We start from the raw sequence: 72,089 nt of genomic DNA on the forward strand, positions 1-72,089 counted from the left end.
TTGTAAAACACTGCAGTAAATGCTCATGCAACTACAGTTACTGCTAGGAGGGAGTACGAGCTGGCTGCTTCTCGTGACCACTCAAAAGAGAACAGTTTCTGCTGTTAAATACTTGCATTAATTCTTACCTCGGTTTTTTACCTATACTGGTAAGATACCTACCTTATTTCAATACAATTATCATTATTTCATTTAACCAAAAAACTCCAAATCTACAAAGTAAGAACACAACAGTCAACCACCACCACCAAGCCCACTAGCTCCCCTCTTTCAGGCAGCTGTGCTTGTTCAAAGAAAAGCTTTTTCACTTGTGTTTGCATAAGGTTTGACTTAATTAGTCGATATTACAGTGACTCACTTTGGACTTTAAAAAACAGCTGGAAGCAGAAAACTGTGCAACAGAAAAGGAGAACATAATATTACTGTATTTCCCCTAAACCTTAAGGACCTGCCCCCATTGTTGCTAGCAAGTAAAAGCAAAATTATACAAAAATTGCCTTTAAGAGTAGAGTATGGCTCTTCGACACTATTCAGTGATACCGTACAGCAAAGGTGAGCATGATACAGAATGGAAAACTAGCAGAGGAACCATCAAATCACCCTTACTCAGTCAAAAGCTGGTGCAGCTTCTGGTAGCCCCTCTCCAAGGCCAAGCTCACAGGCGTTGCCCCTTCGTTGTTGTGGATGCTGAGAGCTCCTCTTCCACCTGGCTGCTGGAGCAGGAACCATGTCAGCCGCAGCAGACCCAGCCGCACCGCAAAATGCATCAGTGTTTCCCGGGGGATGTTCTCTGGGAAGAAAGAAGAAAGAAAAAAGAAATGGGAATTTGTAGGCTGCGGGTTAGGTGAATGCCACACTGCACACAATGGCTGGCATGGAGCTGACAGGCCAAAAGCCAAGGAACCTGCAGCACCTGGAAAAACAAGCTGGCTGCCAATATCCAGGAGAGATCAGTACTTTAAAGCAAGGGACATGCTATGGTGGGACTGGAAGTGCTCAGGACCTCTTCAGGGTGAGACCGACCACAGAAGTCAATGTGAAAAAAGCACCATTTCATAAACAGCCACGGCAAGCACCAAGTTGCAGAGCTTCTAAACAGAACTTGGCATGGTCAGGTTTTTCTAAATGCCCAAGCCTTCTCCTCACACACCCAGGACCAGGTTTTAGGAACAGACAAGTTTTGTTACTTAACAGGATGCTGATTTGTCCCAAGGTATGAAAAAAACTCAATTACATTTGAAGCACAAATCTAGAACAGTTATAAAAAAGAACAGTTTAACCTCTTGTGTAGACAAAAAAAGCAAGGATTTTGCTTTCCTGCTTTGATTGTGCCTCAGACCAGCTTTTCTCAGCTTTATACAGTAGCTCTATCATTCTGAGTAGCAGCATTTATAAACCAGCAATCTCCACTGCTGCTTTTTATGTTTAATAACCGTGACCACGTAATTTGGTAAAAGTCACTCTTGAGCCTAAGCTTTCATCTCAGAAAAATATCCCCCCTACTCTAAAAGCTGCAGCCCTAGGAACGATGCTCTGAAAAGCTTCAACCAGAAATGAGCTCCAGATGCACTGCTGAAATACAGTATTTGCAGATCAAAGCCTGTTACTTCTGTATGAAGGGCAAAAGCATTTGGGTTAAAAAAAACTGTGAGAAATAAAAAGTTATTCTTTTAATTAACAAAAGATTTCAGTATTGACTGGCAGCCACAACAACAAAGCACCAACTGGGTCTCAGTAAACCATGCCAATGAGCACACTTGGAATAATACCTTTAATATCATAGCAATGATTTATTGGGTTATTAATTTGGTTGCCAGCCAAACCTATAGAGCGGGTTTAAAAATGCAAGTACATAATGGCTTTACGACTTTAATTAAGTATTTTTTCCTCAAAAAGTATGCCCCAAGAGAAATCACTTCTTCAAAGTGCTGTTGTTTTTCTTGCTTAGTTGCTTTCTTAAGGGACATCGTTAAGACCTTCAGTGAAAAACAAAGCAAAAATGGGGTGTTCTCCCCTGCTTGACACACAATTTTTCCCAACATTTTGGATCAATTCCTGAAGAACTAATCTGTATTCAAGAACCAAAAGCTTTCTGGCACCGTCTCTCTTCCAAATGACTCCAAATTAGGTCTCTGGGCTACAAACCAATCCTTCCCCCCTAAACTCCTCTTGATTACCGTAAAGCAAAACCATGCTGTCCTGAATACATGAGCATGTCTGAATGGAGGTTCCAGCTGATCAGAGAAAAAGGGAATAGCTGAGCTCACTCAGAGGCAAACGACTTGGAGCAAACGACTGCCATCCGAATAAAGAATGTATTGCACTGGTCTGACCACATCTGTTCTAGCACGGGATCTCCTGTTTTAGCTGCATTGTTGAAAGGAAAAATCATCTTCCTAACTAAAATGGACAGCCTTGCACCAAAACTCAGCAGTGTAGACCTACAAAGCATAAGCATGGGTTCCTGGACCAAAATACTTCCTCCTCCTTCAGCTGAGAGCCTTACAGTTAGGTAGCAGCATCTTCTACTCACCAACTCATGGTTCACCAATAAATACACACACCAATTGCAAGCTTTGAAAGACACAGGCAAGTACTCATTCTGTCCCTGATCCAACTGGGTGCCCCTCTCCGTCTCATATTTCTATAGATGAAATGCCCCCTCACAATTGTCCCAAATACCTATCTGATGTAACCTGCTCATATGACTGCAACTTCTGAAAACCACACCTTTTTCCCGTTCTTTTAAAACAATCATCTTTATCATCAAATTAGTGGACACAGTAGTCCCAGCATTTGGATGGAGGTGTCCACAAATGCAGCTGAACTGAATGTGGCCCTGCCCCAATGCCTTTGAGCAACGACGACGTGCACAGAAGATCTGTACAAGAAGACATGGCGTGTTGCCATCCAGAGCATATTAAACACACAAACTCACTCTCCAGGCCTGTTTGGAAAGATGTGCCTAAAATACAAACTGGCATGAGGCCATCCTAACAGATGGGCACAGATGATGGCAGCAAAGAGACAAAGTACCATACACACAACAACTGCAGGGGCCCCAGGCAATAGCTTTAGAAGGTTTTGGAGTGTGCAAAACTTGCACAGCTACAGTTAAAAGGCGTGTGCCAGCTGTGGGCTGGATTAACTACTAATATATAATGAAAAATACATCTGTTGGTGTATGGTGTTGCTCAGAACAAGATGAGAGCTGGTCTGCGTCAAGTATGGGAGTGTTGCTGGATGGAGAGGGGAGGAAGGCTGACAGATCCCTCCAGCCTTCCTGCCTTCGAAGGGATGAAGCTTGTAGCACAATGTTGGAAATTCAGTCAATGATTTCAAAGTCTTGTCATGGTGCAAAATGCCCGTCCCAGGCATGGAAGAATAACAAAAGCTTTAACACGCAATAGCCAGAGCTCCTTCTCCTACCACATACCAAGCATGAGCTCCTCATCTTAAAATGGCTGTCCTCTGAATGTCAACAAAAAGCTTCTTGTAATTAGGAAATTGTGGAAATACAAGACACACGATACTGGGAAGACCAAGGTTGTTTTGTTCCTTTCTTGTTTCCTAGTAATAGGCGAGAGTTGAAACATATGATTATTGTCCCATAATAGCAGGGCACTCTAATCCAGCTGGCAAAACATAAGATTTTCGATATATTATTTTTATGTATTTTTTTGCAGCTGTGACACACGAACAGACAGTTTATCTGGGTAACTAAGGACAAAATTTCCACAGAAGACTGTTAAATGTACTTTGTTAATGGTAAAGGATTTAGGTTTAAGGTGCTATTAGCACAAAACAAATAAGCATTGAGGAAAAAAAAGTTTGGGTGTGACACATCCAAGAACAGACAAACTCTTCTCTAAGTAAAAACTTTCATTTTAATCCTGATTAAATAACAGCAAAAAAAAATACTGTTCCTTTTTAAAATCGCTCTTTATATAGAGTAACCCACACCTAACTGCTCAGCTTATCCTCCGTGCCCCGAGACATCTCATGAAGAAACAGACAGCCATGGACTGGCTACCATCTCTTGCTAGTCTTCCTGTGACGGTGACCTTCACTTCATTCTCACCCAATATCACATATACTCAGCAGTTTTGAAATCTACCATCAAATCTGGCCTCAAAATCTTGTTTTCTGCTAGAAATGTTCTCAGGAGCATAAACCAGCAACAAGCCATGACTTAATGCTGAGGTCCTAGAAGAAGGCTCCAACAGACAACAGTACTGAAGAAAGGTCAAGGCAAAGACACTGTGTGTGGAGTTATGAGTTCAGTTAATAAAAAGATGTGTGGGTAATTAATTTTTAATCTTACAAAGAAGAAATTTTTCAAAGCACACCAAAGGATCTTCATGTCTCCATTTCCACTAATATCAAAGAGAAGAGAAACTTTCTCATGCCAGTGACTGCTCAGGCACAGACTGAGCAGTACACCTGAGTACTGAGCAGCACATTTCAGACACTGCCTGAACAAGAATTATTTTCTGCTTCCCATTTTCCACTGCAGAGGGCATTAAATTTAGGTATGGGAAAGATTTTTTTACACCTTATCAAGGATTATAGCTGAACAGACCACTTTGCGCTGTTGGCATAGAAAGATCATGTCAATTTATACCACACAGTCCTTTATCAGAGGGCAGAGAAGGTGGCAAGCAGCAGATTGGAAAGGATGTGAAACCCAACAAAAAGAATATCTGTAACTATTACACTGAAAGGGTTCAACAAGAAACTATAAAAAGCAGATGAACAGATTAAAGCTTTTAGTCTGAAAAACATCATCAGCTGTGTATCTTTAACATCCTCCCATAGAAAAAACCATGAGCTCCTAATAATCAAATTTCCCTCTAACTATTTCTGAAAGCTTTTTAAAGGTTTTTTTAGGCTTTTTGCTTTTGCTTTAAAATAAGGCGCTTTTTTTGGTTACTTTCTCTCTTCAGACATTCTCCCTTTCTTAAAAAAAAATCAAGGATCTCAAATCACAGCGACACTCGTGTTGCACCGTACACTGAAATCCTACTGGTTTTGTACGTAAAGTTATTAAACTCGTAACCCAAATCCATTCAAACCAGGGCAAATTTCCCTCTCTACTCACCTCCTACCTGGTAAGCTCACCAGGTTTCATTTCTCAAGCGGTACTTACTGCACACCGGTGTTTATTCCGCAGGTTTCTGGGAAGCTGTACATATTCAAGATGTCAGTAACTGCGTTCCTGAAGTTAAGAAGCTGTTAAGTGTTTTATCTAATGAGATGCTCTCCTGGTTATCTGCCCGTAATCATGGCTGACTATCTCACAGCTCATCAAAGGAATGGCTTCTCCTTACTCTCCCATGGGGAATGGCTCCATAACTTGGTTGATCACCACAACACTCTGCCAATGTTAACCAGCTCCTGGAAGCACCATCTCAGAAAGCTCACACAACCGAAACTGTAACCACAGGTCTGGGTTTCACTGCTTGCTTTTAATGAGCAAAATGAAAATACTGTTTCCTCAAAGGTTTTGTCAGAATATTACTTAAAAGATATTTTGCAAGTCATCTGTTTACTACTGATAGTTAACTCAAGGATTAAGCTCCCTAAGCTTTTCATACCTGAGCCTTGGATCCTCCCTTTTTTTTTTTTCTGCCTTTTTTCCCTACTGCAACACAAACAAGCCATAATCATAACTCATACCTCCAACTATTCTGTTCTGGTTTTCTAGTTAGCTTATTTTCTCTTCAGTCATTTAAAATAGAAAAATCACAGTCCTGTATTTACATTGCATACATCCTCAGAATACACATTAAATTTTGCTTTCTAGATATACAGTGTAGCAATCTGTTCCATTGAAACAGCTGCATTTAAATGCTGCTGAGAACAGTAAATAACCCTACTTTTGACAGCAGTAATAACTACGTTCTTCAGAAAGTTCCAGTGCACTTGTAATAATTAAGATGGACATGATTATATGGCACCTGAAAGTAATTCTGTGTTTGGAATAGCACAGTAACAAGAACAATCCTTAATTATGGACATTCTGAAATTGTGGATGCTATCTGAGTTCATACAGATAGACAGATAATTAAGAGCAAGGCCCAGGAATTGCCTACTGTAGAGGGACATTGGTTGGGGGAAGAGCACAGTCCTCGGGACACAACTGCCCCAGAACAGAAGCAATGAGGACTGCAGCTGTGCAGGGAGGAGGTCAGGACACACTCGCCCAAGGGAGTTCAGACACGCTCTTTACCTGCAATGCAAATCCTTTCCCTATACACGTGTGCACCTGCCCTGCCCCTGCAACGCAAGGACACGCTGCTGCACCAGCGGAGCAGAACCATGGCACCATGGATGGCACAGCTTCCTCCATCGCCTTCGACCTTGGCACGTGCTGGGCTTTCTTTTGCTATCCAATTCATCCAACCAAATGGTTGAGTACCTTCTGCCTGCCTCAGCAAGAGAGGATGGAGCCCAAGGACCCCTGAAGTCAGGAATCTCAGGTGCTCTCATCCCCAGTTCTGCTAGCATGGCAGCAAGTGGGATCTGAAAGGTATTTTACTCTCCCAAAGTCCCATTACCTGGGATCTCCGTAAAATATTTTATATCTGTGGGTAAACAGATACTTAATACAAGTCTTTCTGGGGTCCTTTTCTCTAAGCTAAGGATTAAAAGCTAAGATTTGTTCTCTGAGGTCTTCTACAAGTAGCACGTAGGAGGCTGCACCTCAAGTGTCCTACACAGCAGGTGGGATAAATAAAACACAGAGAGAGGAAGGCAACTTAGAAGTCAGATGCACAACAGCCAAAGAACAAACCAGACAACAAAACATGGCCACCGTTACTGGAAAAAGGACCGAAACACCACAGGCCCCTTTCTTCTCTGCTTTCCAGTCAGCTCCACAGGTGTTAGTCGACTGTGCTACTTCTCCACAGGAATATAAATGTTGATCAAAACACCCTGAAACCTTTGTTTAGCTCTTGAGAGTAGCTGTCATGACGAAAAGCTTGCCAGAATAGCTTTTTTATATATATATATAAAAATATATAAAGGGGGAAAATATTCCATAAAGAAATTGTTACCTAGACACCTTATTAAAGTCAAATTAGGATCAAATCAAAAGGGCAAAGAGTTAGAAATAAGAAATTTGGGCAAGAGTATCACCTTTCTACAGAAAAGCAAGCAGGAAAAGCTGTAAGACAAGACCACTGATAAATGGTTTAAGAAAGAAGATTCTGTTTTCTGAACTCGCTTTTCCCATCAGGGATTCGTGATGTCCAGCCACTACTCTCCATCACCTGAGCATTACCTTCAGTGGTAAGACCAGGCTGGGTACCGTGCTCCACACTGCTGGCTGCTGAACACAAAGCTTGTAATCAAAGCCCCGATCCTACAAAAACATAGTCTGGTATTAAATTTGGCACAAAGAGCTCATTCAAAGCTTCCTGAGGTCCAAACAAATCCACTTTTTTCCAATGGATTTTGGGTGAAGAACTAAAGACTTGTGATCACAAACATATTTAGTCTTCTATGCTGTACCAGAGCAATATAAATCAGTAAATATTTGGTTTTGAGCAAAGTTAACCAAATACCTACAATAATATTACAGTAAGGATTAAATTAACCAATGCTGCTCAGTGCATTTAATTTTGGGACAGTTTCTTTTTAAGCAATAAAACCTTTTGCTGTTCCAGAGCAATGGAAAAAAGCGAATGAGAATACTTCAAATGAACATAGTGGGGTTTTGAAAATGCCCTGATGAAAATAGAGGAAGAAATGTTCATTTTATTTTCAATTTGTTTTAATGAAAATGATGTCTAAAGAGATAACAGAGGAATAAATGTAAAGACAACCTAGGGTGTAAGAGATTAAGATTACCAGGATTACTGAAGCTGAACAAACTTCTCTTGTCAAATGGCAATAGCTATCTTCAGTAGGTTACATACAAATAAATAAATAAAAGGGCACTGGAATGTTTGCAAATGTCCTCCAGCAGTTTCAAATAATTTTGGAGGTATTTCTAACCTGCGGCTGAAAGGACGGGCTCTTAACAATTTGGCTATATGACCATACCATACCTTTAATCTTGAGCAACGGCAAACTCTTAAAGAATGAAGACCTTGGTTTGGTAACCAAAACATAAGCAAGTAGGGGATTCTTAAATAGCTTTGTCCACAGTAATCCTGCACTCTTCCATACTAAAAAGTCAAACCTAGTAATGTGTTAGAAAAGGGGAGGGGGGGGGGGGGGATGCTGCAATAACATAACGAATAATAATGGATGAATGCAAACCACTGAAGATCATTTTAATGATGCGACCACCAGTCTGCTGGTACCCAGGAGCACATGGGGTGTTACATGCCTCCTTCTCCTCAGCGGGATGGACCTTAACCACGCACTTTGCAATGCACAACCCTATGACACAAAAGATTAGTTAAACAACCTCAGCAGATGGAGCTGGGTGTTACTTTTAGCAGCTTCTCTACCCTCTGGGGTGTGCGATGGCAATGAACTCCCTGCCCTCTGCTCAAAGACTGGTCACGTTGGGTGCAGACAAAAGCAAGGAGAAGCCTCTACATAGAGCCATCCCCTCCACAAAAATCAGCACAAAGTTGTGCTTGATGGTGGATCTTCTACCCAGCTCCTGCCTGCAGAACGGCCATTACTTCCTAACTGTTTTCATAAAAGCTAGACTCCTGCTTCAGTCCTTAGTCCTTAGAAAAATCAACTTTTAAACATGCTTGACAGCAATGGCCATCTCTGAACAGCAGTTCCCCATCAAGCTGCAGCACTTGGGGAGCTGGCTGATGCTCCCGGCTCGCTCCTGCCTTCAGAGGTTTTGCTAAACAGCAGCGTTTTGTTTCCAACCCACAAGAGCCCATAGAGACATGCCAGCATAGAGGCAGAGCTAACAATCTTTCAAGAAGGGATCTGGCATTTTCTTTTGTTCTCATTTCTATAGTATTTTCTCCTTTGAGAAGGTTATTTGAAGTAGCTGGGGCTGACATTTAGCAAAATGTGAAATATGAATTGGAATAGCTGTTCATAGGTAGTGACGCAGCGCAGGACAGGGTGTCCCACTTGGAGGGGCACTGGCCAGAACACACGTAATTGTTCAAATGCTCCCACAGCTTCAATCTTTGCTGCGCTTTTCTTCCTCTCCCACACAAATTAACCCACAAGCACCAGTATAGGGGTGCTACGTCTTATCACAGACGTTTTTCTAATCTAGTGCTCCATCGTAAGAGAGACATCTCTTCCATCTCACTCTAGCAAAACAGAGTTTTGTGACCAAAAGGATGCTTACGCATGCAAATCCTTCCCGTCACAATCACAAAAATTCCCCCAAATTCCCTGTGTATAATTAGCTCGCTGCAAAAAATTACCAGATAAATCTGCCTCTAGCAAAAAAGCTGATCGAAGATGAAAGACAGACTAAGACATTAATAAACTGCCCCTCTTCAGTTATTTATGAAAGGACTCACTGCAAGGTAACATATTTTATAGCACCAATATTCTTGGATGAAAGTTGCATTTAGTGCCATTATATTTATTCACTTACACTTTCATCTACAAAAACCTCAACACAAGATGCCAAAACACTCAGCATTACAAAGCTCAGCACTACAGAGCTCCCCCTTCTCACTGCGGACGCAATGGATGCTCTACAGGTCCATTAGCATGCAGAGCCCCGCATGATCACGACTTCCAGGCACACAAGTGCACGCTGAGCAAATCACTGTAAATCTTATGGCCTGATTTCCCTAAGTGCTGATATTCCAAAGGATAATCAAAGTCAAAAAGAGAAACCAGATCTCAACCTTCCTGCAAAATCAGCAACAATTCACAGCTTCAATCAAAGTTTTCGTTAATTTAAGATCGATTTGACTGTATTTTTATCACTTAAAGCAGAATTGTCTGCGTTATCACAACTTTTTCAAATACAGAAAGAAACATCAGTGTCTTCCACACAGAGGAAGAAAACACCAAGTGTTTATCTCCTTGTAAACATATGACAGCATCTGAATTTCTATCCAGAAACCATTAAATATGATCAAATCTTTTAACACTAACACTGCTTCAATTGCCTGCCCATGTATTCACGTTTACAAAAGCAGTCAACAAGTCAGTGAAAAACAAAGCAAGAAAAACTCCTGCAGAAAACCCTGGTGTGATGAACAGAACCGAGCCTGCTGCGCCAAGCAAGCCACGTTCCATTCCTCTTCATGTGTTTATGCCATTGTATCCTATAAAAGATAACAGATGCCTCACAGCCACATTCCTTAAGTGAAACTATTTGCCAAAATACCCTGAAAATTTACAGTAAGAATTTGTACACACTGGAACTAGCCCCCCAGTGCATGAATATGCTTCCTTAAGCTCCCCTGTGACAAAAAAAAGCAGAACTCTAAGGACACGGACATGCCACAACATCCCGAACACCTCAGCACTTCTGCTTCGGTAGTCGCCAGCGTTGGGTTTGTTTATAAGCTCTCAGTAGCCCTTGCTGCTGTGGTTAAGGGCTACCATTAGTCAGGCTTTCCCACCTTCACGTTTTATTTGCAAAATTCTCCAAGGCTTATTTTGGGCAATGCCTGTGTTCTCCCAGCTGGTGTGCAACCAGGGAAGCGATACAAATCCTCAGTGGCAGACCCCCAGCTTCTCCAAGAAAAATTAGATGTATTTTACACACTACAGTCACTTTGCACATGTGCTGTAAAACCAACCTTTACCAAAAGTGCCAAGTTTGGGGCACAAGGGTAATATTCCCAAGAGCATCAGACTTTCTACACACAGACAGGTTTCTTTCAGGAAATCTCAGAAGTGTGATGCTGATACACACACCACTGCATACACACACACACCCCTTCTGGGTGTGTTTTAAAATACCAACTATTTAGAACAGCTTGTGCTATTTCACAAGAGAAGACGCAGAGAAAACATCGGTGCTTTGTATATTTTAAGGCAGCTGAAGTGCAAAGCATAGGATGCAGATGTGGTAGGGGCACGTTGGTGCACATCATGATCCATCTCCAAGCACAGAGGCCAACACACCTTTTGAAAGACACGTGGAGTTTCAGGAACCCTTCTACTTTGGGAACCCTTTCTCCCAGGCTTTCTACCTCTCTCCCAACCAGTATGTCTCACACGTGCCCTAGAGGTCCTCACCGGTCAGGGACTGGTCTGCTCCCAGCACGTTCCATTCTGCCGGCAGTTTCAGGTGTCGAAACGCCAAAGCCACTTTCTCATCCAAAAAGTCCACGTCGGCAGCGGGTGGTCTCGACCGGTCCAAGAACCGGGTGAAGTTTAGTGCCTGCTGGTTGCCGGCGCAGGTGGCCAGAAACTGGGCGGCATCGTAGGCTTCATCCTGGACAAACTGGAAACTCTCTTCTGCCACAATGAGAACAGGATGACCTTCTCTAGAGGCACAAAGTGCCACCTTCACTGTCTCACAGCAGTCATGGCCTGCAAAATAAAACCAAGGGGAATGGTAAAAAAGAGAAATTGCATGCGCTAAAGAAACACAACTGAGCAACTCCTTTGACACTCACAGCTTTTACGTTAAATCAGGTAAAAGCAAGTTATTGAGGGTCACAACTCTAAATTCGACATTATCTTGGTAATTTATATGTAACATCAGAAATAAGTATTTCTTGTAGACTTTAAAAGGAAAAGATGTGTAACACTTCCCTGTCACAATATAAACCAAGAAATATAAGCCACCCTTACCCGACCAGGCTATTTTTGATCAGCGACAAGTAAACTCAAGAGCGTTAAGTAATTCAAGTGAAGATTTCGCTAATGTACCAGAAGTCAGACTATACAGTCAAACTTTTCTTTTCCAGCTCCACAGGACTCCAGTAACTCACCAGAAACTAGAATCCGAGTGCTGCAGAACTACATACTCCAACTGCTGTCACAACACTTGGCTTGTACCGAAAACACCGCAATTTCACCTAAAACAAAGACCTAAATGGCTACAAGAGCACGACCTGCCCAGACATGCCCTGTGCATGCCCTCAGATCCCATGCTCACTGCTGTACCTGCCCTTTGCATTTGCATTCACATGACAAAACTAAAACTAAGCAGCTTCTGCTAAATAAAAACATGGAAATGGCCACTTTCTATATTTACAAAACAAGAAGGTTGGAAGTTTGATAACTCTAAGTTTATTTATTTATTTAGGGAAGGGGAAACAGGAAAAAGGATGCCCTGGCATGGCAGCAATTTCATTGACTCAGAAACTAAAAAAACAAACAAAATCCACAATACCTTTTTGCATTTTCCAAAGGAAAAATATACTATGTGTCCAACACAACCAGCACTTGTAATTCTCAGACATGCCCCTTCAATAATAAGGTTTGTGTTTCAAGTTCACTGTGCAGCACAGTTTCTTGTTCCAGTTTCGGACTGACATCATGGCTGTTTTTGCCAGAACAGCATGGACCCTGCACTAATTACTGGAAAAGCTTCTTTTTGCCCATGACCTCAGCATACTACTACATTCATGAAACCCTGCTTAATTAAATACAAAATGACTATTTATTTTTAAAGGCTTGAAAATTCAATTTAAGCCCCTATTTGTGGTCAGTGGGAAAGTTTCCTTCTTATGTCAGGACCCTTTGCTGCTGATCTCCCTGACAAAAGGAAAAATATGTCCCCAATCATCACGGTCTTTCAGCCAACCTTCCAAATCTGTTCTGAGCCTTTTGGCATGTATACAGGTTTTGTCTGCTGAAAGAGGCAATCCTGAAGTTAATCGAAAGGTCAAAACTGCTATTAGGACACCATGGGTAGCACCAAAATTGTCAGAGACGAGACTGCACGGCTTCCTAAGGAGAGCAAATGCAGCTGGAAAGGTATCAAAGCCAAGTGTAGAAGGGGAGGATGAAAACACACACGGATGTCACTGCAACAGCTCAATACAACCGGGAGGCTCTGGGGCTGAAAGGTGAGAAAATTTCTTTCACATCCAGCACCAGGCATCTATTAGCAAGAGAATGATTTGAAAGCTGGAGGAATAGGTTTAGTAGTATCGATGTTATAAAAAAGAATACGAGTAGGAAGATCTACTACTTCTGTTCTTAGAAACACTGCATGTCCAATCTAATTTATCACCAGTCAACAGGACAGGCAGTGGCAGGGATCTCAGCGCCACGGTTGAAACCCATTCACAAACTCCACCCATCCTCACAGTAGGAGCCTCAAATATTCAAGGGAGAAGCGAGGAGATGGTACAACTTCGGGGGAACTCGCCTTTAATGCAGTTCAGAAGTGTACATCCCTCCACCTTCTTGCTTTGCTCATCTTCTTAAGGACATCAGAATGAGCTGGTAAGACTTATTAATTATGTCTAAAACCTCCACAAAGGCAGCAGGTTGCATGCAGCCTGCTGAGAACGCTGTGCTACCCTACGGGAGCTGACTCAAGTGCTGCGAACTTGTCTCTCCCTCATGCAAAGCAGTAGAAGTTCGCTCGAATGCAGAGTTAAAAAAATTCATAATGAAAGACTCCTTAATAGCATGAGAAACACTAAACCTTTTTTTTCCCCCCAAACTATTTTCTGTCTATACCCATAAGAATCCCGTCTGAAAAATTACCTAGACTATAGCTACTCTGCCAGAAAGCCAGTGGACTTTCAGGATTGAAGCAGAAAGCAAACACGGCCCGTGAGCAGCTACGAAGAAACACTTTGGGACAGTCATGAACCAAACAACTCTTCTGTGGGACAGCAAAAGCTCCCCTATTATGACAACTAGAGAAACATCAGTCAGGACACACTGTCTCCTTAAATCGGTACATCATGGATGTACACCAAGTCCCCTTGGAGGGGGCGTACGTGAAACACCAGCCCCAAAATTAAGCAAAGCTACAGGATTGTTCAGTGCAATGCAAGGGGAGGTGACAAAGAGGTCACGTCCTGATCTGCAGCCAACGATGGTTCTCTTGAAACTCCCCCAGATATCTAATACAGCCTTGAAAGGGAGGTGACAGAGTTGACAATCCATTTTCATCTGACAGGATCAAACAAGCATCCTGCTAAACCGTGGGGAACGTTCTTCAAAAAGGCAACAGCTCGCAATGCTTTGATGTTCTCCTTCCCTACATCTAAGAAGATGTCAGACTCGGGGGGTAAGAGTGTGGGACAGGTTCTGACTTTTGGCAAACAGTTCAAACGAAAGAGGAGCCAGTACATAACAAACGTGGCCAATACTAAAAAGATTGCTCAAGAGGTCTCTGCCCTCTGCTTTGAAACCGCTACAGGAATGATGTAAGCAAACGTGTCCTCAACACATGAGCCTTCTGAAGGAACCATTGGTGGGGCAATGCTTCTCTCCACATCAAAGGCCATTGCTTCCTTCGCTTAGACTAATATCTGAACTTCAACAGCCCTTTTTCCCAGAGTGTTAGTAAAAGTGAGCTAAGCTTTCCGGCACTCTCAGGAGATAAGTGGTTATCATCTGTAAAACAAGCCCAAATCTGTTTTTATGAGGTTAAGTAACTTGCCTAAGACCACAAAGAGCTCCAGGCAATGCGAGAACAGACGCTATTGCTCTCGATCATCTCTTTTCTGCTCCAGCTGGTAGACAGTGGGGCTTTCTCCTAACATGGGTCAAGCACCAAGTCATGCGCTTTGCAAGCACCAGGGCATTTGACTATCGACTGCTGTAACTCCCTAGGACACCTTCCCCAGAAGTGGAACAAAAAACTCCTGACTCATGAAAAAGGTGGAAAAAACCCTGGGTGTGTCAGGAACTGTGATGAGCCTATTTATAGCCTATTTATAAAGGCTTACATTTCGGTAGGCTGAAAACACATGTAACTGAATAAATCACGCACATGAGTGCACCCACAGGAGGGAAGAAAAATCTCCATGCCTTACAACACGATCAGGTTTGCGATGCCACCCAGCACCCCTCCTGACTGCCTTCAATCTTCTCCAGAAATCAGGCCCTTTGCTTTTCATTGCTAGTTTGGCCAAATGATGAAATACTGAACATCCCCACACTGGTACCATCCAGTAGTATTCCAGTTCGAATTTTAACTGTTCTGACAAATAACAATAACAAATAACCCATCCCTTATTTCTTCCTGCATTGCATTTTACCCCATTACTCCTTCTGCTCCTCAGTTACTTTAAACTTATCTTGGAAACAATTCACTACTTGGAGCTCTTTTGAGAAGTGCCAACATACTGCAGGAAAAACACAGAAGTTAAAAAACTATTTCAGTCTATGCAGAGATGGGTGCAGTGACTGCTTCCAGCGTGATAAAGAGAATTTCTCATCTTCACGTCAAACCACACTTCAAAAATTATTTAAAATGAGACAACTCTTCAAGTAAAGAATTCCTTTCTGGGCCACCTACTGAAACCTGCTTTGGGCAATACATAAGAGCAAAAAATGAAGAACACAGGGTTCTGGTGTCTGTCCTTATCCTTGAAGAGATGAGATGCATCAGTATGATAGCACTGCCTCCTCTACACAGTAACGATGCAAAACAATGAGCAGAAGAAAAGGTGGAGATTTCTGAGCTGTAAGTAATTAGCAGACAAGTTAATGTACAGCCTTAGACCTGGCCATCTAATTGGTACCTGTGTCTTTGAACTGGGGTGTGGTTAAAAGGGCGGCAGCAGAACTCTTTGGACTTCTTCTCATTAAACAAGGCACATGGAGACAAAACACTCCTAAACAGAGCTTTACCAAAACATGATTTCATTTCCTACTCCTCTAAAAGTGGAAATCCTGTCCAAACCTCCTATTTTCAGAATTCACATTTGAGCTATCAAACAATGGGCCCCCAGCCTGGGTGGCTATTTAAAGCCCTTGCTGGAAGCACATGTTTGGGTTTGCCTAGTAGGTGACTAAGGACACTGGTGCTAATTGCATCCTCTGAGTTACCATGGCGGAGCTGGGTTGAAAGAGGTCTTACAAAGAGATTTAAGCAGGACAGGAAAGCCAGACAACAAATGTGGTGAATCTGGTGGAGTATCTTGGATCTGCATCCAAGAGATGTTGCCATCTGGTGGCTCATGGACAGGGAAATCAAGGGATCTTCTGTGGCCATCTGAAAAGTGGTTCTTTTCTGCTTCAGAAATCCCGTATTCTGGTTGTGAAAATCAGAGTCCATATTTGAAGCGCGTTTGTGTGACTTCCACAGTTATTGTATTCACTCTTGCAACACAGGAAACCTTATGAAATACATAGGCACAGTACCAGTGACAGACAGAAGCCTTTGTTTTCCTTTTAAACCCTCGACTATTAATATGAAGAGCGTAGAAAGATTTTTTTTTAAGGCCCTTTATGCTGCAGATGCCCTAAAAATCTATAGAAGTGTAAGACCCCACACATTACATCATAAATAATTTCAATACAGATCCAATCACTTTTTCCTGTGACTGATGTCATCTAGAACTGGCATCATTTCCTTTTAATTATACTGCCTAGAGCAATTAAGTACACCAAAGAGGATGGACTGCAAAAAGTCTTCTTGGCTATGCTGTTTTATTCTATTTTAGGGTTTTTTTGTTTCATAATTAGGAGTATTTTCAAATCCACACTGGTATTGCCAAGTGGTCATTTGTTATGCAACTTGTTTACCCTTTTGGTCTACCAGTACAAAGATTGTAATTCATGAAATACAGCTTTTTCTACGAAAAGTTGTTTCCTAGGGGAAAACACAGTCTGTGGTAGAAGAGAATAAAGCATGAACATACGTAAAGGATTTCACAGTAAAATAAAAGCTTGAAATGAAGATATTTCCAAGCTAATTGAAACGAATTTTAGTCTACCCTTTTAACTAGAAGGAAGAAAGTAAGAAAAAGAACAACCCCAAAATCCTGAGAACTATGGAATTAAGAACAAGTTAAAGACTGAACCTGCTTCTCCACCTTAGCTTAAGCACGGACAGAAAGCTCCCAGTGAGTCAAGCCATTTAGAGAAAAGAGGAGTGTATCAGCCCTGTGGAAACTGCTGGCAACCAGGTACCAGCAGGCAGACAGCCTCTCAGGCCCTTTTTCTGCCTCTAATTTTGCTCCTCCTCCCCTCTGTAACCCATACAAGAATCCTGCACCTTTTGAGATCAACCATCGAGAAAATAGCAATGTGGATATTAAGACCGCAAAGGCTCAGAGTGCTATAACACAGCGCAACAGTACACAACAGCAATTATATCTCACAAAATTACCTTACTTATTGTTTCAATAACTCAGCTTACATACAGGGTATTTCCTACCCTCCACTTGCTTGATTAGGAGCTGCTGAAGTACTGGACTGTCCCTCCCTATTTTCCTCCACTGAGCTCCTCTGCGTTTCGCAGACACTACACGCCAGCCTTTAAATGCAAAGCAAAATTTGTGCCCAATAATGCAGCCATTATCGTGATGGCACACAAACTCGCACCAGATACACCGCACAAATATTTGAGCTCCCAGCACAGACAGCTCCCTTTGTGAGCTCAAGAAAGTTCTCCCCAAATCTGCCCGAGAGCTTCCCAATGCCAAGATGCCTCCACTGCCCATGGCAGGCTGCAGTCAGGGTTTTTGACTCATGCAGATAGGGATGAGGTCGTTCCTTCTTTTGTTGGTTTGTTTGCTGGATCGTGAGTTGAGGCTTATTATTATAAGTTTGGGGTTTTTTTTCCAGTGAGGAAAAAGCTGCTTTAGCAGCAGAGACAGGCGATGAGGCCGCCGTCTTGCAATGAAGTTTCACTTCCCTGCTTTAACACAGACTTTCTACGCTACCACGTGCAATCTGCTTGGCCACTCAATGTCTCAGTGACCCTCCCTACTCTGCAGCGATGTTGAGAAGAAAAAAATATATTAAAGATTACGACAGTCACCATTACTACAGTAACAAGGACTTGCTGAAAAGCTCAGTTTATGAACACACAACACACTAAGTAGGAAGAACATCCATGACATACGTGGACACATCCATCCCCACCAGTACCATTTCAGCAGCAACAGCAGTTTAGCCATAGCAGCAGAGCTGACATCTCTCTGCATCCTTCCCTGCTCAGACCTTTGGTATCTTCTTAATACCCAACCTCCAGCAACCAAGCTTTTACAACTAATGATATCCAAACTAGAGCACCATCCAGTGCCACAGCATCTTTGCCTGCCACGCAGATGGACCTTAACGTGGGCAGTGTCTGATGAGACAGTGTTTGAAATTGTTCTGCAGAAGTGCAGAGTGCCTCTGGTGCCGTGGAAAACTTCTTCAATTATGGAGAATTTGAACCAGATCATTTAGAAATGGAAGCGTTTTAACAGTGACAATAAAGCAATAGTTAAGCAAGTTTTAAGTACCTTTTCACCAAGGCAAACAGAAGCTTTATTGGACGATGTTACATGGTTTGTCCTTAGGCTGGCAAAAAGATCTACCAGAAGCACACAAAGCATCATCCGCTGCCTAATTCTTGTAACTTAGTAGCTTATTTTGATACTTCAAGGTATGACAGATCAGATGAGAATTTGTTTCTTACAAGGGGAAATTATTTCTCTTAAATTCGACCACAGTCAATAGCGGGGTGGGATAACCACCCCATCCCATCCTTCAGAGCAAGTACAAAATTACAGGTAAGTGTTTTGTCCTTTGAGTGACTGCTGAATCTACATTTAGCCACATCTTCAGGTAAAAAAAGCTGCTCTCAAATTTACAACCAGAACTCCTTTCTTTTATTATGTACACAGTCAAAAGCTTAGATTTCAGCAGCACTGTTAAGTATATACATTTAATGTTTAAAGCTGATGATAAAGACAGCATAAGAAAGAGGCAGATTGCTCTAGTAATTATATAAAATGTAGCATTCATTTGACTCTGCAATGGTAAGCTTTTATTTAGGTAAAGTCTTTCAGGATGTAGAGAATTTTCACACACAATGAGAATTTAGGAGGTATTCTGACAGTTTATATTTCCATTCCATTTTCTTTAATTTCTCATCTAAAACCACCTTATATTGTTGAGATTAGTTCTTTTAAATGTGATTTCCTTTGAAAGCTTTGCTAAAACATTCTACTTAATTTTGGCAGCAGATGTAATCAAATCATTTCTCTCTAACGCCTCCATACATCACCAAAACTACTGACAAAGTCAAGAAAAAAAAAGTTAAAACTCTGGTTTTGTTTTTACATTAGCCTTAACTGAATTATGGTCACCCCAGCCCCTGATGGACTTCATCTGAAGTCCCCTGGGGACTGTATGAAACTCTGAGGACTTGGGAGGAGGATGAGAGAAGAGCCTCCAAGCCCAGAAGGGAAGCAGAGGAGGTTCAAGGCAGGCTGGTGGAGGGGCTCGGTACGCTCCTGAGTGACTCAGCCCTTCCTTCATCCACCTGAGATGTCCCCGAGGAGCAGCTGTGCTCCCAGGGACCTGCAACATGTCTTGCATTGCACGGACAAACAAAAGATGCTCAAAGCTGGAAGCGAAGGATGAGATTTTGGCTAATAGCTGAGTTTCCTTGCAGAGCACTTGCTAAGTGCCCGGGCTGGGACATTTAACCAAGGGCTGGTCTCCCACACACTGTCTCTCGTTCATAGCTAATCTTGCAGCGAGGTCAAATAACGCCAGCTCTGAGTCACCACAGCCATCTCCAAGGCAACTGGCCGAATATACCGTGTAAACACATGATTACAGATTCACTGTTGAGTTCAGGAAGGAGGAGGAGGAGGAAGAGGAAGAGCTGGGTTGAAATAAGTCATGCTCGTATTGAAATCAGAGTAGTCGGTGCTGAAACAACACTGAACAAACGCATCTGTGTCAGGGGAGGGTATGAATAAAACTGTTTTTTCCCATTTTGCTCCTCTGCAACGCCCCTTTCACCACTGGAGTCTCTTTTTCTCAAGTCGTTTCTCCAAAATGAGGTACAAGTACAGAAGAGGGTGTTATCCAAATGGTTGCTTACATCTGAGATGTCACCCCTTCCCTCATGCGGTGGCCCCAGACAGTGCTATCTGGCAGGAATGAGGCTACCTTTCTGTGAGGCCCGTTAAATCTTCGCATTCTGGGACAGCACCCATCCCTATGTAGCAACCCATGCCATGCAATCACGACTCTACCGGGTTAAAAAAGAAGTCCATTATCACTAAGGGAACAATTGAGAGCAATTCTCTCCTTTCCCTTTGAATCACAAGCAGAGACAGATTCCCCACTACCAGTGACAAAAGAAGCCCCAGGGAGCATCCCCCAGTGATTCAGTTGTATTTGGGGCCGGCAGGCCAGAGCATCGCCCCGGGAACTGCCTGGCAGCCACCACCCCAGCCACATCCACCGCTGCTCCGAGGACGTCAGGGCCAGCGGTGGTAGGAAAGCATCGCTCCCGCCCGGAAATCCCATGAAGTACGCCGGTTCCCGCGCGGGCTGAAGGGGAACACTGAAGCTTTTCAGTTCCTTTCTTGGCGACGCAGCCACGGTCCCAAGGGGAGGTGAGGTCATTGCAAGCGGGGCTGGGCCCCCTGCCCACCACACAAAAGCAGGGAAGGAGTTACCCCCTCTTCTCCCTCCTCTGGGAGAAAATAAGCACTAATCTAATTGATTGCACGGGGCTCCAGTCGTCAGTAACCATAAAAAGACTTCTCTTCCCAAGCCAATTGAACAATCCGAACAGCACAAAAAGTGGAGGAAATGAAAAAATACGGTAGCCAACTTTTAGCCACTCATTCCCAGGAGAAAAAACTCCTGAGCTCAAATTTCATGTGCATCTCTCATAAAACAATACTTACGAGACAGATAAAAAGGCAAACCCAGGAAATATACTTGATCACTCAAGCTATACTGTGGATAGTGAAAACGTCAGGCGTTTTCTCACACTAGTATCAATGTGCTGCATAGCAACAAGTCAGAATGAAAGGTTAATGGTAAGGACTGCAGCCTGGAACATGCTCATTCCCACGGTCCTGAAGTCACCAAAGGAAAATGCTGCGCTGATTTGTTTTGTTTTGTTAACTGTACGAAGGCTTAAAAAGAGCAGTGGGCTTTAATGTGAAAACCCACCCCATCTGAACCAGCTGTGCTGGAAGGATGGCACCAAGCACCATTCGCTTGCCTGCCACTGCAAGAGTTTTTCTGAAACTCTGTGTTGGCTCTGATCTGCACAACCGGATTTAAGGGAAAAGGATTGTATTTCACCAGGACTACAGCAATAAACCTCACTGAGTTAAGCAGATCCTAATTGTAGCTAGGACTTACCAGGCTGTACACCATTTGGACATCTCTAACCTGGCAAATGTGTCTTCCATTACCTTGCTCGCATTTAAAAGTTTTTTACTATGTGTCAGTACAACTACGAATTTTCTACAATAGAATCCCATAGTTACACATTAAATAATTGCAATCTTAGAGACATATAATTCCAGTGAAATCAAGCAAGAGATTTTTAAAAGGCAAAAGCAGTCATCCAAACCACGCATTCTACTCTCCGTGAATGTGTAAATGAGGAAAAAGGCAACCAACAATACAGCATTACATTTAAGTCCACTTGAATTAACCAAACGTCATAGCCTGATACACTGATATGCAAAGAAAGGCAATTGTTTACCAGGAGAAATTGTCTCCAGACTCCCAGGATTAATCTTTCTCGTGCTTGTGCAGTGTTGGACAGTTGACCCAGTGAAGACCAAGTAAAAAACTACATCATCTTCAACTTTATCTTCCTCAGTCAGCTGCACTGTTATAACAGAGTCACCCTAGGAAAAAGGACAAGAAAAAGGGTTAGGTTTACACTTGCAAGAGCTGCATCACATAAAATAAAACTTCTCTACCTACAAGGTGCCTGATTCCCATTCATACACTCCTTTCACATGACTCGGGGCCCGTCCTAATTTTCAGATATGCAAGTCATCCTTAGCATGCCTCTTAGCATCACAGCCAGCCAACCAGCTAGAAAATATGGTGAGCACAGCTCTGGGAAGAGATACGTAGAAATCTCAAGAGCATATTCAAAATAGCAACTTAATATAGTGAAATCATGCCAAGTCTGACAAACATGAGCACACGCCCCACACAGCAGGTTTTTTTATACACACACACGTACATATATACATACACATTCCCCCCACATATGCATAGCTAAAACAGAATTAGAATCGCCTCTGTCTTCATAAATTTGAAAAAACTCCCCAATTCTTGCCTGAGCATCCAAGTTAGCCACTGTGTTGATGGTTCCAGTGTAACTTAATCACTGAACACATCTCATCTGCAATCCATAAACACAGAAAGATACAAAAGGTTCGTATCCACTGAGATTTTTTCTGCCATCCTTACAAAAACACAGTAACTGTGGCTGTACAGACAATGGTAGCTCTTCTCACTCAGCATCTCTAAGCTCATGCCTTGGTGAAAAGCTCTATACGTTATGAAAACCAGCAATTCTTCAAGCCCTGAAAAGAAATCTGTCATGATCTGTTGGCTGAATGTTCCTGTTTAGTTTTAGGGAGGCTTTATTTCAGTATTTCAGTATATTCTGTCATTTTGCTCATCTTTGCTATCAGCAAAAATTCTTTTCATAAAGAGCACACATAATTATCATAGTTAACCCAGCACAGGACACAGTAAATACACCTGAAACTCATACACCTGCATGGACAAGAACAGGAGCAATATTCATCGACTTCAGTTTTCCATGGGGAAGGGAAAGTGAGGGAAGAGGATGGTTTGCAGTTACTACAGCACTAAGTGAAGCATGTTCATTTGATCTCACCATACATCGTTTATCTGCCCAAAGAATTACATAAACTTGAGACACAGAACAACAGACTCAAGTGACCTTCTGCCCCTTTTCTATCAAGATCAAAACCAGTTGGATGCCCCAGTTTTGCACTGCAGCTGCATTAGCCAGCTCTCTGCCACCACCCCAATGAGCATATGGTTAAGGCTGCAAATCTGGAAAAGATTTTTTTATTATTTTTGCAGATTATGTAAATCCAATTTGCATATCCAATAGAATACGCATGTCATTTCATTTAAAACCTTCTCCTTAAGATCACTCAGTTCACCCCTTCTCTGTGTCAGATATAACCACTGCAGAAAAGTCCAAGTCCTCCAAGCCCTCCTGTACATCCGTGCCGCATTAGCATCGCTTCCCATGCTCTGTCTCACGTCTCCCTCCACTCTCCCTCATTTCAGCTCCTTTTAGGCCCCATCAGAGTTTCCTTCTCCCAAGTTCATGTCCAGTTCTCCTCCTCTGATCTGGCCTGTCTGGTACCTCTTGCCAGGGGCAGGGTCGCACCTTGTTTTGACAGAAACAAGGTTTTGCAGTGCAGTACGCCACCAGCCGCTGGTCTTAAATATATGGGTCAGTCTTACAACACAAAGGAAAGAAAACCATGAATTCAGAAAAGATAAATGGAGCAGTGAGTCTACTTTACACTTCCAGGGGTTGCAGAGTTACAAATGTACGTTTTAGGAAGGTCTCATGCGATAATATCAGACCAGAATTCCAGCTGGGGAGAAAGGAGCCATGTAGCAGAAGTATACATTGTATATAGTCAGTGTTAAAATAAAAACAGGTGCAAAAAGAAATAAATCAGGCTTTAAATTCAAGCATGACCAGTTCACATGCTGAGTTGAAAACTAAATATTCCATTTCAAGCAAATGGATCCAGTTTTGAGCGGATGTTCAAAAAAAACCAAAAGCTGAAGTTTTAACCTACAAACCCTTTGTGCTTTGGTTTTTATGTCAGTCGTTGTTCAAACCGTTCCTCCCTTAAGGCATGAACATACAAAGTACTTAAATGGACTTAAAATGCAGGTGACATTTCAGGATGCTCATCAACAGGGCTGATTGTTTAAAGTGGTATCTGTTAAAGAGATTTTTCTTTTATTTAACCCAGAAATCAAGTACAGCTAGACCAATTCCTGTGAAAGAAAAGCAAATCCACAGAGTGCACATGAGAAGACTCCTGTCTATCCATGTGAAACAGTCACTTCCCTATCAAGGAAATGCAATTTATTTTGCAGCATTATTGCAAAAGCTATTTTGTACATTTAGTTATTGACAAAAGACATGTAAATAGATGTAAAAAACCTGAACACCAAAGGTGCCACATAACCTGAAATCTGTCTAAGCTGGGGCTTAAAATAAGATAGCTGACCTTCTCATATAGATACCTGAACTTCAGGTGTGGAGCAGTCTGACCTCATTTTGAAGGTGACCCTGCTTTGGGGGGTGGTTAGACCAGATGAACTGCAGCAGTCCTATCCAACCAAAATTATTATATTTATATTTTAATTCAGTTTACTTTAGTTCACACTGAAGTCTAGAGGAAGCACAAATTATCATCAGCTGATAGCAATTTAAAAAGGCTCTTCAGCTGTGTCTAAGTAGCACTTTACAGGGGGATGGTCCCCATCACCCTGCTCCCACCTCCTCCTCCTCCTCTTCTGGAGGATCCTCCGGCAAAAGACTGAAAGGGAACGCCCAATAGCCTTAATGTGATGACTGAGCATTTTATTTTTTCTCTGATTGAAATTTTAAGTTATCTCCAAATATCTTCAGCAAGATCGATAACATACCACTTAACTGATGTGTGCCTCCGTTTACTTACAGGTGTCTTCTGAGCTACCTCTTGGCTGCACGGTGCAAGGTACAGCTCACCGTGCGCGATGGGATCCGAGATCCCAGAAGGAAAAGAGCAAAGCACTAAGTAAGAAAGACCGTCCTCCTTCAATGTACATCTCTACTTCCCAGTTATTAACAATTTTGTTGTCCACTGCCAATTTTGATTTGATTTTTAAAAGTTATAGTCAAACAACGTATATATTTGAAAAGGAAATAATGCACAGAACAAACCCCTCTCTCTCAAACATTTTTGGAGTTAAAGAAAATCAGTTACAAATGCAGCCAAATTCCTCCAACCCACATAGAAGACTTTCCAGCAGCACTATTGCATTCAGCCTCCAAAAACATTTTAATTGAAGTATGTTTACCTTTATTCATTTAATATTGTCCAAAAAATGTCATCTGTTCAGTATCACTGCCACACAAGGTGGTTATTATAACCCCTCTTTCATCCTGAATGGCTAGAAATGGGAGGCCAGCCTGCCAATATCCCTTTGGTGAAAGTACAGACAGATCAAAGTCATTCTCTGGAATGCTCCAACAAATAAGAATAATTTAATTTCAAAACTAGTTTGGATCAACTAATATTTACTTGGCTTAAAGCCCGTTGGAAATGAAAACATTCCATTTTGGTCCATTCATGAAAGAGGTCGCCCTCTCCCTCATTTGGATCTGAAAATCTCTGGTTTCAGACAGCTGTAACAGGACGTAAAGAACGTGGATACAGCTCTTTCCTCTAAATATATTCCCTACCTCAAATCGAAGGGAGAAAGCGGAAGGTCTGCCTCGCCAAGGGATGGCTTTAAAGCCCTGACCTTGGGCTTTAAACTCCTATAAAACAATTTAGAAAGGGATTTTAGTGTGGCACATCTCTGAACCTTTGGCTTCGGTAAGGCAGCAGAAATGCAATTATCTCTAAAAAAAGCCCAAATGCTGTTATAGGTCTAAATACCAAAGCCAGATAGACAACGCACCTGTTTGTCAGCATATTTTGTTGGCATTGGGACAACTCCACCTTTTCAGGTATTTGCTTTTCCAATGCTGCAGTTAAAAAGGTACAGAGATTGCGTGTAGGCAAAGTACAAGCAACTCTGAGTAATCATTTCTTCTTTCTCGGACTTGGTATCTCTGTAAAGGTGAATTATTTACCTTCAAAGGATTTTTTTTTTTTTTTAAATAGATGACTTCAGCAATATTTGGAAGTGACAATGAAGTGAACAAAATCTTTAAGCCCAAAAGAATTAAGATCACTTATGTTATTAGCTGAAAAACACTATCCGCCTTCCAAAAAGAAATAATTGTTTTAAGCATGTAAAGACATCTTTCTTTTTCACTTCAGGCTCTGGAAATCTGTCTGGTTTTGGGGAACTGGTCATAGATGATCCTTTACAGTGGGACTGCAGCGACAGCCCTGGCAAATGCAGCATTCAAAACCTCCAGATGAAAACCGTGTTAAGCTGGCAAGGGTGAGTTTCCCCCGCGGGATATCAGCTCTACCAGCAACAGGTACATTTCTCTACGAGGGACTAGACTGGCTAACAAATTTTAAAGTTTCTAAAGAAAAAAAAAAAAAGGGCAAGCTGTATTTTTATAGCTGAAGCATGTGATTTCTAAGCTGTTTTTCCCCCCATGGTTCATACTGGGAATTCTGAAGTATGTTATCTAACCCACTAACCACCCACTCTGACCTCCCCGCACACAAGGAGTCTAAAAATACTTATGAAAATGAAGCGTGTGTTAGATAGCAATGCTGAAGCACTCAAGCATTACTTTAGCATTCTGCTTTTAATGAGAAAACACTAACAACTAGTAATCCTGAATTTATTCTATACAGAAAAGCAAAATTGCTGCTGATGACCATCTCCAGCTCTTTTTTAATGCAGGTGAAGCCTAGCCAGTGATAGAAAGTCCATGTGTTAGATGGCTTAGAGATTCACACACAAGGGAAGAAACGTTCCTCCCAATATATCTCTAAAGAGCTTCAGTGGACATTGGTGTGATGATGCTTTATTAAAGAGACTGGAATAGATGAGTAAACGTAACCTGTCACTGTAACAAGTTCTGGGTTGTTTCCACTACTTGTAATATGAATCAGATCCTTGTCGGGTCATTGCTTATTGCATTATGTTGGGACACAAAAGGAGAAATATGCTTTTGAAACAGATTTCCCTCCCCTCTGGGAAGCTCTAAATAGCTCCTAGGAGAGCTGCACTGTACCCATGAGGACAGCAAAAACTCACAGTTGTGGTTTCTTCCTCCTCCTTCAAGGAATTCAGGCTCATTGGTACCTTTATTTATTCATTTTTAGATGGAGCTGGACTTGCTGTTATCCCAGCTACTGCTCAATACAGAGTACACAGGATCAGTCTGTCATTAAAGCAGGAGGCAAATCCTTTCACATCCCTGCGCTTCGAGTTTCCCCATCAATGAAATAGGAATAGCGGTTCAAATGCACCGAGTGTTTTTCATCCAAATGGCTTTCAAAGGGAAAGCTGGCTTTTCAATCATATTACGTTTTCTTTGGAAAGTGCGCAGGACCAGCAATAATTAAGTTAGACAAAATCAAAGGGAAAGTTGAGACAATTCCACCTCAAATTGAGAACTGTAGAATACTCTGAAAGCAGCTGGAGGATGGAAAAGGCAACTACAAGGCAGCTTTAGAAAAATGTAGCAGAAATCATCCTGCAAGAAAACCAGCAAAATATAATCGTTTAGATGCTCAATGATACATTACCATCTACCTCTGCCAGCACACTAGGTCAACAGCTAAACTTTTGCTCCCAGACAGCGTCCCCCTCTCAGCTGAGTATCCTGGAAGATCCCTCTCATCTAAGGTTACTTCAGGTTGGTGCAAACATGTGCACAACCCCCTGGAGAACCACCTCAGGAAAGGACACCCACCGCACATGGACACACGGACACCGCTGGGCAGAACAAAACCAGGCACAGTCGCACGGGCTCCCAGCTGCAAAAGGAGAGGGCGGTTTGGGCAACTATTTTAACAGCAAACACAACAGCGCTCTCGTCTCCTGGAACAACCCTTCTGGTTGAGAAAGGCTCGGATCCCAATTCTCTCAGGCCTGACAAAGCGCTCCGGCCGGTCAGCCACGACACAGGCACCAAGCGCTATCACCGCTGGCTCATAAAACCAAGGGATGCTCTTCTTCCATGGCAAGAAAATAACCTACATCCAGTAAACTCTTCCAGGCTGCTACTCCCAGGTTAACAAAAGCAGATGAGCAGCTCAACTCAGGGGTGGAATCCAGGGATGGGTCCCACCTACAAAACATCCAGCTGAGTCCCCTTCCCTCTCTGCCTTAGCACGAGGTGAGTTTGTGAGTGCGCCTTGCTTAATCTTGAGTACGTTTTCCCCTCTTAGGAACACTATTAGGGCCTGGACATTGCTTCCTGGTACTTCACTCCCAGATGCTGCCACAATGCTGTTTGGAACACCCATCCCCTTTTGCACATGTGGCCATTTAACCCTGCAAGCTCCCAGCCCACGTACATAAAAGGAACGGACCAGGGGGTGAGGTCAGAGATATCTGTTACAGCAAGATAACAGCAGTCATTACAGACATCCTCAATTTCACCGGTACGTACTGACTCAGAGGAGCTTTTATAGGAGAAAAATCATGTCAAAAGCAGTTTTTTCTGCAGAACTCCAGTCCCCAGAAACAAAGGTAGGGTTGGGAAATCTGTCTGAACATGAGCAGCTCTAGAAACCCCTCCTCGCCTGGAGATATCCCCCTTGATAAAGGCAGTGACCTCGGTCAGGAGCGTGGAGAAAGATGGATGTCGTTCGGCTGGAGTGTTGCAGCCTCCTGCAGATAAAACCTCCAGGGAGAGACTCCAGAAATAAATAGAATGGCAAGCTGCCAAGTTTGGGGTAGATTTGGGTCCTTTTTCACAGTCAGTGACTTCAAACTCCTTGACCTCAAAGAAGCATGAAGCAGAGATTTTTTTTTTGTTGTTGTTTTTTTGTTTTCTTAAAATAAAATAAAAAATAATCACAAAGGAAGAATTACTCCAATGGTTAAAAAAATTTCACTCTCCAAACCTAACTTTATTTCCCTTTTAAATTAACAGCAGTGCTATTATTTCTGCCAGCAAAAGGTTTCAGGTTAACAGCACGGATACTGAGCCCCTCAGTGATGAGAAAGGCAGATTTTGCAAAGCAGTCTCTTGCCCTTAGGAAAATACAATTGCAGACCATAACGTCTTGCCACAGGCCACCAAAAGAGCAGAACGATGGCACGTGTTTTTCTGCCAGGCCACATAGCAACTCGAGGTGATGCCTTCCATATTTCATTAACACTGCACTGAGCCAAGCGATCTCCTCTTCCAATGCTAGCCACAAAGCCATGACTGAAACACTGACCTATATGCAAAACAACTTTCTTCACCACTTTCTTCCCCCAAAGGTGGGAAAAAATTTGGTCCAGAAGTAAGTTTAACTTAACACACTGATGGATAAAAGATTGACACAGGGCAAAGCAGGGATACAGAGGCAAGAAACCATTTAGTTAAGACTCTTTGGGTAAAAGGAATATGTGGGAAAACATGGACATCTATGATAAACAGCCCTGAACTGTTGTCTCCAGGCCCAAGCCGGCTCCCACAGATCCATCCTGAGTGCGACCTGTGATGAAAACACAGCATGGAGACCCTTGACTTGCCTGTCTGCAGAGCCAGCATCGTTAGAGCCGATTTATTAACGCAGTCTCACAGCCACACCACATCCCAAGCCAGTCCAGGTGTTTAATCCTGCAGCAGGGTTTATTTGCAAAGAGATAAATGGTTTAAGGAGAGCAAAGAGCAGATTTCCTACTCTGAACCAGTGTCAGCAACACAAACTCCTGCAGAAATGGGTACACTTGAAGAAATCCCTTATTAGTAGCCCACATCCTTTGACTGAGCATGCCTCGGTCGGTCTCCAAATCAGCTCAGAGATGAATCTTTACCAAGTGTCAAGAGACTATTATAGGTATTACATACATATTAATCCAGGGAGCTTGAAGGAGATCTCTACAGACTGCCAACAGAAAATCCATCAAAGTAACCGGATCTCGTTAGTGCTGAAAAAGACACATGATTTATCTTTATGGGTACATCTTCGTGACATACCATTTTGCCGCACTGAGCCAGGCAAGTTATTAGATTGGGCTGTTAATAGCTAATTTAGCTGTATCATTGCCTTAGCACAGGGCTCCACATGCTCTGCAGCACTTACGTTACCAACACTTGTTGAGAGCATGTTTAGTGCATATGCTTGGTGCCGGACTGTGCTGTCCAGACAGACTTCACAAAACTAAATAGCCAAGGTAATTTCTAATAATTTTTAGCACACAGGAAGACGTGATAAAATTAACAATAAAATTAACTGCGAAATGGCAAAAAAAATATCAAAGTTAAGGAGAAAAAAAGAAAGGATGAGAAAAGTGTCATTCAATCATTTGTGTCATATGCAAACATCTACTGAAGAACTGCTACGATAATTCTGTTTGTGTGAAATTGGCAATATAGTGAAGAAAATACTGATTTAATTTTTTGTTTATTTGGGCAGTTTAGTGTTAGCCAGAGCATTCATTTAAAACATTGTCTGCTTGCTGTCCTCAGTCACCATGGCCCGTACTGCTTGAACAAGCAACTATTGACAGTAACCCCAAACCCCTTCCACCGCAAGCCCTGTACAGCTCTCGTACAGAGAAGAAGAAGGTATGGAGGAACACAAGCAGTAACACACTGGGGGTTTGCCCTCTAAACTATGCAAGTCTCCATGTAATGCCACCACATGAACGTGAAGACAAGACGAAAGACAGGGGGAATCTCCCCGTAGCAGAATATCCCCTCCAGTACCCATCCAGTCTCCACAACAAGTACTGACATTACTATCAGAAATTGTGGAAACCACTACAATCAATTCCTATAAAACATACCCACCCAAATTGATAGGACTGTCTTGCTCTGGCCTCTACTGTTCTCCACTAGACTGGTACAGAACTGAACCAGATAATTTTATTACCAGCTGCTTGAATGATTGATAGTATGTCCTGCTAATTACTCACATAGCAATAACAACAAAATTGTAGTGCTTGGGAGAAGTAGCAGGCAGTCTTAATGCATTCAGTGACTAACAGAAATTCAGCTATTCTCTTGGCATCAGAGAGGTACAGAGAGTCACAATTCCTGGAAGATAAAGTACATATGATGACACATCATTTGAAACAATCTCCTATCACTGGATTATTTTCACAAATAGCCTTGATGTGTCTTAAAGGAAAAAAAATAATCAGGTTTGAACACTAACACCCAAAGGCATAAGAGAGCAGAAGGATGGCGTTTTCCTGGTACTTCAGCCTCCTCTACAGTACAGCAAAACCCTCGAAGGGACAGAGCTCAGAGCATGTTTCAGAATGCTCATTTTCCTGCCAGCTGCAAAATATCCTCTCCAGTCTTTAAATATTTCAAAACTGCAGTATTTGAAGCTATTGCAATGATTGAGGCACTTTTCAAAGTGACATTTTTTGCCATTAGAGAATAGAAACCATTATAACCATTATCTTCCTGAAAAAGAACTCCCTGGAACCACAACTACTAGACAGATGAAACTTTTGCAATACTTAGAAGAAACACTTTGAAACAAAGGTAAAAACGCAGGCTGCCCTGCAGAAAGCAGCACTGAAAATGTGTCCTGCAACAGAACTGCCACTTGATGGCAGTGCACAGCATCGATCTTTGCACAGAACAACTGATCACGGTTTATTTTATTTTCCACTTACGCAGAATATGGCATTGCTTTATTCAGCAAGGAGAAGGATAAGCATTTGCAGAGACACCGCATGGAGTGCAACCTTCAGAAGCAGACAGGAGGCACTGCAGGTAGAGCCCAGGAGATTTGAGAGTTTATTTGAAAACATCATGCCTTCATCAAATCAACATCTTCATAACCACTACTCTCACATCAGCTTTGCTGTCAGAACTGCCTCGAGTCTAACAAAATGACTGTCAGCACTTTGTTATAGAAGATAAAGTGGGGACATGTATCTTGATTGATAAGATGGGAAATTTGTTCGGTCATTCTAAAGGTAACGTAAGAATATTTATGAACTCTCTATACAAATACATTCCACAGAAGAGTAGTTGAAGAGTACTTTCATCCTCTTAAACACCAAGTCCCCGATAGTTGCTTATTCCTCACGAGAAGAGGGAAGGCAACAGTGTCAGCCAACACTGGGAATGGGACACAATCTCTTAGCAACTTTCCAGATATTAACCAGCTCATCGGCTGTCACAAGAAATAAAGAACCCTAAATTCAGAGCCTAAGAGGTATTTGTCATTTCACCTAGTTTTAATAAAACTTTCAGTGTGACAATGTAAAGACTCCTTCGGCAGTTTCAGAAGACAGACTGAAACAATCTAATAGCTCCCCAAAAGAGGAGATAGCTATCTCCTCTGCTTTCCCACCCCTACATATCTCCTCTGCTTTCCCACCCCTACCTTATACCAGCTCCGGCATCTTTCTTCTGGAAGTTGTATTATTTAAAGTTCACACATAATGCTGCAAAGCAGTGGTGACTTAAGGGCAGAATTTCAGACAAGTGCTCCAGACTTTAAGCTAGTCCATTTATTGTTTACCAAGCACATTCATACCCACAAAACAGGATCGCAGAAGAAAAGATCAAATAGATAATTATGGGAGGAGGACCTGCAACCCAAATCACCAGCACCTTCAGTTTCAGATAATATGGAAGAAGCCTTGAGATGGGGCCTCCCAGCTGCAATTTAATCAATGGCTCATCCTGGAGGAAGGCGACGCTGATAGTCAGGAGGCCTCTTCTGACTTCTCCAACCAAAGCTGCCTTCCGTAAACGCACAGAAATGACCATTTCACAAGAAGTCCTATACTAACATCATACAGATCTCAGGAAACAGAGAACGCCTCGCTTAAGAGGAGCAAGCCAAGTGAACAGCCTCGTGATAACCAATCTGTGCAACCTAAAGCCTCCATTTAGGTACCTGGGAACTGGGAAGCAGCAGGCAGCTTGCCAGAGCGTGATGCAGAGCTCAGGTGGCAGCTGCCAGGCGCCCATTTCAACATAAGGGATGACTTCTTGCATGACATAGACCAGAATTTGGGAAGTGGAAGATGAAAAGAATCTGGATCAAGGACCTAAGTAACAAAAACTTTAAAAATGAGGTCAAGCACAGTTTAGTGAGGAAACTATTTTGCCTGCAGAATGAAAGCGGAACCAGACAAGTTGCAATGTGCTCCTCTCAAAAAATCAGTTTATTCAGGCGCCCCCACCAACCTTCTTAAAGCCAATCAAGAAGCAGGTTCTTCCACAAGCAACACAAGCAAATATTCTATTTGTAAAAGGTGCTCGGAGGCCTTCCACTGATTCATAATTCAAAGATATTTTGAAGGTGGGGCAGAAAACTACTTTGTCATTAAGAAGAAATCAAGTACCCAACAAATAAAAGACAAGAGGTTTATCAGATCCTCTCACCACAGAGCTGAACTAAACATCAAGGCTGGTTCTCTTCTTGTGTAAGGACCTTGAGAGAAAGTAAGACAGGGCTTCTGTATAGTGATTTTCATGAGAAATCCCCACATCAAAAGCATGCGAGGTATGTTCTACTTTTTCTGCTGGACTGATCTCAGATATTCAGGCATCCCAGTGGCCTTTGTCACCATAGATGCCACTAAGCAAACAAATTCAGCTTTAGTAGAAAAGTAACTAAACCACAGCTGCCAACCTCACGACAACATTTTACTGTAGGATTATAAAGGTATTTCATTTTGTCCTTTTGTCCCTTTGGTAGAGATTTCTGAAGATCATTAATTATCTAGCACACAATAATGCACAAGTCTCACCTGAGATGGTTTCAGCCACGGTAACAGCCCGGCTGCCAGGCAGGCATGCGTGCACAATACCTCGCTGCGCTCACGGACACGGGGAATGCACAGTGCTTGGGACTGGCACTGCTGCCACAAGCCTCAGGCTCTCTGTATTGTGAACTTTTTTCTTTAATCCTTTAATATTTATTCAAAAGAGGGTTTTTTCTTAAAACATTAACATCAGAGGTTATCGCAACTTTTTTTCTCAGGAAAACACAGTGCACTTCAGTAGGGTATCATTCTGTGTGAAATATGTACGTGGGAGAAAAATATTATAAGCATTATCCTTCCTGTTTTAGAGTAAAGCAGGACACACTGGGAAATCTACAGGAGTAGTTCATTCATTAACAGAAGAGAGGCCTACTGTACCCAAAACCCAGGTTATATTGAGAGGGTCAATGCATTCTTTCTGAGGCTTTTGAAGTTCATACTTCATTAAGTTGCATGGCATTTTGGCTTGGAAGTGGGAGCTCTCATCTCTATCAAGACTCTCCTTGAGAAACTCTGCAGGTTACACAGCTCGTAAGTGGCAGTTTATACAAGAGACTCCATCCACAAACCTGATTAAAGACCAAAGTCAATGGGAGCATTTTTATCAATTAAGTGTTTGCCCTCCCATGCAATCACCAGTTATGACACATTTGGGTTTGTCACTCCAAATAACGTGGGCACACCTTAGACAAACCATGCAGAGGAGGAGTGCTGTGATTTAAAACAAGTTTGTTCCTTTTAATCAAAAAGGAAAAAGGAAAAAAGTTTGCAGCGATACATCATCCTTCTCCAGCTGCTAATCTTTTCCATTTCACACCCACTGATCATTATCACCGTGAAAAAAACATTCCTGTCTTAAAGGCAGATCTAAGGTTGTAGCCTCAGTAGTAATCAACAGAAGATGACACTTAATGCTTCCCAACTCGTCGCCTGCATGTCACTCCAGTCCTGTTCCAACACATTCATACCCAACACTGCTCTCAGGTTATTCTTCTAAAAAACCAAATTATTTCAGAGTGGCAGGACATGTGAGTGAGTCAGAAGAACGATCAATAACATTACAGAGATCCTATACCTAGCAGAGACTGAAATAGGAAGCCATGCAGGTCACTTTTGAAATAAGATTTTCAGGACATTGTATGCAGCTGAACACTCAACCTTGACCATTCACTCATGTGCACTCTATATTTATTAAAGTTTGGTTAGAAATAAGGACACAGCTTATGATCCTTGATACTTTTGCAATTAAATCTCCTGCTGAATACTCTGCTGGATTCTCAATTAATGATAACATATTTATAAATAAGATCAACACTTCACCTTTACAAAGCTCTTTCCCATTTTCTTTCTCTTGCCTGGATGTTAGCAGCAGTTGAGTTTAAGTTAAGTGACTAATTTAAATTATTTCATTTATACACAGAGAACTTAATGAATCACAACAATCAAAAGGTCACTTAATAATAAACGTCCATTGTTTAGAGCAACGTTAATCCTTTTTTCCTATCCGCATATTCCTTGATGATCTGGATATTCCAATAGCATATTGACAACAGCTAGGAAGTACCTTACAATACCCAAGTTGAAATTTTGACTTTTGTTAGCAGAGAGATTGCAACTTTTATAAAAGGGTGATGATCAGCAAGGTCATTGCAAGTATTTAACAAAAACAAACAAAATGGAAGCTCCTAACCTCCCACCTACCATCAAGCAAAGACTTCTGCAAACCTCCCATTCCACCCGAGCCCTGCCAGCAAACAGAACGATTCAGTCTTCCAGCTTTTGAGATCCTGGGCTTCCTGAGCAAAGCCCCAGACAGATCAGGAATAAGGTTTGAAACGCTGTCCTTCATGCACTATGCTGTGCATATAGAGTTCCCATATTGACGGGACAGCACTGAAATACAAGAGGGATGTAGGTAAAGCCAGTCTTGGATTTATTCTGGTATCTGTGCATCAACTGTTCCCGACTACAGGCAACCAAAGGACTGTCTAGCCACATGGACTTTTTTTTTTTTCCCCACAAACTGCAGTAAAATGAACCTGAAGAAATCAAGGTATATTAAGGACCTTGTATCACAGAATATCACCTTTTCCACAGAATATCCATAGTTGCACCAAAGACTATGTAAAGCATGATCCATATGATAACACACTGGAAAGATGACAACCCACGAGAGCAGCAGCAACAGAAATCAGATACACTCAATCCAGCCAAATGACAGTTGCTTTTTGTAACCTTAACCCGTGCTAGTGAAAAAGCTGGGAGACAAAGCTCATTCTCTGTTAAAACCCTCCCCATGCTACGGCTCTGGAGACCACCACTGCATTAAAGTCAAACTTGTATCACAAAGTTTAAGATCACTGCTGTAATAGGGAGAACTCGAACCTTCATCATCAGTTATGCAAACCGCACAAGACTTTGTCCATGACTTTTCCACTCTACTACCCCACTGCAGAACATCACTGCTGGCAGCAAGACAGCAGCTTGCCTTAGTACCCCATCTTTATTTCAAATTCACACCACAATATTAAGCCACAGACTCTGCAAAGTAACACTGCCTTTTATAAAGGCAGTTACGCGTTAACAGTGGTACAGATGGGATAGCTCTTGACCTACAGCCTGTTTAAGCACCAGCGTTCATGGTATCACACTGTGGTGAACCCTCCCCATGCTATATTGAGGAACACTTCGCTGCTCTATCTCTCCTGGCACGAGCTCCTCTGCCCCATGACCATGCTGCTGTGAGCAGCACCAAGCTCCGGGGCCAGGAAAACCCGTTAAGCAGCATTAACGGCAAGTAACGAACAGCTCTAGGCAAGAGATACAACACTCCTGGGAGGACCAACTTGAACAAGCTAGAAGCCATCTGTTTGCAGAGGAAAGGCTGAGCTCATGTCCCAGCCCAAACCTGTAGCAATATAATGCTTAGCTCCGGTTCCTGGCAACCTCATTGACCAGCGAACGATCAGACAACGCTTAAATGGGACAGACATACTTAATCACAAAAACACAAACCCTCATTATTACTACAGGATGTCTTTTCCACCTTATCTTTTAATCTTTACACTTACAAAGGCCAGTAGTCTCATCATTACAGGCTGTGAACTCCCAGTGGTCACAAGCTCTGCAGAGGCAGGCCAGCTGATTTTTACAGAAGAGGTAAATGAAAGTCCAAGCAGCCAAAAGAAGGTACCAAGAAGCATACAGCAGGTGGTCTTCTCTCTATTTATGAACACTGACTTGAATAATACAGGAATTTCTGTCCCTCTATTAGTGCGTATGTGGAAGTACCATCTTTTCCATCACCACAAAAAAGTTTGGTTCCAAGTACACCAGGCATCTCAGGTTCCCAAAACACTTTTCATAATTGTAATGTATTAATCTGGGCAACCTGGTAATTATCAGATGGGATAAAACATGCTCTAGCTCTCTAACTGGCTTCCAGAAACTGAACTGGAGGCATTTTTTACTTTCTCCCCCTAAAAGGAGCTTAGTAATGCTGCTGATGATAAAAACAACTACCAAGTGGAGCTTTCAGGATGAAAGTCATGCAAGATTTAAAAAAATTAATAAACAAAATTAAGTAATCGTAAATCTAAGCTATTGGCTTAAAAGAGAGAGAGTGTAAAGGATGCAAGGCAAAGATGTCAAGAACAAAAGGGTGAAATCTGGGGGAAGCAATTTTTCCTGAGAGTAGACAAATGTGGGGAGATCCCCTGCCATGTCTGTATTGCTTGTTATTTCCAGTCATTTACTTCACAGAGATGAAAATTTCTTACAGAGAAATTCACAGGATACTGTTCTCAGCCATTTGAAAACAAGCTCAAGGAGCCTATTTGCAGAAAACAGAGTTGAAATCACTTTGAAGAAGGAACCTGGTGAGGTTTGGTATTCATCTACCAATGGCCAGGCTACAAGACTGTTGTGCCTGCCTTTTGAAAAATAAAAATACCAGGAAGATACATTTATCTTTACATTCTGCTCACACCTAACAACTCTCAGATGAGCCGAGACGTCAATTAACAACATGTGGAAAACAAAACTGATCTTAAAATGTACAAAGCTTTTATACTGGGAGCAAAAAGGAAGACTAAATATTGAATTTTCAAGGTCCTTGAGTTTCTCTTTTTGGCCCCCGACGCCTCCTCCTTAAGCTACCAAAATTTGTTTATTTTGAATTTGATTTGTGTATACACCTGGCCAGGGGAGAAGGAGAAAGAGAGAAAAGGAAGTCACTGATGTATGAATAATGTTGTCAATTACTTGCATTGCAAAGAAACACTATACTGAGTGCCATATAAACATTATTTTACACCCGGCTACATTTGACCTCAGCCCAGTCCTCCTCACTATCACATGGGAACGAGGACTTTTAAGTACGCCACTCCAGTATTACATATTAAATACAAACCCACACAAAACGGTGGGAAAATAAACTAAGTCAGAAGATAAGAATGGGAAAACAAAGCCTCCAGATTAGTTAAGTCATACAGTGTTCAAAAGACATTAGGATAATTTTATGCTGCTTTCTACCACTCATGTGTTTCTACCGTAGCAGCTACATCATCTATTTACACATAAGTTTCATTCTCTTTTAAAGTGTCCTATGTTTAAACTCAGTTTCTTCAAAGTCAAGGTGCATTCAGTAGGCTTGTGATTCAACAAATTTCAGGCAACATTTAGTTTCACAGTAATACAGAATATGGTAGTATATTCCAGGAAAGCCATTCTCCCAAAGTCAGGTCATGCTACGTAGTGTTAATCTTGCTTCAAGCTCAAGACTTAGTATTGTAAGTAGAGAACAAATTGCAATATAAACTTCCAGCTGGTAATTAAAAGTAGGCAAAATTTAAAAGCTTCCATGGCATTAAAGGTCAACATGATCCATTAGTTACAACATACACCACTTTTCAAGATACAGGTCTATCAGAAGCCCTGATCATTTCTCCTTCTGTCTCCTTAAGAGCCATGCTTGCAAGCAATTCTCCCTCCAGATTTTTCATCTTTGCATCCAGCTCTATCCATGTTAGCAAGGTCTGCGGGTAGAACCGTAAGCACCAGACGGCATCATCAGCTAACCCTGCTCTGAGCACAGCAAGGCAACATGGAAAATAAACGGTTACAAACCTGGCTGGCAGCTTTGGCACAAATTTAACACACATGTGTACACCCCCACAAATCCAGGTCTAATTTGACAGTCCCCATGTTCTGCAACAAAGCTGCTATTCAAGAGCGAGAGGAAGCTTGTTCCTTATTAATGTAGCCATCGAGGTTACGAGCTTCCAGGAGGCTGACGTAAACCATTCCCTGCTGCAGCACGCGCAGCACAGCCGAGCTGTTCGCTGCTTCCAGTTCCTCCCTGCCACGTTTAAGACTCCAACCAGAAAAATATTATCACAGTGTGCAAGCACTGCACACCGGGATGCCCTGTTTTCCACACAAGCAATTTCTTCTTACAGCCTCTCAACAGATCAAATCGCAACAGCACAGCCTGCGCTCGAGCACGCTTTTGGGAAGAAAAAAATAAAAGGGGGATGCCTAAACGGTTAACAGCATTACAACATTTCTCAAAAACTTCTTTAAAATTGTCTGCTGGAAAGACAGAGGAACTCTGTGATTTACCTGAGCGTTACCACCAAGCATTTGCAATTCAACGAATACAAATAAGGTCTTCGGGGAGCAAAGAAAAAAGGGTGGAGGGAAGCATTTTGTGTGAATAACAAGAGAGGAAAAAACTGTTTAAGTTTTGTACTCACATATAATGGAGCTTGCTGTGGATTAAGTTTCATGACCTCAGAACACTGAAACAAAAAAGAAAAGACAAATTTAAGATATTTTTTGGTAACATTTTAAGTACTACTTCACACGCTGCAGAACGTTAAACTTCCAAAGCTGTATTAGCACCCCTACATTATTTTTTCCAATAGCCACTTTTACAGAACAACTTTATTTTCTCTCTTTCAAATGAAAAAAGATCTGTCACTTTTTTTTAATTTAGGCTTACATTAAGCAAAGACAACTCCAAAATTATTTGTAGAGTAAAGCGTTCATCTGAACCATCGGCAACCTTGGCACTGAGGATATCCCAAGTGAAACTCGCTTCCTCTTCATGTCCATCTCAGGTCACCTTTCCTCCTAGCAACCTTTGTGCCTTATCTGGTTTTTTACAACTATCAACCCTTAATTGCTATCTGTCCACGCATTCCCCCACTCCCACCCCAAAATGTTTGTAAAGATTTGTAGTTCTCTCCACTGTTGGGAGAAGACCAATTACTCTGGCAAATACTACCTTGCCCAAGTTAATTCGGTGCCTTTTTCTTTCCCCCCTCCCACTGGATTGTTTTTTCAAGACACATTTCAAAACTATTTAAAAAACAAACTACCAAAAATGCTCCTTGCAAAACTGAGGGAAAACTTCCAGAATAGACAATGCTCACGATTCTGCATCAGGATTTTTCATAGACAAAAACTCCCATTACTTGTCCTACCAAGGTGATTTTAGTCAAGAAAATTTCCTTTCAGGTCTGCCCCTGGAATTTCTATATAAACTGGTGAAAGTTATTTGTATTGAACTTCGAATCGGTTGAACCAGAACTTCACTTGCATTAGTCTCTCTACTGCAGTAGAAAATATTCACCCTAAACAAAAGCTGTAAGTTTTCATTTAATGTGTATACTAAGCAGTCCAGGATCCTAAGATGAAGGAATGCAAAACAATTAAAAATGGAATTTCTGCTGTTGCTCGTGTCTGCAGTACTGGTAATGCTCTGCAAATACTTCAAACCCTTTTTAGAAAGGGTTGAAATACCACTCTGCTTTTCACACAGAAAACACAGGATCTTGTTCATACTTCGTTCCCTTCCAAATCCCACAATTTGCCTTTAGTGAGACAGAAATTAAACCACAGCCTAAGTTTTCTTAGCTGATTCCAGCTATCCTTGCTCTCTCACACGCTCTCCTTATTTTACAAAGAAGCATTTTTGCACCGGTTGCTTTAAAATGTCTGAGCTACCTGCCAAGCTTGCTCACCAAAACACAGTCGCTCTGCAAAACATCCTCCAAGGCAGCCACGGGACAGATGAATATTTTGCAATACTTTTAAAATCTAGTCAAATTCATACCTATTTTCAACCTCAAGATTCCCCTTCCAACAGCAACAATGCCTCAAGATAGTTATGCTTGACAGTTTTCCCTGTATTTTCAGCTCTGACAAAGACCAACTTACTCATGAAAATAGGGTCTAGTAGTACTTGCTATCATTTGGGCAGGTAAGCTCCAAAAACAGCTCTGCAAGCCATCCTCACTTCTGCCCTACAACATGCTCCTGCTATTCCAGTCCTACTGAGGGCTCAAAAGGAAAAGAGAAACAAAACCAAAAACATGCACAAACCCTGCCAATCTCCCTCATGACCTACCCAAGCCTCTCTCTCCTATCCTGAACCTGGGCATCTTGAACAGGGGTACCAAAACATTATCCAGCCCAGAGTGTTTATTGTATCTTATGGAAATTAAACCATGGTTGGAAAGACTCCCTTTTACGCCCACTTCACATTTGGATTTTTACAAAGTCTCATTGCAATGGACCAATTCCCTCAGAAAGCAAAATTAAGACCTATAGTCTAACACAGCAATTTGGTAGTATTTGGATAGGACTCAGCATCAAAACAGTTGTGTCTCAGATGATAATGTTTAAAGGGAGTTAATATAAAGCATCATTTTCTCACCACATCTTTTCAAGTCTTGACAAGCAACTGAACAACTTTTTGCTGATAAAAGATAGTGTGATTTACCTTCAAAACAAAAAAAATCTGTAGTTTTGCATTTACACCAACTATTAGGATTACTCCTTATTCCCAAAATTCAGCCATCATTCTACACTAGCAACATTACTACTGGCCTTCTATAGGATAAGGTGCAAGTTAAAGGATGTCACATGAAAAATTCAGGAACAGAACACGACAAGTTTGTATTTGCCCAAGACACCACAGGCAATACATATATTCTACTCCAAGTTTCTCTCTGCTCACAAATAATTAGTTTTTTTAATTTTTATCACCTATTTCAGTTTCTCAGGAGTTTGCTCTGAGGAAAGGAAGTTATTCTAAGGTATTGAAATATATTCCTCCCTCCTTTGTTATTTAACAGCTTTACCTCTTCCGTATGACAGTTCCCAGGTATGTTATTGTCACTCTTGCCATTACACACAATAACTTCTGTGATCTGAAAGCAAATTACATCGACGTTCACTCAAAAAGCAACAAGCACACGCTCAGGGAGGTCACACCTGGATTTCAACCACAGCCATTTGCTCTACTTCGGCAAACCCACGGGGCACCAGCCAGCTTCTCACACTGCACAGTGTATTCTCACCACTGCCTCATCCCTCCTGCTCCACTTTGTTTGCCCTACCCAGTCATCAAGCCAACGCTTTCTAAAAAGTCCCATCCAATGCCTCTTGAAATAAGGAGGAAGGCCCTAAGTGCAAGCCTAGGGCACGCACCTAATACCAAAAAGCAGCAGCAGGATCTAGACTGTTATATTTTCCCCTCCCTGATGTAGGTTTGAGGAGGTGTTGACAGGAGGAATCGGGTGTCTAAGCTGGACCTTCTGTCTCCTTTCTTATTGACTGCTTCACTGGTGTTTAACCTACCCTTTTCAGCAAAGCCACGGAGGGACCTGTATTACACCAAAACTAATACTTCTTTATTTGGCATTTGGGTTGCAATGCCATAGGACTAATCAGCTGTGAGACTCCTCCCTGCTTTCACAGTTTTTGTAGGAGATGCCATTCTAGCACCTGCCACCAACACCCATCACACCTTTATGAACAGGAGAAAGCACAGTTCATGTGCTCCATCACAAGGTCTACTCTGACAGGTTTATCCAAAGTGAGAAGCTGTTATGTTACACATCACACTTGATATACTTAAGACATTTTAGCTGAAAATCCCAACGTGCAAACAGTACCCAAGCTCCTTTGATGAAGATTCTCATCAGTCCTTTTTTAAGGAGCAGACAGTATGAGCATTTGTAAGAATGTTCCTTTTAAGACCACTGGTAGGAACCAGTAAAAAGAGCTTTCCCCTGCTGTCTAGCTCAAATGTGATGCACTGAAGGTATCGAAAATCTGTACAAGCCATCAGCAGCAGACGAGCATGCCCTCAACAGAGCACTTGGGTTCCTATAATTCAAGTACTAAAGTGAGATGGCATCTTCTGATCTCTGCCATCTGACAGAAGTGTAGACCATTTTGTCCTGCTCCATCACCTTCCTGGCAGATGCTGGATAGCAGCTGACTGGAGAAATGGGAAGGAAGAGAAAGACGTGCAGATCAGGAAAGGAGAGGTTGGCATTAAAAACTCCCCCGGGTAGCCTCCTTCTGTGGTAGAGTTGGTTTTGGCTGTAATGAAAAGTGCCACAAGTCACAGACTCCAAAAGAAGTAAATACTTAGTGTGTAAGGAAGGGAGAACACTGACACTTCTCATCAAGGAAAAAAAAGGGGAGGCCTATGAGCTCAAACACATGACCAGTTTTTGTTTGGTTTTTTGTTTTGGGGGGTTTTTTTGGCAAGAGAAGCATACAGCAGCAGTGACATAAGGTGACACTGCTGAACGCTTGTTCTTGTCAAACGAGAAAACAAAAGTCCTGGAAATACTTCCTGCAAGAAGATATTTTTCCCCCTCTTACCTTACTAGTTGGCCCTTACATCAGTAACTTAAAATGATTTCTCATTTCGTAGTACACATGTCAGTCCAATTTTTTCAAAGGATGCAAACTTAGTCTGCAAGGAGACAGGCAGGTTTGGAAGATACTGTATTTTATCTTGTTAGGAAGTGCTTTGGCAAAAACGTATGAGAAAAACTGAGTAACAGATAAGCCTGAATGACTACTCTGCGTCAGCAAAGGACTAAAATTAGGTTTCTCTACAAGTTAACTTCTCCAACCAGTGGGTAGGCAGGGAGCAGCCTCTGAAAAACTTTTTAAAAACCCTTTAATACAGTGAGAAAAGGGAAAACAAAGAAAGACCATACTGGTCATAATAAAACCAAGATTCATGAGGACCCTAATATAGTCAATAAGTAAGTTGGACTACTTTAAGTGTAAAAATAAGGGGGGGGGAGAAAGAAAAGAGAAAAAAGGCTAAACTGTTTTCTCCTATATTAGAGGAGCACATCCTTCAAGTTGATCTATCAGATATCATAGACTGCAGTGAGAACACCTGGCCCTACTACGAGATCAGGATCTGGACTGCACATGAACTGCCTTGAAAGGCAAACTAACAAGAATAGGCAAATATAACTCCCACTCCCCTTGCCCAGCTCCCACCCACCACGAGAAGTCATGCTGTGGGCCCCCTCATGGCAGCCAGCAGATTCCACTCCAGGACCAGTTACCTGTACTTAAAACTTTCATATTACTTCTTGCAAATAGCCGAATCTTTTGCATTTCAGCGTCTGGGAGGTTTATCACATGTTCTACAGCCATCCCAATACTTATCTTACAATGTTTCTGGAACTGTATTAGGGTTTTCCCCTTAGGATAACACAGTGAAATCCCTTGCATTTGCAAATTTGAAAGTAGGACATGAAATAAAAGTCCAGGTTCAAGCTCTTAAAAGCAACAGTGGTTTTAGACGTTATAAAGGTCTGCATAGGTCAGTAAAATTGAAAGCTACTGAAGTCTCCTCAAAATGGGAAGGATACCTTTCTGCTCTGTTAAGCATTAAAGAATTAATACAGTGAGTGGTATTAAAGTTTCTTCTAGAGAACTTCAGTGTTATTTTACACAAAATGGGAAGCGGACAAACATCTACACTTGATTTCTCTGGGTATGGTAACATCTGACAGGGAAAGAAAGAAAAAAAAAGCATTTACTTGCTTTAGTATGGTTCCCAAAACCTCGGCCAGGATTTAGGGCTCCATTGGTTACGTGCTGTAAAAATGTCAATGCAAACAAAGTTTCTGCCCTGAAGAGTTTACAAACAAGCACAGGCAGTGGGAAGGGATACAAACCCCAAGTGCCTAAGCAATAAATCCTCTTCATCCACTACTCCCAGCTACCATTTGATTCAACCTTAATTAGTTGGCTTATTTCGTCTAGGCATCCCAGGCAAAGTGTGTATCTTGAGGACAAATCTGAAAGTGAGGCCAATGGTCCTCCAGATCATCCCAGCCTGCGCACAAGCAGTAATGCTGAAGGTCTTTGAACACCACGTAGCTAGGAGCTGCTAAAATGGCTTTTCGATTTTCCCATCGCGCCCCGTTCAGGCTGGCTCTTTTTGGCAGTAAGCTTGACATCAAACGCCGGTTTTACCGCCCAGTTTGTGTATGCTTCCCAGCATCCGCTCCTCGCTGCTTCGCTCCACGAACCATACAAGGAGCACATAAGAAAGAAAACATTGTGCTACTTCCAAGACCTTAGCCTCAGAGTAGTCTGTTAAGGGATTTTTTAATCAGAAAGGAGAGAAAAACAATAACGACCACTCTCACCTCCAGCAACTGCCCAGAGCTTCAACAAGCAGGAGGACAAGGGGTATTTAATCCATATGGTATGTCTGGGAAAGCCTACCTACCCCTTTCTCTCCACCTCATGCACTAAATACATTTCAGTTTTAAGTGTTTGAGGTTTTTTTCAAGCTTTTCAAGTTCAGTTTTTTCATTTTAGCATTTGATTGTAGAAACAATGATCTGTATTTGTAAAGCTTTAACCATGCACTCCCAGCTGTACAAAAAACCCAACCTTAGCCATAAAGAGCTTGTGGTTGCAGGCAGGAAAGAACAGCCAAAAAACACATGAAGAATCTGATGAAGTTACAGATTGCATGGAAGGCATTCTAATAGATAGGCAGAAATGCAGAGAAAGCAGAATGGCTTTCAAGCTATAAGCAGAACCACATCACAGCATCACCAGGCTGAAAGGCTAAGGAGGATTTTTTAATTTTTTTTTTTTTTAAATGTAACAGAATTTACTTTGTACAAAACCATTCTGTAACACTGGTCTGTAAGGACTTCAGTCCTTGAAAGGACTAAACTTTATGACTTCAAGGGTCTGGAGTAACACTTCACCAGGTAGTCCAAACTCCACATATTCCATAGAAATTAGAGAAGCACTTTTTATGCTGGTTATCTGTAAGAGAGTAAGCCATAAACAGACTTTCTTTTGTACTATAACATTGCCACCAATAAATATACTCACAGTGGGGCAACCTGCATTATAGCCTGTCCTCAGATCCTCACCCTTTAGACAAACAACCCATAAGCTGTAAAAGAGTTTAAAGAAATCCAGGGATTTCCAGGGAGCACGCATCCACCCCCTTCAGCTGGGCTGCATCGCTTCCTTCTATATGGCTGCACAACAAAAATAAAATCAAGCTTCCAAAACACATCACTTCTCATTCAACAAAGCGCAGTGTCCTCAAGGGCACTCCCCCACACTCTGGTTTTACCAAATGTTAATTTATGAAGTGCTTAGAAGTATCAGGAGGATTGAGTTTCACAAACTGAAGTGCTCCTGCTCTAAACTATACAAGATAAATAAAGTCAGGGAAACAGCAAGTGGGGGGACTGGAGAGAAGACCAACTGGCCATATAGAGATGAATTCCTGCTGGAGCCATGAATTTCATGCAAAAAGAACTAAAATAGCAACGTCTTTCACAAGTTTATTGTTCTCCCCCAGTGTCGAGGGAATTACGGAGCTGGAATATTCCCCTTTTCTTATGGGTGGTATACGACATTACTGCATTGTATTACCCATCACCAGTCTCCTCGCTTTTTTGTTATAACACAATTATTTGAAAAAAGGCCCTTCTTGGTTTGGAGTTTTGATTTTATTTTTTTTTTCTTTTTTACCTGTAGCAAAAAGTCTGAAAATGGAAAGAAGCAATGACCCGAGGATTTTTTTATTACTTTTATTTTCTTGTTTGGTGTTTTTGCCGGGTATCTGCCTACAAAGTTCAGATCTGCAGTAACTTACTCTCACCCTGTGGTGTTGGGTGAGACACAGGTTTCCTCACACATTCTGTCCCACAAACTTCACTCATACTGAATGAACTTCAGAACTCACCATTCATAAAATGAATGAACTTTCTACTCAGTGTATTAATGCCCTCTCCTTATAATCCATGTGAAAGGAGAATAAAAAAATCCAGGTCAAAACCTACAAACAGCTTCGGCAGGAGAAATAAACCCATAACCCAGTTCTTCAATGATGTGCACAGAGAAATTGGAATAGAGTAGCTGCAATTGCAGTGACTAAAATAAACCTTAAGACAGAAGATGACCCTATGTCCTTCCAGGCATCATACTACTAAATGCAGAACAACTTTTCCTGTAGCTGGTCAGAAATAGGAGACTGGAGGAATTAGGAGAAATAACCCATCCCAAGGTTATTTTGCAGACACAGAGGAAAGCAATACCACCAGCAAAAGCCATTGACCATAGAAAGAGAGGAGGTGAGGAAACGAGAAACCACACTTCAAATGTGTGGCAGCAAGCAAGTTACCAGCATATTGCAGCATTGTGTTTACTATCACAGCTGAGCTTGGAACTAAAAAAAACCCCAGATATTTGTGTACAGTCATCTGAATTTATGTTACTTGCTGAAGGTTATGTTTTGTCACTAAATTTATTGCTTAAAAAAATATATATCCCTCATGCAGCATTTCCACAGGTGATACTGCTTCCCAGCTGTGTCCTGTCTGCAAACAAAACCATATGCTGCCATTCAATTACAAACACACAGGAGTTTCTTTTGGCTGCGAGCAATGGAAAGGAGGTTTAAAGAAGTTTGGTGTTGCCTGGCTCTACCGTCGCTCGCCTCCAAAGGCGCAGAGGTAACCCAGCAAGCCGCACTCGGGAAAACCCAACACACGCAGATTGCTCTCACAGCAAGGAAAAGAAAAGAAACTTCACGACGCCCTTCTCCCCCTAGAAAAAATTGAAAAAGGACAAATTAAAATTGCAAAATCAGCCTAAAATCCTGTCTTTTTTTCATTTAACAGTGTTGGAAACCTCAGTACCATGGCCTTCACATACAACAGCCCAGCAAACAGAAGTCAGTGAGTTGCTACAGCTGAACAACTTTCAGGTTACACCGCAGCAGAGAGGCTGGGAGCCTAGCTGGAACGCAAGCTAACAGAGCATCACTGATTTAATTGACTGATTATTTAATAAAATACTCTGGATATAGATTAACTCACTTTGCTTAATGCAGCTCAGCTTCCCGGCAGCAGGAACTGGCCCAGCGCTGTTCTTGGGCTGCCCAGGGGCTGCACCCACTGCTGCTCCGGGGTCACCCGCACTCCAGCTGACCCCCTGGCCACGCCACTTCTTTTCCCAAAATTTATCCCATTATCCTTCCCAAAATAATGAAGCTTAACACAAAGCTAAGGTACAGGTAGCATATACAAACACATGCGTAAAAAAATAAGCTTAAGCCTTTTTCATGCTATAGTAAGTCCCTTACCCAGCTCTGCCAGCCCTGTCTTAGTCCAGAGATGAGTACCTGGTCAAATAGCAGTAGCCTCAGGACTAAGTTTCTTCTTTTGCACCACTTCAATCTCATAATTGTCAAATGTCAAAAAATCATTTAATGGATTACTTAATTCCTACCCAAAGCCTGGAAAGAGCTGAAGCAGTGTAGGGTTAACAAAAGCAGCGCTGTTCCCCATGCCTAGCAGAGGAAGGCAGCAATCTCTCTCAAATGTGCACATCTGGTTTCCCTGCTCCCATCTCTTCACCCATTAGTCGATATAAAAAACAAACCCACAAAACTCAAATCACAGCAGCTATCACTCTATAGTCCATATGCCCAATTTCAAATCAAGAAAGATACTGTAAAAGTTGGAAAATGAGAGGGTAAAAGGATTAGTAGCTAGCTCTAATTATACAAACTGATCTCATCCTCTTGTCATAAGCCTCTTTCCGGTGTCCGGAATCTATCTGTGCAACATAAAGACCAGCCTTTTGTAAATGTCCAAGGGTCATCAACACAGGGTGATTAATTTCCCATTTAACAATACACACATACTGTCAACCAATTCACTTGTAATAAGATACAACCCTGCCCTCACTTGTCAATTTTTTCCTTTAAAATATTACTAATGACAAACAATATTTAAGATACCAATTTGTAAAATCCAAACAACATTTCAAAAGGAGTTATCATGGGGCTATAACAAAATAAAAACCACAGAGCACATCTTCAGTTCAAGTAGCTACATCCTAATAAAGTTAAGAACTAACAGTCGACTTGAATTAAGTGCAGCATGTACGCAAAAGGACACGTATGTTTATACTCAAATTAAGTCCTCAAACAGGTTCTGGGGCAGCTGTTTCACGTATGCATGAGACATTTATCTCAGGTTCAAATATTAACTTCCAGAAATCCTCAACAGACACTCTAGATGCCGCTTCAAATGAGTAAAATCCAGTGTATACCTTCCAATACACTTTGTAGTTTGAGTACACATTTTGGCAGCAAATTGTGGGGAAGTTCTCAATGATAACCAGCTCACATTTGTAAGAGTGATTATTGACTTTGGGTGCTTAACTAGGAACTTCTTGAAAAGCCCCAATTTTCAAAGGACAAGTAAAACCAGAATTTTCTGCAGAATTGGGGTCCATCCCAAAGGGTATCAAGCTGGGCAGCCAAAGCAGAAGAATCAAAGTTGCCAGTTACCTTTGAAAGCAAAGAAGCATTATATGGGACCGACAGTGCCTCCGGATACTCGGCACCAGGTGAAGAACTGCGGGGAGGGAAGAACAGGACTTGGCGAGTATTTCACCCAAATGTATAAAAGGACAAACACAATGGATAGTTATCATCATTATGAAATGCCTGCAGCCTTACCTATGCAGTGGGAGAGAGCAAAACCTCTAACTGTTGATTCCAACAACTCTTGACTATAGCATGTGTCCTGAAAACAGCTTTCTCCACCTTACTATTTTCCTGACTCTCTGAGCTGTGTTATTTTAGGAACTACATCGAGCAATGATGGTTTCAGCAAAAGAAACAAGACCCCCAAGCCCTAGAGCTGAACGATAAGACCCTCTCCTCCTCTCTGTGTCCCACAAGCCACACCACTTGTACCGCGTTCCCAAAAACGCAGGCCTGGAGTAGAAAACAGCTCATGAGGCCCGAAGCACCATGCACGTTTTTATGCTGACAAATGTTATTAAATATTTCCCAGCATGTACAAACCAGGTAGTTATCCAATGCATATTTTAGTAAGTGCATGCACCAACCTTACATGCTAAAGCCACAGGTAAGAGTTGGAAAAACTGGCATCAAGACCAAGATCCAAGAGATACCTCTGCCCTCATTTTGGTCACGGCAGTTTCAGCACCCAATGTTTTAATGTGCTTTTCCTCTCTGAAGACTACATCAGACTCACTTTTCCCTTTAGGCTCCTTTTTGCAAATGTCCGCAGCTCTAGGCGTGACAGACTTGCTCGGGGGAAGCCTGGTTGGCATTTTTTTCCAGAAGAGGAAAACTTCATCAGAAACCTCATGTTTCCGACTGGAGAATCTGTGCTAACCCCACTCCTTGTGGCACAGGACAACCCCATCTGCCACTGCAAAATTAAGAATTGTTTCTTAAGTGCTCCTTTTCTTTCAACTCACAGAACTATGGGAAAAATATTCTCCGCTAACAAATACTTTATTTAGGTAGTCATAGAATATGCTCGTTTTACTGGAACATCCCCTTCTGAGGCATGACAGTCTCAAAAAATGCACATCATACACCCAGCAAGTGCAATGACAGAGTCACTTGGTGCCACATCCCCAGAGAGGAGAAATTACAGCTGCAGCTCTGTTCCCAGGACACTGTATTGCATTACACATCCAAAGAATGCCTCACAAAAAGTGAAACCCCAAACATAAGAAGGTATTGCATCTCTAAAACAAACAAGAGAGAAAACTCATTCAAATCTGATTTTTAAAGTCCAAATAAGCACAGATTCTACCTAATTCCACCACCCCACCTTCTGGGTTCAAACCTTTCTGCAGCTAGCTCATACCCAAAAAAGCAAACTTTGCAAACAGACACCCCACTTCGCACCTGAAATAATTTCTTTCAAGTGCCTTTTTCAAAGTGGCCTTTCAGAGCAGGCCCTCAGGAATCGAATGGGTTAAGTGCCCAGAGCTCCCAGCCTCCCCAGTAAATCATTTATTACCCCAGCTCAGGGACAAGCAGCTATGCAGAACCAAGAGCCCACGCTGTGCAGCTGTTCGCCAGCCAGGCAACTCTCTGCAATTACGTTATAACGCAGGATTAAGCTTGGGGAGTGGAAATACGTCCCTTTATCGCTGGGTTTTGGTGGTGGGGTTTTTTTTCCAAGTTATGCAGCTATTTTAAATATTACAGAGCTCATTAACATGAAGTTCATTAAGCAGTAACCACTGTATGAATGAAATGAAAAGATTATCATTATAAACACAATTATGGAAATATTAGACCAGCAGGCAAGAAAAGGAACAGGCATGAGAATGCTGCTCCTAAACTCCAGTTCAGCTGTTTTTTTTCCAGATCCTTCAGAGGAGGCACACCCAGAAATCAGACGTGATGCAGAGGCTGCTTCCCAGGCAGGAGGTCAGGTGAGAAGCTCTCACTGCCTGTGCTGGAGATTTCTCTGCTGCTACCGTGCAAGGAAGAAGTCATCCCTTGGGTGACTCCCAGGAAGGGTCTGGCATCTTCTGTAGCAGCAAGCACTGCTCGCTGCACTCCATAAATCAGCAGCAAGTTAAGAAACTAATGCCAAATCAAGCCACAAATTGCTTTTCTCACGTGGCAACTGGTGTCATGCATTCCTCCTTTAAACACAGCCCCATACATTTGGCAAATGAGCATCGACATTCATGATGAACTTGGAGACCAGCTCTCAGCCAGCCACGTATTCATTCCTGATAAAGCAAGTTTCATTCATAATTTTGCCAAAGACTTCATTTCTTTCTCAAGCTCTGAAAACAGGTATAATTCCCCTGCCCAACACCACTGAAAAAAGGAAACCCAAATAATTACAATAAATACTTGTCTCTCTACAGTAACAGCAGTTTATGATTAATCCACCCAGCTGTTGCTACAGCTCAGTAACGCCAAATGATTTGGACCCAGTATCGTTAAAGCACTGGTCTTCTCATGCAAGACCATGGAAAATGTGAGACACTGCAGAAGGTAAACAGGTTGGAGACAGTGGGAGGAGAAAAGAGGCAGCTTGCAGTGGATTTCCTTCCTCCCGCAGTCGACAGAGCTCAAACATGGCAAGCACCCATTTCCAAGCAAGACTCTCACAGTTTCTTTGCTTCAGGCTAACAGTTTTTGCAAATTCAAGTCTTTTTGGAAAGAATGGGTGTAACTCCATGAGTCAGAACAGCTACAGTATTGCAATAACCATGTATTTGCTTTTAGGTCAGATCCATCCCCTGATCTGGTTCACCACACCAAGAAACTGGTGTCAACAGAAAAACAAACCCAGAAGCCTCAACACCGCGAGCGCTTCAGGACAGCCAGCCAGCCATCGTGCCGACTGGGAGGCACGTCCAACCGGCAGCCGGTGCGACCTGAGCTCTGATCCTGACCAACTTCCGTGGAAATCCTCAGGCTGTAACCACACGCCTGCCCTGGAGACATGAAAGTCGTATCTTAAAATAATAGGGAAAAACAGCTGATGCTCTAAGCATTAAGTGCTATTTTACATCATGGCATATGCTTGATGCAAGGGCTGAGACCACACCCCCCTTTCCTTTTATTTTTTGCTTCCACTGCAACGAAGTTGTATTTTATGGCAAAATAACTTGTCCAATTTGCTTATAACATATGCTTTGGTATCAGCATCCCCTCCTGCTGCCAAGCAGGCAAGCTGGGCATACTCATTGCCCCAAACCCCTCACCTCAACCCTTGCTTGTACCTGAAAGAGCTGTCAAAACATTTAACCTTACTTTAACTGCATGAAGCAGTACAGGTGGCTCCAAGATGTCCTTCAGGTCGTTCCCACACTGAGCAGGGAGGAGCAGGGCAGGTCACGACACTCAGCTCCTGGAAGAGAGGGAAGAAGGAAGAGTCACCAGGTGCAAGGGACAGCACGGCTGCAGGGGGTCCCAACACCCGAACTGGCATCACAACACCTTCACCGAGGGGGATGGAAACCATCCTCTACCCTGCTAGCCAAATGGGAGGCACGCATTGCCTGCTGCAGCAGTCCCATGTGGTGACCCACCCCAGGCTTCCATAAATACACACGGGGCGATGACCACACAAAGTGTAAGGCTATATATGGACCCACATGGGCATCCAGCACCGTCTAAGAATAACTGTGCTGCTGAGTTGTATTTGCTACTGTCCTGCTATTTGGTTTATCCCCAAATCTGTTGACCTGCTGTTCATCACCATATCCCAAACCTCTAAGCTGGCCTTAAGTCCTTTACACCCATCTTAAACAGAACCCCTCCAGGACAGACTTCAAACTATTTGTGGACAAAAGCACCGACAGTAGATGATGGCAGGTGATGGCTAGCAGATGAAGCCCAAATCTACCAGCAAGTCTCTGCCAAACCATTCTGGGTTGCCTGCACCTTTCCACAGGCTGATTTCCTGCTCTGGGACAAAATCTACTCAGTAGATTTTGGTCTACTGAGCACACCTGGAAAGAACAGTTAAAGTAGATTAAATGTCAAAAGAAGAAAAAGCCCAGGTTGGGCTTTAGCTTATTAAAAGCTGTGTGGGAGATTATTAGCTAAATCAAAGTCATCAGGGCACCTTAGGCCATCATTTGGTTACCACACCAGGAAAGGTTGTGGCTACGCACACATCACCGAACGCAAGCGCGACACACCGACTGCCTCCTCCTGTTTTACCAGATAGAGGAGACTCTGTCCCTGCTCTCTCCCCGTTGGGAAAGCATCCGTAATCAGGGAATCTCACAGCCTGAGCCAACCTGACGAGTTCAAAGTGCAATTACAAGCACAGAAGTAACAATGGCAAAACTAGTTACCAGCTGGGAAATCAATTGTATTGTGTGAATTAGCGGGGGAACATACAACACGAAGATAATGCATTGCACAACAAATCTCACTCATTGATCTGCACAAGAACAGCATCACCTGAACACCTCAATGTCGGTTTTACACTATGTTTTCTGAAGATTTATTGCTAAAAGTCTGTTTTATCCATTCTGCCAGTGGGTTCCTGCTGAGAAATGGGGAGAGTGTTTTGCAAGGCACTACAGGGTACTGCATGCTAAAAGGCATTTTACTACAAATATATGTATTTAACCATAGACCAAATTGGAAAAAAGAAAAAAGTTCGCCATCTTGTTCCTTTTCAAGTATCAGGACTGTGCATGAATTTCTTCACTGCGGTGTCACAAATTTCTGAATTATATTCTTATGGCAAACTACTGGAGCTGAAAGAGGAATTACCTGAACTCTTAGATCCCAGTCAAGAATGCGCAAACCCTCTTTGGATTCATTAACCAGTAAAAACCATCCTTGCAGTCACAAACAGACTGGAACTCCCCTCCAGCATTCCTCTAGTATTACTTTCAGGGCCACATTTTAAAAGATGGTTACTGTTTGATAAAACAATGATTAACTATGTGAAGCAGGCAACACTAACTCAAGGGTCCTACTAGCTATCCCGTGTCGATCTCCAAGTAACAGCTCTCTCCAAGGCATATACTACAACAATACAGTGGTTTCATTCATTTGTGAGACACTGATAACTTGGCTTTTAATACCATACTTGTAATATTTTGGCAGAGAAAGCAGAGTTTACTGCTGTTCCTTTGAACCAACAAGCAATAGGGGTATGGCTAACACTGCTAAAGCAGATAGTGAGTATGCTGTGAATCACTGCAGGTTTTTCATCATATCCACCAAGGAATGAGGGTGTGTGATTGGAGACGCACATGCAAAGCTCACTTGGATGCTCATAACTTGGAAAGTATTAGCAAGTGGAGAAAATCAACTGGCCTAGCAATAAAAAAACCAGTAATACAGATCATAAAAATCTTCCTCTGGGTTTGTTTTTGTTTGCTTTTATTCTGTAGGAATTTTTAGATTACTACAGGAAGAAGCAAAGAATTTTAAAAGTCTTAGATATATATTTTAGTTCCGTATGTAAAGAGGCTGCACAATCAGTAAGGCTGTCCACATCAAAGAATCAATTCCCTAAAGAATTGATTTCTGCTTCCTGTGAAACTGCTATGGGATAACTCCTGCATGCCTAAGCACAACCGTTTCAGAAGAAGGATTTCCCCATTTGGATTTCTTCTCCTCCTCTTCCTTTACTGGGAAATCATTACTAAGTGTAGATGAACACTGATGTAGCATCTCTTTTCTGAATCTTAAACAGATGGATTTAAAAATTATGTTTCATGGGTGAGCTCATACTGCTCTACAAATAAAAAACTATTCTGTATCATCACAGGAAGATGACGACGTACGGTATCTTTACAAGGAAAGCTGTAAAAAGCAACCAGGTTCCTACACTGCTCTGCCAACATTCCCATATTCTGACCTGTAACTCTGGATAATTTCAGCTCAAAAATGCCTACAGCCACAATATCACACAGTGCTCATGAAAGTAAATGAGAACGTAAAGGAGAGTCCTTTTGACACTTACTATTACACAACCTATTCTGCTTGGATTTAATAAAATAGGGGGAAAAGCCCATCTTGTTTGCTAGGACAGGATTATTTGATGGCAGATTGCTCATGGTCTTGCTCCCTATATGCTGAGACAGATAAAGCAGACATTACCCATGCCACTGATGAAATACTGAAACAAGTTTAGGGAAGAGAGAGGGAAAGAAAGTTTAAGGATAGCATTACAGCTATTCACACTTTTAAAAAGACAAGGTAACTGGCCCTGTGGATCATATATGTAATTCCTGTAACAAGATAAATTCTTTCCCCAAAAAAGAGCCTAAAGGTTTAGAGATGTAATCCGCATCTGATGTCTCCTTTACAGGCAGAGGAGCCAAGCATCAAAAGATACTCTCTCTACATTTCTAAAGGAAATGAATGGTGGTGACTAACACAGCAAAAAGGGAGTTATCCTGTGTTGAAAATCTATTTAGGAGCAATCAGTTGGGGCTCTCAAACACACATGCTCGGTAGAGCCCCAACACTTGGGCTTCAGGGTTTCCAGTTACTCTGCTGGTTACTGCCCAGCAAATGCCCACCCTTCCCAAACACCGCCCGGCACAGAGAAACCACTCCTCAAACTTGCTCTTTTTTCGCCCTGAACACAAACCCATTTTATTTTTCTGAGAAGTGTTGCGTGTTTTGTTGCTCTGCCAGCTGATTGCTTTGACATGTCGAACAAGTTATCGCACCATCTGGTTGTAATTGCCATCGTGAAGCTTTCAACAAATTCAAAAAACAGCACCAAGATCAGGGCACTAATGGTCTAGGAGATGAACTGCTGATTATTTGGGATTATTTGATACAGCTGGAACCTTTTGATAGCCAAGACACCCAAACACAGTCAATCCCACAGCTACAGCACCCAAACAAACCTCTGGAGTATTTCCGAGTTTTGGCTGTTGCCCGCTTGAAAACATCCTCTCAATTCCATATCAAATGATGTCAAGAAAAACACTGCTTCTCCTCCTCATCTCCCAGATTGCTGGGTGTACAACTGCATGCTGCTGTTATCTTTTGCTTTTAATACACAGCCTATACTTATATACCATGATATTCTCATTACAGGACACCCTTTTCCTGCTTCTATTGCATCTCCCAAGAGAAACTGGCTCACAAAACCTTTTCGGAAGTTCGTCCCATGGTCTGAACTGTGTTTCCTAATTCCTCAGGGAAGGGAGCCTGGACACACTCCGCTCAGACAAGACATTTCCCACAGTCACATACTACAAAGCCACGTTCAGAGCAGCAACTTATTCCCTTGCTTGACCTCAAGGGAAAGTCAAGCAGGTCCACACCAAGGCTAGAGAAGAGCAGCAGCATCCAAGCTGCAGTGAGACAAATCAATGGACACGTTTGCAATATAAATGGAAGAATAAAAAATATTTGCCTAAAATCTGCTTTGCTTTGGACAAGCATAAATGCAACATGGATCCACTAACCACTGCACCACACCACATTTTTACCAGCAGAGCAGAGGGCAGAGTGTAGCTCACCACATTTTACCACACACACACACAAGGTTCCTCTGAAAGTAATTGATGGGTTTTGTTTAGAGGGCAGCATCTGACTTGGCACACTGGATAAGGAAAAGCCAAGAATTTTAAAACAATAGAAAGTAAAACATATCCATATTTCACACAACTGTACACATTGCAGGCGAGCAATAACATTAAGATGTTAACTGGAGTCCCATTAATCCTGATTACCAAGAGATGGGAGACAAAAATTCTTTTATATACACTAAGTTAACTTTTGAAACGTAAAGTCTTTTGACAGTGTCGCCTTGAACTTGTAGACAGAAATATTCCCATGTCAGTGGAAAAGGGAAGCAAGGAAGCAAGCACCCAACCAAGAGTGCTTCCCTGCTCACTCTAGCCCCGGACAGACACAAATTTTCTAGAGAGAACTTGGAGCTCTGCACAGAACTGAAAGAAGTTTTGGGTTTGCTTTTTACTTCCACCAGCAATCGTAAAGCAGCAAAACAAGGAGACTAGGGATGCTTTATGCCTCTCTGCCTTGCCTCTGGACAGCAACCTGAGCTCCATGAACTCCCTCTTGCACAATAACCCCCAGGAACCTGTTCCCCCAGAAGAGGAGGTGCAATGGGGACCCTGCAAGCAGTGAAACCCCCTGACCTCTGAGAGCACGGTCCTGCACAAGTGCTCTTGAAAGGCATATGATTGACATTTTGAAGGCTGAAACCAGAAGGAAAAGAAAATAGGAAGAATAATAATATTTTTATGATGCATTACAGTTTTTACTAACAATAAAAATGGGACTTGTTTCAGAAATTTGATCTTCTTTAAACTGAAGCATGTCACAGCATTCATCCTAAATAGCAACTGCTTCTTTGCAGACAAGGCATGTAAAACCACATCAGGATTGAGATAAGGACTTCAAACTGTTTCCACACGACCATCATGGCTGACCGTCTGCAGAAAATATTAAAACGTAACTCTTGGAGAGTTTAAAATCTGTGCAATGCATTAACACTTCATTGAACCACTAATGGCAAGACCACCATCCCCCTTGTTACTGGGGAACAATATCAGAGTGATTAGCTAGAAAATAAAGCAAACAGCAGCAAGCTGCAATAACATCTCAAGACCACAGCCACTCCTAAAACACAACCTCTTAATTCTGCAACAGAATCTTCTTCCCCTCTCCATTTTTTGTTTTTTGTTTGCTTGCCCTTCCAGTCCAGGGAGCAAAGCCACAAGAACCGTCTCTCCTCTATCATGACATTCAGGTTACAATCTGAATGAGTTGTGCCCTTTTGCTAACACGGGCCAAAGCCAAAACAAATCCACTTCAGAAGACCAGGAAACAAAGGACAGACAAACAGTGAAGCCAAGGACTACTTCAACACGGCCACCATCAAGAGCTATCAACACAATGCCTCAATGCAAAGGCAAATGCCGCTTAACCACAGTTTCCCCACTTCACAGAATGGGCCTGTTTTCCTTGAAATACTGGATGCAGCTCATGAGCAGGACAGGCTAAGTGTTTCCTGGGAAGGCAACATATCACCCCCAGAACAGGATACAGGATACAACCCTGAGAAAAGGCAAAGTAGTTGCAAACAAGAATCATGCAAAAATTTCAGTTGGAAGGGCCCTTTGGAGGTCATCTGGTCCATCACCCTGCTCAAAGCAAGGCCATGACATCAAGGTTATGACATTATCCCCATGCTTTCCTTGTTCAAAATTGTCCCAGTCAACTGTGGCCTCTGTCTCAATTCCCACGTGTAAAATTGAGCTAAATAGGCTCATCGAGCTCCATCGCCACAGGAATGAAGCCAAAATCATCATCAGTTGCAAGGCACTGCAACTCCAGCCATGTAGCCTGCACAATTCACTTATTTAATCTGACTTTCCCCACATACAAAATTGATTTTCTTCATTTCCACATAGCTTAAAAAAAATACTAAAATAAACAACTTTTACTGTACTTAGAAACCTTGTGATAAGGAAGGGAACATGTACGTGTTGAAACCAAATATCAACATATAACATACACTGACACATTAATACAAGCTTTCTCCTCCATGTTAAGGATCATCTTGGTATAAAATACAAAGTGCATATCTATATTCCTGTCTGCCACTGCAGCTCCAACCAAAGCCAAGGTCCCTCTGTGGTGAGCGCCATGGAGGCACGCAGCAAGAATCTCTTTGCTACCACGTTTACAGGTTAAACAGGTAAATGCTGGGAGGAGCCACAAAGGGCCAGAAAATGAAGCGACCCACCCAAGGCTTTACAGATGACTGCCAGCACAGTCTGTAATCCGGACAGTATCACCTCTCCACCCACACAGCAGCAACATCCCCGCTTTCTTCAAAAGCTGGCTGCCTCCATCCACCACCACACAGTGCCCAGCTCTGCCAAACACCAGCCAGGCAACTGTGGCATTAAGTCACTTTACTGCTCGAATCAACATGTTACTGGAGCTGCGCAGCGCTTAATTATATAAATTAGAATATCTGTATAATGGTCCTAAACCAGTAATGAAAGAGAAGGTCTAATGATGCAACAAAAATCTGCAACCCAGCGCTCAGATTACAGGTGCGTTACACAACAGCTCAAACAATTAAGCATTTAGGCAGCTAGCTGCGGACTTGCATAGTGCAGATCACGTTTTCCCAGAGCCATCATCTGACTCCAAACATGTGAGATCCACTCAAGCGCAGTTCATCTACCTCCCTTCCCCCAGTAGCTCAAGAGTGAAATTGAGGAGCTCAGTGTTTGAGCAGCAGTGCCATCCACAGCAGAGCAGAAGAGATGCTCCAAAGCAAAGTCAGCCCTTTTCCCAAATCTCCATCCCAAATTCACATTCAAACTCAATGGATACGTCTAAAGTCTGTCCTAGCAACCCCTTGGATCTCACAAGTAGTGCTTGCTCCTCTCAGCATTAACATCCCATTATATAGAGATGACGTAACTCCAGTGAAACCTGTTCAGTTTACACCTGGGTGACTTTTGCACCGTGCTGTGCGATTTAACTCCCAGCTGCAGCCTCATTTAAGAAAGCATTATCAGCACAGGGTCAGAGAGAGATCACCCATCAACTGTGACAACAAATAAGGCAATTTAGGTATTTGATGAGCACTCAGCATGAACAGCTTATGTGGAAGAGAATGCTCCTACCCTAAGATTTCTGAGTGTGGGTTTTTTACTGAATAGGCTCAAACACTTCCAGGTAATATTGATTTCTATTCGTACCATTGATACAGCATAAAGGAGAAATCATTTGGTTTGAAATATACTTTTATGCTGTATTGACCTTTTACATCAATAAACACAGTGCCAAATTGCAGCTTAGCAGCCTTATTTTACCTTCTTTTTGTAAAGTGCTCAGATGAAAAGCACTATACCAGCATCAGGGCTGAGCAGTATTATTTGGATTGTGAAAAGCAGTTAAGTGTCATGGTCAATCCACATGTTCAATATTGAAGAGCTCGGACGGATCAGAATTAAGTATGCGCCAATGCACTTTGTAACCACAGACCACACGTGTTAATGCACCCAGAAACAAGCTGCAGAGCAGGTGGGAAAGCATCTCATTAGAAAAATGCCATACTCTTATTCCCCTTTCACCTGTAAAATAAACTGTTAATTCTATCAAAATCCAGATTGGGAACTTTTAACTTCCACACATTACCCTTCCTGCACACCGTCCCTCCTCCACACCCCCGATGCTTTCCCACCTACTCCGTGGTCCGTGAAAGGCAGAAGCGATGCCAGCAGCAAAGCAGGCAATGAGTGAGGCACGATGCGGTAGCAAGGAGGGGAGAGCTCGTGTGATTTTCAGAGATTATTGATGAATCTCTGAATGAAGCCTCTGGACCCATCCTGTACTAAAGGGCCCGCAGCTTGTTTCTTGGTGCATCGACACATGTGGTCTGTGGTTACAAAGTGCATTGGCACATACTTAGTTCTGATCCACCCCAGCTCTCGCAAGGCAGGCTGAGTATGTAGGTACTTCACAGCTGATCACAGAATCACTAAGGTTGGAAAAGACCTGTAAGATCATCAAGTCCAACCATCAACTAACACCACCATGCCCGCCAAAACATGCCACAACACTGCGCGTTGCGCAGATATCACTGAGTGCACAACGGCAAAGCTCAGAGAATTAAACTGCATTTGTACTTTGTTTCCTTTACGTACATAATCATTTTTGCCAAAGCAGAAGGTAGCACAGGGTGCTGTTACAAGCCGTTTGTAGCTGCAGCAGATCTGCAGTTACTACATCACGGCAGATGGCTGGAAACCCCCAATGTGTAACCATAGAGCATCTTTTACTCTGCAACCCCTTCAGCAGGTTGCCTGATTTGCTTTCATACAGCTCAACTTCCCCCCACACTCAACAGAAAGATGGTTTTCATTCAGTTGTGGGGTTTTTCCCCTCTGAAGAGGCAGACACCTGCAACAATACTATCTTTAAAGCGGCAGGTCATAGTAACACAGTATATTACAAGTAGAAAAGCAAGGGATGTTATTAAATAGCATTAGCACATGGAACAGACTTTGCCCAGTGCCCAAACAGCCCAGTGCTTCTGGAACTCTCAAGTCCATGCCAAGCATTCTCCACCCGCAAAAAGTTTCCTGAAACAAGTCAGCAAATGTCCATATAACCTGCATCTCAAAGCCTGACATCAACTATAGCCCCAAATTAACGCAGCCTGCTGCTGCTCTGCATTCACACAGCACAGTGAAATCCTGCCTGTGCTGCATCCTCCCATGTGTTTCACACACGGGCTGGAGGTGGCCGGAGTGAGGCCTACTCATTATTTTCTCTGCAAAGAGCACTCCTCCCCGCTTTATCGTTAATCAAGAGTTACAACCAGTCACCAAACTAGCACTGCAATGACTTCACTACCAGCTGCCAGGCATCCTAGAAAAAAAAAAACACAACCAAATTGCATTAAGGCTACTGTCACTTACCAAATCCTACCACAGGTACACTGGGCAATTAGGCAACTTTGCTGACATATCTGCCAGTACTTTCCTCCATGGACTTACTGCGTCTCTCCTCCCAACCATCCCCTAAAGCAAAGGATCTTTAGTTAAAGCAATGACAACAGTTTTCACCCAAAAGAACAGCCTCCCCCTCCTCACCCACCCCAAGCAGGTAGGGCAAAGTAGCTTTTTGCTCAGTGCAATGAGCAGTGAAGGAAAAACAAGAAGTTACAGCCAACTCTGTAATTGCACAAGGGCACACCCTTCTTCCAGTGCACCTGTAAACGACCACTTGTGCAACACCACCTGAGTGTCAGCAGGAGCTGTAGGCACTACCCAAGCACACACACGGCAATAAAGCAAAGGCACGACCTGCATTTCCACGTGCATGTAGGGTTTCCAAGTGCCTATCTACCCATCTACACCAATGTGAGTGGTGATTCACCTCTTGCAAACACGGCCCCGAACCGTTTGGATCTCCCCTTTCCTGTGTTCCTGCAATTGTGGCTAATCTTCTGGTCAGACATTACCTGCCTTCTTCAGGACTTGATCATCAGCCTGCACAGCACCAAATAGGGTTAGTTGGTAATAAAACAGAAAATAAAATAAGAAACAACAAATAAAACCACAAATAAAATTTAATTGGTCTGCCTGAGCTGGGAGGGTCTCTTCAATGGCATGCATAGCCTTTTCAGCACTTTTCAGGACCAGGAAAGTTTTTGCTCCTTGCTTTGCTTCAGCTGACCTGCTTATGGTAACACATTTGGTTACCATCTGACCCAGGACTTTTTCTTTTATGAGTGGGGGAAAAGAGACAAAGGAGCACATAGATACGATGGCCACAGGGAATGCAAAGCCAGTGCTAAAGTCTACCTGGCCAACAGCCCATACCATAGGCACAAGCTGCCCTTGTAAACAGGGTGTGGGAGTCACCCGGTTCCACAGTCCAGCCCCAGCTGCCGTCCCTGGGACCGTGTCCTGCACACGCAGGGACTTTTCCACGCACGTGATCCATGCACGCAGGGTGCACAGAGCAGCAGCACAATGCCAGGAAAGTGAAGCTCTCAGAAAGCATCACCTCTCTGCACACGGAGTGCATCTTGCAGGGGGCACCGGAGGAGCGTTTCCCAGCCACGCATGGATGCTCAGTAGTTTGCCTCTACAGGAAAGCTTTAATGCCACAGATTTAATCATCATTTACCTGCTGCACCAAGAGTGTAAATAAATCCCCTATTCAACAACATCAAGAAATAACCTTAGCAGCAGAAGTAATGCTCTATAAACTATCATTTCTTGAGACAGATACCTGTCCCTAACTGTGCCCAGACTGACTGGTCCTCAGTCAGCGTCTAAACCACTGATCTAATTGTCTGGTTTTAGGGCATCAGTTTGCTCAACACTTCATTATTTCTTTCTGAAGGAAAATGTTTTAAGGCAGGGACCATACCACAGTATTTAATATTGTTCTTACCTTGGGTCAAATACCTTTATCCTCTGTGTTTTTCTTGCTGATGCTTGAGTTATCTTTTTCAAGATAACGATTTTACTTTTGTTTCTTTTTTCCCCTCCAGGTGCCCTGCCCTTAATAGCAGCAGACTTAAATCTAGATGTTACTCCACAGATAACATCTATTGCTAAACAACATTTTTCTGATCTATACTTACAAAGTACTCCAACTTATGCTCAATTAAAACACTCACCATGACGTCTAAGGGCACGTGCACTTTTTCCATAGCATGTTTAGGAGTGGAGAGAGAGAGATTTACGCCATGGAGAACAGCTACACACTGTTGCTAATTTAACTTTTGTGTGCTCTACGCACAAATAATATGCTTTAGGTAAATGAACAAGTGCTGGTATTTCTACAAACAACAGAAAACAAAAACACCAGAACTTAATGCCTGCCCAGAAATCTAAACAAAGAAGGGGGTTAGATTAAGAAAAGTATTCTGAGATAATCACATCTTCCCTGATCTGTTTGATCTACTTCGTAGCAGTAGCAAATGCTCATTATGTTGTTTCCCCCACCAAAAGAAAAATGCAAGGGGTGCAAGCGTACAGCATAAGCCTTTAGCACTAGAGGTTGCTAGAGATCACAGATAACCCATCAGATCATAACAAGTGATCAGTGTCACAGGTGAAGAAAGCCTGCTTCATCCGGAGCTACATCCTCACAGATCTCTCAAGCAGCCAGCTTGCGAAAGGCAAACAAATCTTACAGCTCTTAGATCGTCCAGTAAAGACCTGACACTTCACAGTGCCAGGAAAAGACACAGCTAAGCTTTAGAGACGCTCTTCTGCAGGTAGCTGCTGAGTCTCCCCCATCGAGGCCTTTCAGTTCTGGTAAGGTTTCAACAACTGGTTTAAGCCAAACTCAAACAGGTGCCACCAAGAGCTCTTGTGGATGGTGGCAGCTGTGGGGTGGACAAGTCTGCTACTGGGCGGATCAAGGGTGAGCTGGGCTGAGACTCACATTTCTTCTGCCACGTCACTCTTCTGCTGCAGCAGATTCCCTGAGCCAGGAGAAGGGGCTAAGAGCGCCGGGACCAGCACAAGGAAAGCCCTGGGCCTGCTCTTCGGGCGGCCCGGTACAACCGGGCCTAGGCCAGCTGCAAAGCCACATGCGCACGGTGGGGTGAGCCGGCTGAAGGACCCAGGGACCCTCCCCACGAGCGCACTCCCCAGGGACATAAGGGAAGGGCTCTTCATGGACATCTAAATTCTTGGGGGTGACGCAAGAGAAAGATCTCTTGAGAACTTCAGGTGGATGAAGGACAACCAGCTGAAGCCGATTAACTCCTAAGCAACAGAGATCTTTCTGTGTAAACCTCCAGAGCAGCAATGGACTAGCAGGTATGCATGTGATTAAGAAGGAATGGGAAAGGTGGGGTCAGACACAGAAATAGGGAAAAAAACGAAGTTTTTCCAGTGTTTCTACAGGAGATAAACATCTACCTACTGATTTTATTTTCTTTATTTTTTTTTTAGGGTGAGAAGTTGTTTCTGGGCTTTTTCTGAGATGACATTAGGGTCAGAAGAAAGCATCAGGATCATTCAAGTTCTACTGCTTCTGCTGCAGGCTGAAAAATTTCACCCCCCACTTTCCCCTCAAGCCCATGACTTCAGGATTAGGCCTGTCTCTAGATGCCTACAGGAGCAATTCAAAGTTGGATCCCAAACCCAATAACCCCAAAGGATTTGTCTTCAGTAACTTTTCCACAGTTTGAACTACAGCTGTTTTCCTTTGCAAATTCTACCTCTCAACTGCCAAAGCATCGTGAGAGGAAAGGAGCAAAGTGCTACAGTTGGAAACAAAAGCTCAACACGGAGATGCAGCAAAAGATCAAATCCAGCTTTGCTGCCAGCAAAACTCTGCTCACTAATGCACTCATCTAGTTCCTTCTGCGCTTCACCAGAACAGCTGAGGTTGGACTTTCTTTTCTCATCCTCAAGGGCTACAGAACAAAGTTATGAGTCAACCACAACTAAGGGTTTCTCTGCACCTCTGGAACAAGCACCTAATTTCTCTTGTCTATTTTAAAAAAACATTAAAGTCTCCACTGGAAGTAAAAACCAGGTTCTTTGAGCATCGCATGCCCCACCTGACCGAGGTTCGAAGCTCTTCTGCCAGCCCCAACCATTCCTTAAGCAACCAAGGAAATTAAATACAAAACATTAAACAATGGGGAGGGTCAGACTTAAACCAACAAAGACAAGGAAATTGCAAGTTAAGCCTCCTGCTCTGCCCTTGATTCACCTTGTTTTGCTCAGCTACTGCTCTGTTCCCAGACCCTTCCTCTCTCCCAATGCCCAAGAGCAACAGGACAATGAAACAGCAGGATCTAAACATAGTTGGCAATTGATAGGCATTATTCCTATCAATTAGGCTGGTTTTGATGTAAATCGTGGCAATTTTGCCTGGTTTGGAACTTCGAAAAGCCAGCGATGTTCAACAATTTCTTGTACAGTTTGCATTATTCCAAGAAGGACAGAGTAAAAATGACCTGGAGGGGAAGATTCCTATCACCCAATTTTACCCCTCTAAAAATTGGGCACAGTCTAAGCTAGTCATCTTCTCCCTGTCTATAGATCAGTTTGTTTCAGTGATTTTAGGATGGAAGAAGCACGCTCTGGGGGTGCCTGTCTTCTCATTGCTTGCAGAGGTCTGCAGAGCTAGCTTGGTTAGCACTTGCCTGAATTTTTAGCTGGCTGACATCAAACAGGATGGATCTCATCCTCCTCTAGTAATCATCAATCGGTTGCTATGAAGTAAGCACCTGAGTCTCCAGGAGAGCCAAGACCTCAATCCCCCAGTGCATTCAATGCTGCTCAGCAAAGTGTGCAGTGGCTTAACAGTAAGCAGGTCACTGAGGTCGGTGGCAATATTCATCTGGCTGGTACGAGATATGCAACCTAGCTCTCTGCTAGGGCATCTCATTAGAAGGGCACAGTGCTCAAAAGCAAGAAATCCAAACAGCTGCAGTTCACAATGACAAAGGATCAGAGAAGTTTCATAAATCCAACCTGCAAGTTATTAAAATAACAATAAACATAATATATGTAACATAAAAGGATAATTGCTATCACTGTGGAAAAATTACTGTCTTGGAGGCTATTATTTTTGCAGATATCCAAACTACTGGAAATAACTGGGGGAAGAACTTAGCATTTAGGTTTTTGTTTTGCTGTTTCCCATACAATCATTTACTTAAAAATGCAGTTATAGCATCTTGAGTGAGATAAATACATGCAAAACATAGGTATGTTTTGTTATACAGCTTTTTATGTATCATCACAGAACAGATATCTATTGAGCAGTGAAAGACACTCATCCACATGACACCCACAGATTAGATTACAACAAATTAGATCAGAATTCAACAGAAAATTTAAGACGTAGGACTTGGAGTAGCTGAGGCAGGGTCACATTTGGATGCCAACAGTTTGTAAATCCACCTACGCTATTCAAATCCTGAAGCACTCGGGGTGGAAATACTGTAGTGTAATGAAAAGATTTACAGAAAAAAGATTCTTACCGTCTTGTTCGTCACCCAAGATCCCATTACAAGCACATCTGGTTTCTTATTTCCAGCAAGGCTCCTAGAGTAACACTGCAAGAACATGCAGCACTGTTTGGCTGGTGCTCCAGATGTGCTCCTTCCCACCCCCATGGTGATGGGGACCTTCTCTGACCAATATCTCCAACACAAGGAGATGCAGCAGCAGGACAAACATGACATTCCACTATCTTGCACAAAGAAAAATAAAACATGAATGATACTTATCTTCCTATGAAGAAAGATTACGAGCTGTGGTAGGGTAAAAGAAGTAGCACTGAAATGCTGGCAAGCTGACATTTTTCCTAATTCAAACAAAAAGCAATCTTTGAAATAAAGGCCTTCAAGACAGTTATTTTTCTTCACCGACAGCATATACTGTTTACAGTCATAGTTTGTATTTGCAATGCTTTAGTAATAGATTAAAGAGAAGCTTCATAAGCTTGTACAGAAATGCACTAAGGAACACTTCAAAATTTGTGCATTAAGAAAGCATATTACATAAAAGGGGAAACATGGGCTAGATATCAAGTGCTGTTACAACTTTAGGAAACACTAAAAGCATCTTTTATTCTCAATATACTATGGGAGGGATCCAACATAGCACACAACTGCTTAATTGGAAAAAATGCACATGCTCAAAGCCTACAGCCTGTCTTCTGAGCAGATGCAACTTATTACCATCACAGGGCTTCTCCAGAAGGTTTTAAAGAAAGGCCAAACTACCAACCCATCACTTTAAAATATGGTTCAAAAGATTGCTCCATTTTTTCTTTACATTGTCTTTCAACAGGACACACCTTCTCATGGCACAGTGTAAAACTAAAATCTTAAAAAGATGAAAGACAGACAAGAGTACCATTTTGGGGACTGAAGACGTGCAAAACATGCTGGTGAACTGTTGTGGGAAACATCTGCATTACACAGGGAATGAGGTCCACTTCAAGGATCTAGCAGGGTCTCTGCTTTGTGTTTCTTTTCTCAGCTGAATGTATTTGCCAAAACAATGCCTTCCTCAATGCTTTCCAGCTGTAATTCAAACCCTCTCCCCTACTGCTGAATCTTACTCTTCCAGGAAGATCTTACAATTTAGTCATTGGTAATAGGTCTTCCATCACAAAACCACAAAGACATCCTTTATTAGTAGTACTATTTCCACAAGCATCCAGGTGTTAATAAGCAGCATATGCATAGAGATGAGGATACGGAGGAAGTTTACAAAAATGTTTACTCGCTATGAAAGTCATCTTTAGCTTCCCATGAGTATGATTCCACAGACACTTGCAGTAAGGCAGGTTGTATTATTCTCTTCTCTCTTGTCCAATAGTTGCTATTACTGGACCTGGCAAGGCAGCATGTGACAGAAAAATGCAGCTGCATTTTTGGCTCAGAAGCCTCTATAAGAGCCTGTGAGTCATGAGCCAAAAGGCCCACATAAAAGCAACAGAGAAGAATGCAGATTCAGTCTTCTTTTTATTGTAAGCATGTGTGTCTACTGGATGGTCCTGATGCACATAAATGACGAAAAAAGAAGTCATTTTGAAGTTATGAGAAGGGAAAAGTCCCTTCAGTCAGGTAACTCGGGCTCCATCTGCCCAAGGCCACTTTAAATAGAATGGAAAGACCACTGACCACAGAGCATCTGAGCCACACAAAGTAATACATGCCGAGACACGCCTCTGAGCTATGCCTTTCTAGAAGACTTGGGGTAATGTGGTTCTTTTTGTAGAATTTCTCACGAAAAGCCCAGGATACCCTCACCCTAGATGCGTAACACTCAGCTCTCCCGCAACACCGTCTTGCAGTAAAACATTCCTGATCTGCAGGTTGCACTGCAAGTGAAGTTTACAATGCAACAGTTTGTGTCTCAGATGTGTCAAATTTCTCTGATTAAAAATATGACATTTTACCACATTTGTTACTTTTACCTCTCAGGACTGATGAAATGTTTCAACTTTTTTTTTTTTTAAATGAAAGCAATCCAAACACACCCCCTTCCTACACTGCTTGGAGCAGGTATGATAAACGTGAGACTGAAGGGAGCGTGAGCGCAATCTGGACCGGGGTCTGCAGAAGAGCGTCTCAGGACTCTTTATCACCGGCTCAGGGAGACTGCCAGCGAGAAGCTGTTCCCACACTACACCGTGTTGTCTGCCTACAAGCAGCAGCCCAGCACCGAGCCAGCTCAGCAGAAGCAGGCTGAAGGAGAGCAGCGGAAGGGGAAAAACAAGGCACCAAGAATTACCCTTCAGTGAGGATAAACAGCATGACTCCACCTTAGTTTCCATCCTCAGAAGTTGCTTTGTACTGGGTGGATGGAGCACGAGAGAAATGAACACTGAAGGTGTACAGAGGCAGCATCGCACAATGCTCTTCATGCACCTACCAAAAGAGTGCTTGCTCTACTCGGTCCAGCTACTGCATTAATATCTAACCCACCTTGCAGAAGAGATCCTTGATGTCCTTTATTCCCCCAAATATAAAGCTGGAAAGCCAGCAGCTTGTGTTTCTTTCCGTTTGAAAGGGTCCCACCAGCAACCTAGCTCTCACATCCACCTCCACTCCTGTTAAAAACTAGCTTTGATCGTTGCTGTTGGCCACACGAACTTACTCTGCATCGGCATCCACGATGATTAACTACCACAGCAAACATGTGTCCGACCTCTCAGGTACACCGTGTTCCTGAGGAAGCGTTGCTGTTAAAAGGCAATGCGAGGCAGAGGCGAGGACTGGAAGGAAAGTACCCTAAAACAGCCAGAAAATCCTTACCAATTTTTGATGGACAATTTTCCAGCCCTTTCTGAACAGGAGCAGCAGGAGGAAAGAATGCTAAATATAACCCCATGCCTTCATGGGGCAAAGAGGGGAACACGAGCAACAAGAGGAAACTTTCTCAAACAAATGTCACCAGATGCATCACACCTTAAATGGAAAGGATGAACATCTGGGTTGTTGATGTTCAGGCAACGGTCACGTGTAATAGGATTGAGAAAGGTGCTCAACACTTTCAAAGAATTCAAAAAGTATGTTCAAACACAGCAAAGAAATATAGGTATATCCCAAGACAGACACAATTACAGCAGCTTAAGGAGCATACGTCAAAAAAGCATGGAGCTCATTAAGTTGCCATCTTGTAACTTCTGCTCAGTTTGAGGACCCAACTCTGTTCAAACTCCAGTAAGAGCTGCTCGCTTTTGCTTTACACGAAGAGGTTCCCCACCTCCAACTTACCACCCTCCTAAAAGTACTGCGAGGGAAAGGTATGCAGGCTGTTGCTGGATCCTTGGGTCTGACGGGTGGTCTCTTTCAGGACCAGAAACTCCCGATTCCTCCATGAAAAGGCAACTCCCAGCAAGTTCCTTCCGATTCCCCCATACTCCCATATTTGTATAATAGGGCTTTGTTACTCCTGTGCATTCTAAGTCACGGACAAAGTCAAGAACCACTGGCAATGCTCAACCAGCCGTGCTTTGGTTGGTTAGATATTATAACACCAAGGTACCTATAACTGGCCATTTGGGCACTCTCTGCCAGTCAGACCACAAACATTACGCAGAAACACTGCTAGGTCTTGAAAGACATGACAATCTTTGCCAATGCTCTATTATTCTTCAGGAAATGACAGGCTCATTTTCCGGAGAGATAAAGTCCAGTGAATTCTTCCTAAACTGGATGGAAATCTGAAAGCTTAACAGACATAATAAAGTGTGCATTATCTGTACTACCAAGCCAGTCTTACACAAATAAATACATCTAAATTAGACTGCAATCTGCAAATCCTCCTCCATGTGAATAGCAGATCTGACTTTAGTGGGGCTACTCCCGTAAGTCAAGGAAAGAAGGGTCTTCTCTTTTATATTATGTAAACCATGGGTGAATTAAATTCCTCCCACCCAAAGCTCTCGCATAATCCCTGCTGCAGCTTGCTCCTGGCTCATAGGTTGAATATTCATCCCCACACAGCTTCAAAAGGTGTACACTTTTCAGCATCACTGTCGGGCACTTTTTTCTTTTTTAATATGAGGAATGTACTGTGAATTGAAAGAAGCTTGGGGTTTTTTTTGCATTCCCTTGTAATGTAACAACAAGATTTATGTCCCTCGCAATTAAAAAAATTATAGTCCAAGAGCATAGCTAAAACCTTAAAAGGACTAAATATAGAGAGAGACCTGGAAGAGTACTCCTTACCACTATCTCCAACACTAATATTCCTTTCAGGCCTAGGGCTCTAGGTAGCAATTGTGAATCAAGGCCACGTTCTTGCCTGGACAAGTTTATTTGCTCTATGTTTTTAGTAACATACAGACCACACATCTTAGCAGGTCACGGCAGCACAGAAGCTAAGCATAAAGGCTAACAGCAGTCAGGAAAGAATATTGGCTTCTCCAGTATTATCCATAAATGTCAGCAAACATCATTCTACATCAATATTTGTGCCTAAAAAACCTACACCTGCAAGAGGACTTCTCACCCGGCATCAATTATCACATAAAAAAGGGACAACACACAAAGGGTCACATTTGCACACATCTTCCTTATCCTCTCTATAGGATCTGATTTTTAAAGTTGCTCAAATAGCCCCAACACTCACATTAAAATGGAAAAGGCATTGAATGACACCAGCAACCTCCCAAAACACTCTCCAGCCTCAAGATGCCAAACACCTTGTTCACCCCTTTCCCCAGGGCTCAGGAAGAAGCTGGGAAAGACAGCGATCAGCAGAAGCTGCAGAGCACGGCAGCTCTTCTGCAAGGGAGGGGGATCCTGCAGTTGCCAGACGACACCTCCCGCTCCACAAAAGTCCAATTTTGCTCTATAAATACACTAGCTGGATGGAAGGTCAAACACACCCATGAGTTCACTGGGGAGGGACAGGTTACAGCATAGGTCAGCTTTGTCTTAGGAGGCCACATTGATAAATGTCACTCCAGAGCCCTCAAGTGAGTGGCACTTCAACTATCCCATGGTGCAACACGAACATAAGTTTAGGAGAAACTGTAGATGCAATCAAGTCACAGGAATACCAACAAGAGAGCTCTCTAGTTCTTATATTAATCCCTTTTTCCTTTGCTTTTATGCATTTAATTTAAAATATCAACCTGTGCACTGGCAAAGCTTTTCAACCTGTGCAGTACACAGAGCAACAGCCAGGCTTCATAGATGCTTTGATTAAATGCCAGTAACTTATTCCTTTAAGTATATGATGTTTAATTAAAAAAACAGATTAAGCAAAATTGGTTTGTCAGTCAGAGCAAGGTCAGCTGATACAAATAAAGGGACTGCAATCTTAACAGATTTTTCTTATTGCAATGGCTTGAATACTTCGTTTCATTATGTAAATGCACGGAGGTCATGACCAAGCCAGCATTCAAATAAAAATTGTTCCAAGTCACTAAACGTATCCCAGGTTCTTGTAATTCCCCATGCAAATAAAGAGCAGCAAATGTTTATCCCAGCATTACTGGTTTACACACCCGTAACTGAGGCAAC

At 42.5% G+C, this 72,089-nt stretch overlaps 1 protein-coding gene across 1 annotated transcript; it reads right to left on the bottom strand.

Annotated features, from left to right (window-relative positions):
• Positions 1-602: 602 nt before the first annotated feature.
• On the bottom strand, positions 603-39,221 carry LOC104263819 (A-kinase anchor protein 13). The gene is made up of 4 exons (XM_059824131.1): positions 39,189-39,221; positions 21,518-21,665; positions 11,149-11,445; positions 603-790 (listed from the first exon to the last, which is right to left on the bottom strand). Exons 1-4 carry the CDS (start codon positions 39,219-39,221, stop codon positions 603-605), a joined length of 666 nt encoding a protein of 221 aa, XP_059680114.1.
• Positions 39,222-72,089: the final 32,868 nt, after the last annotated feature.

This window comes from Gavia stellata, chromosome 13 (assembly GCF_030936135.1).
Source record: "Gavia stellata isolate bGavSte3 chromosome 13, bGavSte3.hap2, whole genome shotgun sequence".
Lineage (NCBI taxonomy): Eukaryota > Metazoa > Chordata > Aves > Gaviiformes > Gaviidae > Gavia > Gavia stellata.

Excerpts from the sequence above, each read along its gene's own strand:
- LOC104263819 (XM_059824131.1), bottom strand. The coding sequence starts at position 39,221 with ATGAAACTTAATCCACAGCAAGCTCCATTATAT. Across the intron at positions 21,666-39,188 it reads CACAGCAAGCTCCATTATAT|GGTGACTCTGTTATAACAGT; the intron begins GTGAGTACAAAA and ends CCTTTTTCCTAG. Across the intron at positions 791-11,148 it reads AGCAGACCAGTCCCTGACCG|AGAACATCCCCCGGGAAACA; the intron begins GTGAGGACCTCT and ends CTTTCTTCCCAG.